Genomic DNA, 72,089 nt, shown 5'->3' with positions numbered 1-72,089 from the left:
CTCATCAGAGCCTGCAGACCATTCCTAACTAAAGCCAGCTGCATCACCCTGGCCGATGCCCTAATAATGTCAAAATTGGATTACTGCAACGCCTTATACGTAGGAGCTAACAAATAAATTCTCGACAAAAGTCAAACTCTACAAAACAATGCCATCAGAACTGCCCTAAATATACCATACAGAGAACACATCTCCAGCATCAAAAGAGATCACCACTGGCTAAAGATAAGCGACAGGATACTACTCAAAACAGTATCACTCACATACAAATGCCTTAATATTACAGCACCACCATACCTCACAAAGAGAATGATCAGAAGAACCTCGACCCGACCTTCCAGAATGGCCAACTCTCATTGCCTAGACATACCTAGATTTAAGCTGACAAAAGTGGGAGGTAGCAGCTTCTCGGTGAAAGCTGCGCAATCCAGGAATGCACTACCCGAAGCCCTCAGAACGGACCAGTCATACCAAAGCTTCGGGTGCAACACTGTAAACTGGTTGCACGCTAATGACCTATGATCCCATGTATGTATGTATGTATGTACCTTACTGTACGATATCACTGCATGGAACTGTATTTTCCTATTGCCTGTGCTGTAACTATTCCATTGTGTAACTAAGTCTTAAGTAACCTTGTACTGTTGCGCCCAGCTACCTAAGGGCTTGGTGCGCATTACCAAATAAACATACAACAACAACAAAGCTGGAATGCACATTCCAGAAGGGAATTAAAATACTTCAGCAGACCAATCAAATATTCCCCTTTCAAGGAAGGGTCTCTAAACATTAAATGAGGGCATATTGACTCACCTCTTTTAGAATCAGAAATGAGCAAATCAGTTTTAAATTTGAGACATTTTGGAATGATTAGTTAGGATGGCCATCTCCAGATGTTCATAATGCATCCTATAGTGAAGGCCTAAGATGAACTAAGGAAGCAGACCAAGAACTGCACCACACCATTTTAGGAGCCTTTCCCCTTCTCCCCCCCTCAACACCCCAACCCCCAGCCTGTCAGCTGTTTGCAGAAGCTTCCCGGTATAGATAGAGAAGACTATCTGAGCAATTCATCTGTTTCTCTTGCAGATCTCTGCAACCTAGTAGAATATCTGGTTTAATATTGTATCCACTAGCCCTTTACCCTTGAGTTAAGGAGAGTGTAGCAGATAGTCCGAACTGTCACGAGTGGAGTCTGTGGGTCCAGCCGCTTTAGAGGACCACCGTCCTCTATAATAAATATATGTACCATCTTTAAAAAAAAAATAATGCTAATGTCATGAATCAATTGCAAAGGGAAAGAGAAAGCAAAGACAGTGGGGTGTGATCATAGTCCATCCCATAACCTCTCTACTCTGAAAGAATTGCAAGTTTCAATGGACCACTGAAGCTGAGCAGGCCTTCAAGCACCTAAAGCACCGGTTTACCACTGCCCCAGTGCTCAAGCATGCAAACCCTGAACTCCCGTATCTGGTCTAAACTGATGCTTCCGACGTAGCTATGCGGGCGGTCTTGTCCCAAAGAGATCCTGAAACCCACCAGTTACATCCAGTGGCGTTCTGGTCCAGGAAATTCAACCCAGCAGAGTTAAATTATGCTGTAACTGATAAATAACTATTTGCCATCAAGGCCGCTGGACATCATACAGTCACAGTGTTTATAGACCATCACAACTTGCAATTTCTGCAGACAGCCAGGGCACAATCTCCACGCCACCTACGTTGGGCCCAATTTTTCTCAGAGTACGACTTTGCGGTGACCCGTGAAGGCAAGCGTCCCCAAACAGCACGATCCTCCCCGCAATGAGAGACAATGAAGGACTCTCCCAGGATGGGAATAAGGCCAAGACAGAGTGCGGGTGAGCGTAAATGGGAGTTTATCAATCAGAATAGGGCATGCAAAGAACTCTGCAACCTCCGAGAGCGCTCTGTCTGACAATAGCAAAGACAGGCGTATATATTTACAAAAAACGTCATAAGAACCTACACACTATAGGGGGCACAAGTTTAATGGGATTGGGTGGCGACGACTAACTATAAGTGCTGCTGCGATGTGGTTGGCTTCGGCTGGACGACGTCACTGGTCAGCGTCGTGGGTTGGGCTGGGCCTGGCAGGTCGGCTGAGTTCATCCGGACGGTGTTGTTGTGGCCAGTGTCAGAGATGAATGTCTTTTCCTGACTTGGTTGCCCTATGCCATGCACACCGCAGTCATTCAGTCATTTCAATATTATTCTCTTTAGTAAATCTTCCAATAGGTTATACTACAGGTTAATGCAACACAGGAGGAATGTACCTTGTGAGGGGTCTGGAGGTAATACGTCAGGACATGGTTACCAGTGTCCTGTTGACCGGGGCCATAGGTCGAGGGGCTAAGCTTCAGGGCCTGGGACGGGCGGTACAAGTCTTTCTGCCTTGTTAGAAGTTGTTATGGATGTTCCTCTGTGTGTTGTCAAAGTGTTGGGTGTCCTGATTGCACAGGGCCATAAGTCTGAGATGGTCCGGTAGGTTGTGGGGTTTACAAGGGGGCGCGTGTGTTTAGGCAGAGGTTTACTGCTGAGCTGTAAATAATGCAGGTGGCGGGCCGCGGCCTTGGGTGCTACAGAGGGGATTACAACTCTTTGAAGCGGCTCCAGTCTGGTTGGGGGAGGTAAAGCAGTGCGGCGCAGTCTTTGTTCTCATGCCTTGGCAGTCTTCGCAGGGTGGGAGGGGGAATGGCCTTGCCCGTATTTCACAAAGGTATCTCCCTCGTGTGTTGCCGATTTTAGGTAAAGACATCACAAACATTTGAACACTCTATGATACTTATTCAAATCAATACAAAACATGCATTTAAACTTTGCTGGATGCGTTTCGATTATATCCAGTCTGAGCACCTTATTCATACATTGGGCCTCATTACACGTTGTGCGGTAATGGAATACCGGTACCGGTAAGGTTTTACCGGTACCGTTAATTCCCTAAGCCAATCACGACCCGGACCCACCGCTATCTGCGCACCCGTTAATTACGGTGCCACTAATAGCGGCAAGGGCGCGGGCGCGAGACCCCCAGGCCGGAATTAGCACCATGGCGCTAATACCAGGCCATCACAAGCCATGCGGACATGGTATTAGCGGCATGTAAAACACCCAAAAACCCCTTACCGGCATGGCGCTAATAACGGCATCGAAAAGCACCCGTTAAGAGACCTGAGCAGTGTACCCATCAACTACAGGTGGACACAAACAGCACAGGTGCATGCAATGGAGACAGGCAGCACAAAAGAGCACACCACACCCCTACCCACACCCCTTCCCACACCAAGATGGCCCCAATAGCAGCAGCATGACATGACAGCCGTGACTACATGATAGCAGTGTAGCACCAACAACAACAGGCCACACCAGAGGTGACCCGTAACATGTACCCATTCCTCACACCATACAGGCAATGCCAGCGATCCACTGAGGAGGTGGCTCCCAACCCCTGCACGGAACCCACAGAACCAGCAGGAAGAGGACAACAATATTGCACATCCCCGTACCTGCGTCGTGATAGAGCTGGCAGTCAGACTTCCAATGACAGTGCTCCGCTGCCTAAGCAGCCTGTGTGAGGCACTCCTGTACAGCCGTGTCAAAGTAGCAAAGATAACCAAGCCATGTGTAGAGCACCAAAAATGTGCAAATGACGGAATGTGCCAATGCCACCTGAAATTGACATGCAACCACCAGAAGAGCATGATGGGGATGTGGATGAGTACGGGTGGAATGCCCCGGCAGGACATGCAAGAGGCAATGCCAAGAGGGCACAACGATGTGCGTCAGCATCTGATTCTGAAATCCCATCAGGCACAAAGGTGAAAAAGCATGGACGGAGATGGATATTGTTGCCCTGGCGCATGTTTGGAGTACCATAAAGGAACCTGTCCGAGATAAATGACACATACGCAATGATGGAGACCACGCTTGGGTTTCAACTTCAGAACAACTGTGTATTGAACAGAAATTGATAATAAATGCAACACCCCATAACACCCAAATGCACCCTTACTCCCCTCCCCCCAAACACCCAAATGCACCCTTACTCCCCTCCCCCCCAAAACACCCAGGTGAGTCTCATGGTGTCTATGATGTTTCCTGCACCACATGTGCCACCTGCTCCTTGGTGGAGCTAAGCATCAGGGCCCCCACCGACATCGGGTTGCTGTGATGCGGGGCGCCTCAGGTTGCACAGTGAGCGGCGCAGGGGGCTGGTCTGCTGGGAACTTGCTGAGGAGGAGGTTCCCGGCCGATCCTGTGTTGGGGGTTGCTGATGCTGCTCCATGATGTCCCCAATACGTAGAATGGCCTGGCGGAGTTGGCCCATCTCCTGGCATATCCTGTCAGTGCAGGCCTCCATGGCCTCCTTTGTTTGTCCGGCATATTTTTGGAGGTCATCCCTCAGACGGACTGTCTCCGCCACATGCTGGGCGACCAGCGCAGCCATGTCTTCCTGCCTCCGGCTGATGGTTGCAAGGTCTTCCAGGGTGGTAGATGCCGCTGGGCTGGAAGGCGCGCCCTGGTCCATGCACCCGGCATCCGGTGAGGACAGCTGAGGGCTCCATGCACCTACTCCGGTGAGGGTGTCATGTGCTCCCTGGGTAGCAGATCCGGATGTTGCCCTCGGACTCCCCTCAATGGACCATGTTGGGCTGGGGTCATGGATGAGTTGTTGGACGTCGATTGCGTCCTCCTCGTCACTGGCCGGTGCGGTGGCTGCTGCCTCCCCAGTGGAGCTGGTGGCTGCGGAGTGCGTGCCCTCCGTGCTCATCTCAGCAGTGATGGGGCACACTTGCGTGGGTTCGGCTACAACAGGTGCCGTGCCCTCAGGCTGTGATGCAATGGTGCTCCTGCTGCCCTTGGCCCTCTGCAGATGGACTGTCCTCCCACTTCCACTGGAGGTGGTGGCGGTGTCACCCCTCTCATGCATTCTGGCTTTTTTGGCTGCTGGGGGGGTACGTACTGCGGTGCTTGTCTCTCCAGTGTCCGTCGGTGATCCTGTGGAGGACATGAATAGGGTACATCATCATTAATGGGTCTAGGTGCCTCATGCTAAATGTTCACTTCATGCTGCTCTATGCTTTGGGGCCTATTCATCAGTGATTCTTGTCATGGGGATGTCGGGTTGGTCATGCATAGATGGGTCAGTTTTGCACGTGTATATGGTGATGCATGCATGTATGTGTGTGGTAGGACCAATGGCCTAGTCATCGACACGTGTTTGGGGTACCCCCTCACCCTTCACTGTGCATTGTTTGACGTATTCACTCACCTCCATCAGATGAGATGGCCACACCATGCTCCATGTCTCCGACCCCCTCTATGGCTTCGACTCCGATGGTGGAGGCACATGTCTCCTCCCACTCCTTCATCTTCAGAGGTGATTCTGCGCCTCCTCCTGTGGCCATTGCAATGTTGCGGTTGACCGAAAGGATATTCCGCACACGTAGCCGGAGGTCGTCCCACCTCTTGCGGCAGTCCTTCACGCTGCGGGTGGTAATGCCCACTGCACTTACTTTGCGGGCTACTTTGTCCCAGATGTCCTTTTTTTTGATGATCGCCGGACAGCGCATATCATTGGCGAATACGACCTCCGCATTGGCTGGAAGTGTGCTAGTCAGCATAATGAGCTCCTCTGGTGAGAATTTCTCTTTCCGCTGTCGGTCATAGGATTTTTTCGGGGCCTTTGACATCTTCAGGCAGTCCTGGATGGTTTTTGGTCAGAGTTCTCCGGTAAGATGTCCTGGATGCAGAGGATGGCACTGGATTGTGTTTTTAAAGATGGCCGCCGTTCTTTTTCCCGTTCCTGTGCGATGACGCTATTTCCGGTTCCGCTTTTTAACGGTGTCCGCTAATAGCGGTGACCGCTATTAGCACGTTGCGTGAGGGAGGAGGTGCTATCAGCACTGTGGTCGAGGCCGGTAATGGGCATTTTGTGGACTTTTGCGGCATGGCGGTAATGACATTTACGGCATGGCGCTATGCTCGTGTCCGCGAACTCGTAATGGGCCGCTATTAGCGGTCTTTGGCGAGGGCGGACATGCTAATAGCGCCATGCCGTTAAATTCCGATTTTTACCGCACAACGTGTAATGAGGCCCATTATGTTTTAACAACTACAGTATTTAGTTATATGCATATATATTTGCAGTAAGTGAGGTAGAATTAGAATTGGTGGAGTACACAGAAAATAACCCGCCACTGTTCGTGACGGTGGTGGCACATGTGGGGCCTAGACATGCACACATGACAAACGCCTTCTCGTGCATCCTTCACATAAGCCCTCTGTATGGTTACATTCATCTTCTCGAGTCCTCTAGCAGCATTAGTTCAGTTATGGCGCAAGCCCATAGAGTGTAAGTTTCCCAGTGATACACGTAACAAATAGATCCCTGGTGCGTCCCTTTGTTATTAGCACCCAACTGCAATGGTGTGGGCTCGCCATCGCTTATATCATGGAAGCATGCTTTCTTATGTTTATACATTTTACAGGCTTTTGTAATATAAAGGGTTTTGTGGAAGAAAGCATACTTTGCGAGTGGTCTTGACATTAATATATAAAGACTGTCTGCCATCTGATGACCGTTTTACTGTTCTTTTCATTTCCCAGGCCTGCTGGCCGGGTCATGCTGGGAGCGATGATACACTGCGGGAGGTGAACTGATACAATGTTAGTGTATTACGCTAGCTCATGTCCGTCTTGTTCGTGGGAACGTGCTCGCAGCGGATCTGCCAGGGTGCTGCGGCGACAGGGATGACTGAGACTCTCCAAGGGTGGTGGCCGCGCTACAGTGCGCCGAGCTCACACCATCTTTACCAAATAAAATGGTTTCTGGGCCTAGCTAAATTTTAATACATGTGGGCAGTCAATATGTGTTGGGCAATCAATACGTGTGGGCAATCAATACGTGTGGGCAATGTCTCCAGCGGGTGAACCCTCCACCACCTGGGCCCGGGTGGCATGAGGGGACGCCCAATGAGCCATAGCCCTCACCTGGGGAGAAAACGCAGGCGAGGGGGGTCTCTTGGACCAGTCCTCCCCCTACATTTCCCCCCTTTCGTTACTTAAGTAACGAATTCTTTAAATCCTCTATCCTCCTACATTCTGCTTCGTCCATCACTGCCTCATCCCATGCAGGAGTTCCTTTGATGGGCATCCATGCTCTGCACACCCCCCTTAAGCTCTCACCTCTCCTGGCGTATTCATCTGGAGTACACGTTAGGTATATGCATCCACCGTCTCCTTCTAAATCTACCCAAACTTCCTCGTACCATTCTAGTATACGGGGCTCTTTGATGGTGGTGTGCCATAACTTATCTACAATATCCTTATCGTGGTACATAGGCACCAGTTGGTACCTGGGAGTGTTATCTATCCCTGTTTGTACTTGTGCTTCTTGCATCGTTTTTATTGTACCTTGTGAGTTGCCCACTGTCACCATCATCATTGCACCATTTGGTACTGCGTTAGCACAAACTCGAAGACCCACCTGGCACAGGCAAAAAATTAAAAGGAGGAACACCACAGCTGGCATCAAAAATTTCACAGTCATTCCAAGCCATGAGGGGACCCAGGAGAAGATGTTATCGAACCATGTACTGTCTTCTGCTCCACCTTCCATTTTCATTTTTTCTCCTAGGTTGTGGACTGCTTCAATCACATGGGATAGGGAGCCGTTCTCTGCGTCTTCGGAAGGTACGAAAGTGCAACAGGCACTTCCTATTTTCCGGCAAACACCGCCGTCTATCGCCGTCAACAGGTCCAGGACATACCTGTTTTGCATGGTCATCAGTCGTAAAGCTCTTAGTTCCACTTTTATTATATTGAACCCTTCTTCAGTGTCGTTTGCCAGCTGAATCAATTCCCAGCGGGTTATCTGGAGCCATTTTGCGTTTGCCCTTGCTTGGACACTTGAGACGAGCGAGGCAAAAAATGTTTCTGCTGAGCTGAATAATCGATATTTGTCTGGGATCTGAGCCAATAGTTCTGATGATGCCTTTGATATATAATTTGATGCTCGTCTGTTACGGGTCAGCACCTCTCCCTTGCTTCCGGAAGACAGGACATACATTTGTGACTCTGCAGTTGGTTGAGCCACACTTTGCTGCATGCGTTCCTGTGTCCTTTTGCTCCCATCGATGTGGCTTTCGGGTATCACCATTAGGGCTGAGTGCAGAGTGGCCATTGAGCAGCTGCCACTCCATGACGGGGGGAGGTGTAGGTATGCCTGGTTGCCGCATACCCAGTACGTGTCCATAAGGGCCGCAGTCCCTTTTCTTAGATCTGGGATGGTGAGGGTCTTGTTACAGCTCTTGTTTGTTCCCATGGAGGTTCTCCCTTCTCCTTTAAAACACAGTTCATAGTCCATTTCGCTCTGTAGTTTGAAAGGTTTTTCGATGGCAGTTACCCAAGTTAGTTTTGAAATGTGTTCCTTCCATACTGGTGTACATGTTTCTTCTATCCACTGCAATTTATCCGGTGCCACACCTCTCAGTGCTTCCGCTTTGCACACTACTTCTTCATCCTTCCGCTTGTTATCAGAAAAAAGTGTCCCTTCAATTACAAAAAATGGTTCTTTCAGACATACCACCCCTGCCGGTTTTGGGTAGCACGTTTTCTCGTTCTGCAGCATTTGAAAAGTCACTTCATGTGCCTGGAAGGTATTCTTAATTCTGCACAACGTGAGATGAAGGAGACATTGGGCATCTATAATTGGCAACTCTTTGGGTAACAGTACTTTGGGTGTACCTGATGCATGAGGGATGAGGGAGCAAACATAACAGCTCTCGTTTGTTGTTTGTTTAGCTGTGGCACTCATATCTGCATACCACTTATTTGTTTGGTGGGGGTGTCGTGGGTCTTCCATCTTATCTAGACCTAGCCCATAGTACTCATCATACTTCCTCCTCCCGGCTTCCCTCTTCCGTCTGTTGTTCTTGTTCCTCATGTACTTCCCAACTCCCTGGGCAAGGGACAAACTAGACCCCCCTTTCTCATTCCCGCCCCCCTTGGCCCATGCATCATATAATATTTCGTGTATTGCTAGCAGCTTTTCCTCTTCCTTCCTGACGTGATCTGGCAGGTAGTTGTTTAGTATGGGGGCAGGCTGGCTGGTGGGGGTGTTATACAACCACGATATGGCAGACGGGTTTCGGTCATTTAAACTGTGGGCATTGTAATTAGATACCCCTGGTGGAGACACTGTGTTGTTCTGCATTCCACCTTGTGGCTTTTTTCTTTGTACAATGACAGCACTGGATGGTGTGGTATGATACCCCCATACAAGTTTAGTTCCGTCCCATCTCAAAAAATCACCTTCCCTTGTATTGGCCCTTGTAGTTGTATTGGGCCCAGTAGTGTTGTTAATCCCTCCCCCCTCGTTCATCTCGATAGAGATGAACGCTACAAACCAATATGTAACCAGACCAAACATTAGCATAAAAAACAATGTGATGCATACAGATAATCCACACTCATACGAATATCTGCATCTCTCATGTACTAATTCTCTCATCCTACTAATTCTATTCGTTGCAGGCTGCCCGTTAGATGCCATGGAAGCTCCTGTTTGAGATATAAAAGTGCATTAAGTGCATGCATGTAAACATTTTGCTAGCACCATCAGTGCCAATATATATTTGACGGGGAATGGAGGCGGGTGGGGAGGCGGGGAGGGGTATTCACAGACAAGGGTGCATACAGGCCATAATTTGGTCATTTCATTAAGTATATACAAATCAACAAGATGAAAAGAGAAAACACTTTTTTTTTTTTAAGTATCCCTATCAGTTATTCTCCCATTCAAATCTAGTACCAATATACACACACAAGTGCATATTCAGTCATTCTGTTCAGTTGCATCGTTTGCTGTTGTCTGTGCCTCCTCATCTACCTCCTCTTGTACATTGCTATATGCCTTCCGTACATCGGTCAAGTGTACCCAGTACCTCAAGCCCTTCACCTTCACTGCCGTGGGCGTGCAAAATATTACCTCGTATGGGCCATGGAATCGTGGTGCATTCCACCGACGCACAAAGCTTCTGACATAAATTGAGTCGCCTGGCATCAGCTGTAGCTGTTGCTCTGGCTCCGTGACGAATTCTGTGACGTTACCCTCTTCTCTAGTGAAGGGTGGGGACAGTTGCTTTGATATCACGCGCGCTGCCCTTGTCAATTTCCTTAAATAGTCTGTGAACTCATCTCCCAATATTGCGGCGCTTCTGTGAGCATCTGAGTGTTCGTGTAGTGGAGAGTTTGCTGTGTTCATTCGTCTCCCAGTCACAATCTCGTGCGGGGACAAATGGTGGTCTTTGCTTGGCTGATTTCTCAATTCAAATAGCGCAAGGGGTAGACAGTAAATCCAATTCTTCTTTAATGAAAAGCACAGTTTTGATAACCTGCCCTTTAACAGTCCGTTCATCTTTTCCACTACGCCATTACTTTGAGGATGATAAATTGAACATAATTTATGTTTTATTGCCAATAATGTAGTGACTTCCTTGAAAAGCTCATTTACAAAATGGCTGCCGTTGTCTGAGCGAATCACGTCACAAATTCCCCAGCACGGGAACACTTCCCTTACTAGGAACTTGGCGGCGCTTTTGGCATCAGGTCGCGCACAGGGTCCTGCTTCCACCCACCTTGAAAATGGGCACACAACCACGATCATGTACCGCGCACCATTACACCTTTCCCCCATGTCTGCATAATCTATATGCAGCTCTCTGAATGGGCCAATGGGTTTAGGAATTGTTCCCCGGAGAGTACGTAATGTCATTCCTGAATTGTATATTTGGCATGTTGTACATTCCTTTGCCAACCGAGACACATGCTCTTGGAGACAGGGCACAAACCATTCTTCCTGTATTTCTGCTGCGATGTGCTGTTTGGTGTTATGTGCAGGGAAGTGTAACTGTTGAAATGCAATTTCTAGTAACTGTATTGGCATTACCACTTTCCCTGAGTTATTTTGCCGCCACAGCAGGTCTGTTCCCGACTTGCTGCACCCCCGTTTTGTCCACATCAATTTTTCCTCTGCACTAGCTCCTTCCTGCAATTCTAGTATTTGTGATATGGGCATCATGTTGTATCCTTCTGGGGGCTCTTCGTTTCTTTTGTGCTTAAGTATGTACTCACCTGTGTCATATTTCTGAAAATAGGAAGCCTCCTTGGCGGCAGCGTCCGCTGCCGCGTTCCCCAAAGACACAACATCTGTGTTGGATGTATGTGCTTGGCACTTTACCATTGCTACTGCAGTAGGGTTTTGTAGGGCCTCAATTAGCTCTTTCAACAATTCTGCATGCTGTACTGGTGTTCCGTCTGCCCGTCTAAATCCCCTACGCCCCCATCTTGCTAGCCCTCCATGTACTGTCGTCGTCATGTAGGCTGAGTCTGTGTATATTGTCACTGCACAACCCTTTGCTGCATGCAGTGCTTCTATGAGCGCAATTAGTTCTGCTGCCTGTGCGGAGTAATGTGATGGGAGGCGGTATTGTACTAGTGTTTCATACTCACCATCTTCTAACCTCACTACTGCCATGCCAACGTGTTTTTCTCCCGTGTCCATGTCAATTGATGCAGACCCATCCACAAAGTACACTTCCCCCTCGCTCAGAGCGTTCTCACACACCACTGTGTCCTCCCCTCTTTCTCCTGTGTAAGTTGCGCAATCGTGGTTCTGCATGTCTTCGAGTGTGCACGCTTCTGTAATGAATGTGGCGGGGTTCACTGTCTTGCATCTCACTATATGGATATTGGCACTGGACAATATAATCTCGTAGGCGGTCGCCCGCTGTGTGGTCAGTGTGCTTTTTGATCTCTCAAGTATTGCAAATAATGAATGTTCCACAAACAATGTCACAGGGCAACCCATTACTATTGTGGCACTTTTCTCAATCGCGAACGCGGCTGCAGCGAGTGATTGCTCGCACGCGAAATGGCCCTGCATCACGGCATCTAAAGTACCACTATAGTAAGCCAATGGCTTGTGTCCTGAGGATGTTTTTTGTGTCAGTACTGCGGTCATGAGTGTTTCCTTGCAGTGTGAGAATAGGTAAAATTCGCGTCCATAATCGGGGTTTGCTAGTACTGGAGCGCTTGAAATTAGCTCTTTCAATGATTGCAATGATCCGCTCATTTCTTCTGACCATTGTATTTTTTCATTCTCCTGTTGTGCTTCCTTGAGTGCTTGTAGGAGGGGCCTCGTGTATGCTGCATAATCTAATATCCATGCTCGGCAATAGTTGCACATCCCCAGGAATTTCTGCATATCTTTCACTGTTGTGGGTGCTCCTACTGATCTTATTGCTTCTACCCTGTCGGGAATTATTCTTTTTCCATCCTTTGATATGAGCTGTCCCAGGTATAAGACCTCAGTCAGGCAGTACTGTAGCTTCTCCTTGTCTACCTTGTATCCCTTGTTGGCCAGTAAAGTCAGGAGCGTTGTTGAATCTTTTCTACATGTTGCTTCGTCTTGTGCACACACTAATAGATCGTCTACATACTGAATAATCGTACTCTCAACTGATAGGTTTCCCAAGTCTTCATGCAATATGCGGTTGAATATGCTCGGGCTCTCACAGTATCCCTGTGGTAGTCTGCAGTGTTCATATCTCTTACCCCCCAGTGTGAAGGCGGTAAGGTATCTACTCTCTTCAGCCAGGGGTATTGAGAAAAATGAGTTTTCCAAGTCTACTACTGTGAAATGTGATGCCGCTTTCGGGATGCTGCATAGTATCGATGCAGGGTTCGGGACTAGAGGGAACTCCTTCTGAATTACATCATTGAGGGGCGTAAGTCCTGTATCATCCTCCAAGACCCTCCTTTTGCTTTTTTGATTGGATAAATACATGTGTTACATGGGGAGTTTGAAGGCACTATTATCCCTTGTGCTAGTAGTGCATTTATTGTTTCTTTTATCCCTTCTTCAGCTTCACGGGACAATGGATACTGTTTAACTCGGGGTAAAATAACTCCTTGCTTTAGTTTTATTACCACAGGTTGTACTCCGTGCAACAGCCCTACTTCATGGGGGCCTGTTGTCCATAAATTGTTTGGTACGAGCCTCATGTCGTCATCAAAAAATGACGGTGGTGCTCCTACCACTGTCATTAATTGGACGGGGGTCTCCCTGGCTTGGATTAAAATGTCACAGGGCATCGCTATTTCCATCACTACCTCGCCATCCCCTTCTGTGTCAGAAAAGAGATCCTCATTTGTTACCTCTCGTAGGGCGATGTTGGCGTTTGTACACAGCACTGTGCGCCACTCACATCCTTCTCCGTCCACCCCAATCACAGCGATCCTTTTCGCTGATACCTGTACAGCGTGCAAGTCCAATGATACCACTGATCCTGGTGCTGCGTTGGGACATACTATGGGGCGGAAGAGGAATTCCGCTGGAATCCTCCAGTCCATGCTTCTTAGCTCTGGAATTATGAGGGCCAAAGTTTTTAGCCCTTCAATGAACATTTCCTCATTTTGTGGCAGCCCTCGTATTTCCTGTGTGGTTGTGTAGGCGTGCACTACCAGCATCGCACGCAAGGGGCATATCCCGGGTGTAGAACACACTATTCCTCTCTCGGTGAATGATATGGTCATGTTAAGTTTACTCAGGAGGTCCCTCCCTAATAAATTTACTGGTGAGTTTTCATAGTACAGTAAGGGTGCCTTTACAGTTTTACCCCCCACTGTTACATCCAATGCTTCTGTGTAAGGAACTTCAATTACAGCCCCAGAGAACCCCTGCGTCTCTAACTTCCTGTTAGATAACGGGAATCGGCCCTCTCTGACACATGATTTCTCCGCTCCCGAATCAACCATGAATATGAATTGCTTGTCTCCTATCTGCGCCCCTACCAATGGTTCCTCTGCTGCACTGTAGGTGGTGGATAGGACTGGACACGCAAGTTTTCTCTGTGGGCTGTCCTATGCGGGGTGTCTCATTGCCCCCCCCTTCATTAAATACACTTCCGGAAACCACTGACATACCGTTGTAAGGTGCTGGCGTGGGGGCCCCGTTTACATGTACCGCGAAAGGGTTACCTGGCCTGTATTGCACGCTGTCATTGTTTTGTGGGTGGTTCTGTGTTCTGTACTGGGGTCCCTGTTGCTGGCCAGCATTACCCTGGCCTGGGGTTCTCAGTTGCTGTTGTCCCATCGGAAGGCCATATGGGCTTCCCGGGTGGGGATGGCCATACTGTTCTACCTCTTGGAACCCGTTGTTGGGTCTGCTTCTACACTCTCTAGAGTAATGCCCCCACCGCCCGCAGTTCCAGCAACTTCCTTGTGCACCTCTAGGACCCTGCCATCCATTTCCTCCCATTCCCCCGTACCCCAGTCCACCTCCTCTTCGGCCCCTGTACCCACCTCGTCCCCCTCGAGGGGTCCACTCTTGCCACTGCGGACCTCCGCCTTGCTCCTGCTCATTCCACTGCCGCTGTCCTGTTCCCGCCCAATTAGTTGCCACTCTTCCTTGTAGTGCTATCGGCCCCTCCTCCTCATCATCTCCCTCTCTGCTGTGTGGGAGCGCGGCTACTGCTGCTGCAACCTTCACCAACTTTGTCTGTACTAACTTCGCCTCGTCTGCCAATCTTTTCTGCGCCACCTCCTTCTCCCTCTCCTTAATTCGTTTACAATGGTGTACTATTATGCTCTGAATTTCTGGCCATCCCTTTGCTTCAATACCTGCTATCTTGTCGAGCGCCTTCTGCACTTCCTTTGGGAGCCCTCTTTTTATAATGAAGTAAAATAAAGATGTCGATTGATACCAGGGCGTGCCCGTTTCTGCTCTCCACATCTCTTGGACCCGAAAAATGTAATCCATAGCCTCCTCCCCGTCATTCATTGTACACTGCATCACTGACTGTAAGTCTGGCGTATCTGGGAATGTTTCGCGTAAGGCATCCCACACCCTGGCACGCACTGTGTTAAAGGAGGCCCCATCATGGCGGTCACAGTCTAACGTTACTCCCGGGAAACCGGCTTTTACCCATACTCTTTCAGCCTGATCGCCCACTGCTGACACGAGCAGACATTTCACATCTCCTATAGCTAGGGGTACACCAGCAGTATGTTTCTCAAAGGCATATATCCACTTACTTGCCCCTCCTGATAACGGGGGCAATAGCTTTAATAAATTGGCTTTATCCATCTGCGCCCATGGGATATAGTTAGGCCTCCCTCCTCCCCTGTGTATCAACGGGAGCTGTAGCTTTCCTTTCGTCGTCCCATCCGGACCCGTTTTGGCTGCTGATGTTCCCAGTGATGCCATTTTCCCCACTCTGTTCCTTAATCGCCCCGTCCATTCATCATCCAGTGTTCTCATCGAACACGTACCATCCCCCCCTTCGCTTCCCCCTCCCATTGCCATGCTCAACCTGTCGCTTTCTTCTAATTCGTCCCTTATGTCACATAGTAATTCCTCTCTGTCCCCCATAGGCCTTCCTTCATTGTCAGTATCTTCCTCTCGCGTCCCTATTTCAATTATTTGTGTCGGTTCTTCTTCAATTCTGAACAGTATCTCACCTTTTTTCCACCCCTCTTCAGGTTTTCTATTCTCACTTGGCGCTCTAGACGCGCACCCTGATCTAGGCGCATTAAGTGCTGTTTGCCCACACATGTCCCTTATCCTTGAGAGCTCATCTTTTGCTATTGACAGTCTTGACTGTAAATCATCTGTGAGCTTCTCTATGTCCACCCTTTGTGTACTCCCCTGGCCTCGCTCTCTCGTACTTTCATATGGTGGGGGTGCCGTAGGCCGGTGGGGTGTGGTAGTTGTCGGGGGAGGCACATATGTGGGGTCACTGTATCCTTCTGCGGGTACAATCTTGTTTAATATCGGGTACAAACTTATTACCTCTACTGGTGGCGCTACACTTGGCAATTCTTTGACATCTTTCTGTATCAGTAGTGGATTGTCTGTGGTGGATGGGAGATCAGTATTTAATGCTGGTGTTTTGGGCGGTGGTATCTCTTCAAATAACCTCCAAAGATCTACTATTTCTCTCCTATTTTGCAGCTGCTTTCCTTTGTACTTCAAACAAATGCATGTGGTCACCATATCCAGAACACTCTTATCAAATGACCCTCCCTCTGGCCATATCTGGGGTAACCCCTCTCCTTTCAGCTCAGTTACCCATTGGTCGTGATATTTCTTAATCCGTTCTGCGTACCCTGGGAGATTCTTACAAATATGTGATAATGGTGTTTCAGCCCCCATCTCTGTGCCCTCCTAGTGCTTGTGTGTCTCTGTGTGTGTGTCTGCAACTACAATGTAAATGTAATATCAATATTGTTTTTTATATTCTACTTCAAATTCAATGTTAGGCTCGTTTGGGCTCTCCCCCCCTTGACTGCACAATACAAAACCGACTGTACACAGTTTCTACTCTGTTCTCTTTGGGGGGCACATACAAGAGCAACCCATCATTTATTTTGACAATTTCAACTAAGAAATCAAAAGGTACCCACTCACTTCACTGTATCAACGTTGTCTTAAAAAAAAAAGTTTTATCCGGTCACACTTACCATGACCATTTAACTATTATACATTTATAGCCGCTTTACACATTCGCAACATCAAATTGTCTTCTGACACATACGAGGTGCACACACCTCTTGGAACCACTCAATTCACCATTCAAGCTGCCCTCCCTTTCCTCCCTAGCCGGCTGTCCCTGTCCGTCTTATTTAAATCTATGGATGCGCATGTATATATATATGTTAGCCTGTTCTCCCCCCTTCCAGTAGGACTCTTTTTCTCTTTTTCCCCTAAGTTTGTGTTAATCTCACTTTTTATTCTCCCCCTACCCCTAAAGAAAAGAAAAGAAAGAAGTAATAGCGATCTCTAATATATTCTCAGTGCCCCCTTTTGCTGAACACTTTTATTTCATATTCCTCTTCTTCATATATTCCCAGTACTAGTCAAGATAGCACTATGCGGCGCCGCCTTCCACCCCCTTTCGGAGCTAGGTTCCCGTCACCTTTATCTCTTATTCACCTCGTAATCCTAATGGCCATATGCAAAGAAAAAGCAAAGAAAGTTTAAGATGATCTTTAGTAGATCTGCGTACCCCCTCTTCGTTATCTGTCCTACACTTCTCTCCCCGCTCCCCTTACAATCGCTCGCACTCAGTACTCACGTGCCCGTCTTGAACCGATAGTCTCCGAAACTGGGTCCGTCCAGGCAGTGTCGCCGTCAGCTCAACAGTCAGCCCCGGCTCCGGCGAGCGGTACTCAAAGGGGATTTTTCAACCGGGATCCCGTACCCTCTCTCTATTGAGTGCGCACTTCTTAGTGTACCGGTCGCCGTTGGCGGGCAGCCTCCCGGAGCCGGCTCACCGTGCGTATCCCTTTTCGACCGAAGATTCTCGTGCCAAAAGGGGACGGTAATGTTGGATCGGGAAATAATAATAATAATCACGCTTTCGGGGTCACCACTGAAGGCAAGCGTCCCCAAACAGCACGATCCTCCCCGCAATGAGAGACAATGAAGGACTCTCCCAGGATGGGAATAAGGCCAAGACAGAGTGCGGGTGAGCGTAAATGGGAGTTTATCAATCAGAATAGGGCATGCAAAGAACTCTGCAACCTCCGAGAGCGCTCTGTCTGACAATAGCAAAGACAGGCGTATATATTTACAAAAAACGTCATAAGAACCTACACACTATAGGGGGCACAAGTTTAATGGGATTGGGTGGCGACGACTAACTATAAGTGCTGCTGCGATGTGGTTGGCTTCGGCTGGACGACGTCACTGGTCAGCCTCGTGGGTTGGGCTGGGCCTGGCAGGTCGGCTGAGTTCATCCGGACGGTGTTGTTGTGGCCAGTGTCAGAGATGAATGTCTTTTCCTGACTTGGTTGCCCTATGCCATGCACACCGCAGTCATTCAGTCATTTCAATATTATTCTCTTTAGTAAATCTTCCAATAGGTTATACTAGAGGTTAATGCAACACAGGAGGAATGTACCTTGTGAGGGGTCTGGAGGTAATACGGCAGGACATGGTTACCAGTGTCCTGTTGACCGGGGCCATAGGTCGAGGGGCTAAGCTTCAGGGCCTGGGACGGGCGGTACGAGTCTTTCTGCCTTGTTAGAAGTTGTTATGGATGTTCCTCTGTGTGTTGTCAAAGTGTTGGGTGTCCTGATTGCACAGGGCCATAAGTCTGAGATGGTCCGGTAGGTTGTGGGGTTTACAAGGGGGCGCGTGTGTTCAGGCAGAGGTTTACTGCTGAGCTGTAAATAATGCAGGTGGCGGGCCGCGGCCTTGGGTGCTACAGAGGGGATTACAACTCTTTGAAGCGGCTCCAGTCTGGTTGGGGGAGGTAAAGCAGTGCGGCGCGGTCTTTGTTCTCATGCCTTGGCAGTCTTCGCAGGGTGGGAGGGGGAATGGCCTTGCCCGTATTTCACAAAGGTATCTCCCTCGTGTGTTGCCGATTTTAGGTAAAGACATCACAAACATTTGAACACTCTATGATACTTATTCAAATCAATACAAAACATGCATTTAAACTTTGCTGGATGCGTTTCGATTATATCCAGTCTGAGCACCTTATTCATACATTATGTTTTAACAACTACAGTATTTAGTTATATGCATATATATTTGCAGTAAGTGAGGTAGAATTAGAATTGGTGGAGTACACAGAAAATAACCCGCCACTGTTCGTGACGGTGGTGGCACATGTGGGGCCTAGACATGCACACATGACAAACGCCTTCTCGTGCATCCTTCACATAAGCCCTCTGTATGGTGACATTCATCTTCTCGTGTCCTCTAGCAGCATTAGTTCAGTTATGGCGTAAGCCCATAGAGTGTAAGTTTCCCAGTGATACACGTAACAAATAGATCCCTGGTGCGTCCCTTTGTTATTAGCACCCAACTGCAATGGTGTGGGCTCGCCATCGCTTATATCATGGAAGCATGCTTTCTTATGTTTATACATTTTACAGGCTTTTGTAATATAAAGGGTTTTGTGGAAGAAAGCATACTTTGCGAGTGGTCTTGACATTAATATATAAAGACTGTCTGCCATCTGATGACCATTTTACTGTTCTTTTCATTTCCCAGGCCTGCTGGCCGGGTCATGCTGGGAGCGATGATACACTGCGGGAGGTGAACTGATACAATGTTAGTGTATTACGCTAGCTCATGTCCGTCTTGTTCGTGGGAACGTGCTCGCAGCGGATCTGCCAGGGTGCTGCAGCGACAGGGATGACTGAGACTCTCCAAGGGTGGGGGCCGCGCTACAGTGCTCCGAGCTCACACCATCTTTACCAAATAAAATGGTTTCTGGGCCTAGCTAAATTTTAATACATGTGGGCAGTCAATATGTGTTGGGCAATCAATACGTGTGGGCAATCAATACGTGTGGGCAATGTCTCCAGCGGGTGAACCCTCCACCACCTGGGCCCGGGTGGCATGAGGGGACGCCCAATGAGCCATAGCCCTCACCTGGGGAGAAAACGCAGGCGAGGGGGGTCTCTTGGACCAGTCCTCCCCTACACCCGCGGCCCTGGTGTGAAGAACGGGAATGCGGATGTATTATCCCGGCTTGGTTGGGATACTGAAGGGGAAGATGCATATGCAAGTCCTGCACTCATGTCAATCATACCTGTAGAAGAACTGTTGGGAAATACGAAAATCAACTAGTCCTCGTTAGACGAGCTACAAGATGAAATCAGAAAACACATGGAACCTGAGCAAGTGCAAGCCTGGGTCTCTCAGGGAAGTCAACGGACAGAAGGAGATGGCCTTCCATATTACCAGAACCGCCTATATCTACCACATCCTGGGATGCATAAACAAGTCATGGAGACCTACCACGATGCACTTACGGCAGGACACCCAGGTATAGAAAAAACAATGGTGATGGTCCGGCAGTCATTTTGGTGGCCCACGTGGCGGAAGGACGTTATGCAATACGTGAAGACCTGCGATATCTTCACCAGAAACAAGACACCAAGGAGTAAATCACAGGAGTTACTACGTCCTTTGTCCATCCCACCAGCCCCTTGGCATATCATTTCATTGGACTTCATTACTGACTTGCCACTCTGCAGCAGTTCAGTTACAATACCATATTGGTGGTGGTAGATCTCCTAACCAAGATGGCACACTTCATCGCCCTAAAGGCACTACCCAGTGCAGGAGTTCTGGCACAGACTTTCTTGGCAAACATCATCAAACTGCACAGCTTTCCCTCTGTAGTTGTATCCAACCGGAGAAGCCAATTTGTTTCCTAGTTCTGGAGGAACTGTTGTGCCAAGGCCCAGATTGAAGTCCATCTATCCACCAGTCACCACCCACAGACAGCCAGACAAACCGAAAGGACAAATCAAACCCTAGAGCAATAACTACTATTTATATGCTTAGTCAAGTAGACTCGAGTTGGGTGGAGTTACTATGGGCCGTTGAATATGCATATAACAATACCATCCATAGTTCCACAGGGTTCTCGCCCTTTTTCTTCCAACATGGGAGGGACCCTCGCACGACAGCCCTTGATCCTCTGGTACCCCTAGATATGCCTGCCATTAGCACCCTACACACAAGCATTAAAGAAACCCTGAAGAAGGCCACCCAGACCCTTCTGGAATCAAAGACAGCTCATAAATACTTTGCAGATAAAAAGAGGAGCAATTAACCTACGTACCAAGTGGGAGACAAAGTGTGGCTTGCTACACGACATATCCAATTGAAAGGACCCAGGAAGTTTCATCCACGATATGTGGGTCCATATCCCATAGAGTCCATTATTAATCCTGTGCAGTGAGGCTGGCACTACTGTCATGATTCCTGCCCCTCATGTCCCCAGCCCTCCAAGATGTCAGGCTGGAGCCAGGCCACGATCACCTACATGGCCCTCAAGGGCCTCTCCATCCCTCCAAAGACCCACTTGAAGTCAGACTTGGCGCTTGTGGCACCAGACTCACTCACTCCCATACGATAACATTGGGGATTGAACTTGTAGTGCATTGATGGGGACAAGATGGATGCCCCCACATATTTCGGTTCCCAGAACTGCATGTGCAGTCTAGTCTTTTGGTTGTGGTTCAGCCCAGAGACACCTGGGATACCCAGAGACTATTTAAGCCACGCCCAGGCTGAGAAACATGCTTTGTGTTTTCTGCACCTGCAGCGTGACACTCACCGTGTTCGGATTGGTCTCCACTAGGCCTGCATCTTTCTTCTGCACTCAGCTCCTGCAAGAACACCGTTAGGAACAGCCTTACCTTGCAGCGCTTCTGCCCATCATTCATCACTTCTTCTGTTCTGCGGGCATCTTCGGCGGTGTCATTCCCTTCCCGACACTCCGCTTCCTAAGGAAAAGGGAAAAGAACAGAAAAAAAGGCATTAGTAAGCATTCAGCAAATCTTCACTTATCTTTAAAGACTGTACGAGCTTCAAACGCTTACCTGAATCCCAGCCGCTCTGGGGCAACTCTGTCTCCGGAACTTCTCATCCATCTGCAAGAAGGAAAAGACACTCCAGGTTAGCGTGGAAACATCTAGAGGCGCCGCATACCGCGCTTACTCACCGCATTTCTTCTTCATAACCGGCATCCACGCTGAAAACGTTGCGGCACTTAAAAGACACAGAAAAGGAACTCCGTTCAATACAAATACGAAAGGGTAGCATCGCGCGTCGCGCTCTCGCTCACCTTCAGCACTACTCATCTCAGCAGCACGTCGCCATCCCCGGACGCCGGCCATCATCTAAGGAAGGAAAGGAACGAAGTTAGAGAACTGTTCAAAAGACTCATTATACTTACCTGTCGGACTCTTGCCAGTGAAGTAACTAGGCAGCAACGAGCCTGCATCAATCAACGCGCCCCTGGCTTGAAAACAGGATGGAGAGCACACTTTCCAACAAAACAAGGTGAGCTGTGGATCAAAGGGAAGGGTTGGACCCCGGGGAAGAAGGGGTTCAAGCACACATAGACAATAGGCAGTTAAACGCTACCAATCCTGTGTTACAGGCCCAGCATCCAGTCGAGTAGGCTCCAGGGAAGGGTTTAAGGTCGTAAGAGGTCAGAACAGGCTGAGTGACGTCCCCGTGGATACCAGGTGAGGGTTACAGAACACAGACTCACATTAAAATCCACCTGGGCGTCATGGAAATGTCAGAAAGCGACCAGTTAACCCACATGTTGGGGCAGCTACATTCCGAAGTACATGCAGCCAGGCAGGAGACCAACACCCTGAGGAGAGAGCTGATAGTTGTTAAGGTGAGTATCACGGGAGTGTTGCATACCTGTTGGTTTGGTTGCGGGTCTTGGTGTAGCAGCCAGACTGACAACTGTTTCCAGACGAGCGTATGATGCGGGGTACCGGCCTTTGCCCAACTCAGGAGTGATACTGGGTGGAAGATGGACCCACTCCAAACGTCACAGGGGGCTCTCTCCTGATTTGCGTGACGTCAGGACAGTGCAAGCACTGGCAGGAGAGGCGAATGTTCTGTAGTCCTTCAACTGATGGAGATAACCAGAAGATGGTTCTTTTGAAGAGCAAGTCCGGGAAGCAATGAAGCTGATGCAGAGAATGACTGATGATCTGATGCTGACAAAAGGAACCTGGCAGGAGAAGACTGGCGCTGATCCAAGGCTGACCAAAATGAGTTGAAGGCAGATGCAGGCAAGGTACCAGATGATAAGAAGTCAGGCCAAACTGAGGCGAACAACCAAGGTCCAGAAGGGCTCAGAACTGAGCAGGGAAGAATGCTCAGGCAGGAGGATGTGGAACTGACCCAGGGAAGGGGAACATGCTGCTGGTGGGAAGTGGATCAGCAGAACAGTAACAGGGAGCAACCCAAGGGAAGCCAGCTCAAAAACAGGAAACTCAAAACTGCAGGAAGGAGGGCAGCCCAGAGGAGAAGGCCAGGTAAGGAAGGGAACCAGAAGACCCACAAGGGAAGCAGGAGCAAGGCAAAGGTCCGGCAAAGGCAGGGACACAGGAACAGGAACAAGGCTCAAAGGCCGGGTGAGCGAGCGACACGATCCGAAGCAAACCGCATTGAGACGCCACTTGCTTCCGATCTCCACTCCTTTTATGGGCCGCCAGCACCCAAGAAGCTTGAGACGCAAGCCGTCTTGTTGCCAGGTGCTGACGAGCCCAAAACGAGGCTTGGAAAGCAAGCCCTGGCAGTGCTGAGGGCCCAGTCTACTGCACATGCGCAGAACCATGACCATGGTCACCCGCGCATGCACAGAGGCAAGTCAATACGGACCCCTGACGCCCTCCGAATGGTGGATCCCCTAGTGCGGAAGCAGGGATAGATCCGCCAAGAGGGAGAAAGCCGAACTGGCGCAGAGAATCCCGGTCTCCAGGTAAGTGGCGTGACAATAGTAGCCAAAGAACGCACTGATGATTTAAGCCAGCAACTTCTCCAGTCACAAGCAGGGCATGCACCATTGCCGGGAAGTGTGCCCTCGATGCCAGCACCATCAGCCAATCCCGTTCAGATAACCCTTCCTGGGGCAGTTCCCTTGGCCCCGTCCGAACGATTTACGGGGGATCCAAAGAGGTTTGCAATGTTCATGAACCAGTGCCGCCTGCACTTCCTTTGTAGACCAGGTGCCTTTCCGAATGACCAATCACGGGTCACTTTTGTGCTATCCTACCTGAGTGGTAGCGCCGCGGACTGGTCTGTACCCTTTGTGGCCCAAGATGATAATTTGCTGCATGACTTCAGGGGCTTTCAGCAGGAGATGGAAAAGCTGTTCGCCTGTCGTACTCATGGGCAGGCATTAGACAACGAACTTCTGTCCCTACGCCAAGGGAATCAAGACCTATTAACATACATAGCCACTTTCAATAGACTCATACTTGAAGCAGATTGGCCAGTGGAGAAGGGAACCACGTTATTTCATCGGGGCTTGCGGGGGAGCTCAAGGATGTTCTCACACGAGTAGTGACCCCCCGAAAAATTGCTCAGAATTCATTGACCTTGTTGTTCAACTGGATCATAGGTTGCAGGATCGAAGAGCAGATCGAACCAGACCGGACCCTCGTGCTATGTATGTGCGTTCAAAGGAAAATATTGCCCGCACAACGGAAGGTTCAAGAGAACCAATGCAAATCGGGGGGGGTCAGATCCCCCTTGATTAAAGCGGAAAGGGATAAAAGGAGACAGCAGCAGTTATGTCTGTACTGTGGAAGGTTAGGTCATTTCCTTAAAGAGTGCCCTGTGAAGCCACGAGGAGGACAGTAGGGGCCACGGACAAGGAAGATACCATCAAGGAATCGGAAAACTCCCCAGCCCGGCAAGTGTAGGGGTCCACTTGTCGAGCAAAGAAAGTGAACTACAGACCTCCCATTTTGCACTGTCTGTGGTCTTGATCAATCACCAACAACCATCTCGGATGCACGCAGTAAGAGCGTACATTGACAGTGGAGCCGTTGGGAATTACATCGACCAGGATCTCGCGGCAAAGATGGGGCTTCCGTTACACCCTAAATCAACCACCGACACTGTTACCACTGTCGACTGCACGGAAATAGCTTCTGGTCCAGTATCCCAATGCACTGCAGCTTTAACTCTTCTGTGCCAGGATGGACACCAAGAATCTATCGTTTTCGACCTCATTAAGGCACCACAGTTCCGGTTGATTTTGGGAATGCCATGGTTGGTAGCTCACAATCCTCGAATCGATTGGCGAGCAAAAGAATTGGCCTTTCTTTGGACCCCGGGGAAGAAGGGATTCAAGCACACAGAGACAATAGGGAGTTAAACTCTACCAATCCTGTGTTTCATGCCCAGTCTACAGTCGGGTAGACTCAAGGGATGGGTTCGAGGTCGTAAGAGGTCAGAACAGGCTGAGTGATGTCCCCGTGGATACCAGGTGCGCGTTACAACTACCGTCCACACTTCGCATACACCCAGTCTTTCATGTATCACTACTGAAGCTCATGCACACAGGTACTCGAAATTCTCTAAAACAGCCTCCGCCAGTAGTGCAGGAGGAAGAAGCAGAGTATGAAGTTAAGGAAATCCTTGATTCCAAGATAGTGTGACATAAACTGTAATACTTAGTGGATTGGAAAGGGTATAGCGTACTGGACAGAACCTGGGAACAGTAGAAAACGTTCATGCCCCACGCCTACTAGCGCGATTTCACCGTAATCATCCAGAGAGGCCAGGGCCGGGTATAGCTCTCGTGGGGGAGTGCTGTCATGACCCTTAACCAAACCCACTCTGCAGGTAGGATCTGGGCTCTAAGGATGGTTGGTTGGCGCAGGGTGCGGCTTGGAACAAGTACTGCCACCTCCAAAATGGCAGCTGACTTTGGATACTCAGCAAAAGCCAAGATGGCCTCTGAAAAAGCCATTCTGTAGTATCCATGGTGGTCTAGTGGTGCTGGGTGCAGCCCAGGGCTATATAAGTCCCGCCCTGGGCCACACCCAGCGCTTAGCGTTTTCTCCGGCTGCAGAGGACCAGCAGCATGACGCTTGCCCTCAGTTTCCACGTGCTACAGACCTTACCTTATCAGATCCAGACCTCCTGATACTTACTTGTTGGATGTCTTTTTTCACCGCTGGAGTTCCCTTTTCATTGTTTCTTCCCGCAGCTCCTGCAAAGTAAGATTTCACCTGTTAGCAGTCTGAACAGCTCGTACACTCCAGCAGAACCCGTCAGTAGTGCTCTGCTGCTTTCCCGTGCATGCCTCTTCATCCCTCATTTCCACGCTTATCTTCTTCCACTGCGTCTATATCAGCTGGCTGGTCACGCGGCTGGGATCCTGCAGGGAAGGGCAAACATAACGCGCTAGAAACCGTTCTGCCACACAAGTTTACAGAAGCGCATTATAATAAGCAGTAAACAGACATTAATGCACAGTGCTGCATTATTAGGACTTTCATGAACACATTACGGTGCTCAGCTGCATTATAAGGACATTAAGAACATATTGCTGCAGCATAAGGACATCCAAGAGCACATCGCTTAATAAAAGCAGTCAAGGACACTTCAGAAACATGCCAAGCATTGCTTAGTAAAGACAATCAAGGACACTTCAATAACGTACCAAGCAGGAATAACACAGCACGTGTGCCGCAGCAGGCCTGGACGCCGTCCCTTCTAGTAAAGGAACTGGAAGACAGATACCTACCATATCCAGTGAAGTAACTGGAAGACTGTAAATGCTCCTGGGAATCCTGCTCCAAGATTGTATGGTGAGCCTATGCCCAACTTGCCTGCCAACCAGTTGTTCTAGGGAAGTGAGGGATGGGTGGGTGGTTACAATGAGACACAGGTCATTGCATTTTACCCCTGCATGTTTCATCACCTTTAGGTCCACCCGAGGGTTGCACCGATATTATCAATCCAAGAGCCTCCTAACCACACCCAACCTATCGTGTGCTCAGCTGTTTAACCTCTCAGCCTACAGTGGGGAAGGATTGTTTTGGGATCAGCAACCAGTCCATCGTCCTCCAGAACCGCACATTCAGCATTCCGGACCAGGCACTCTTGCAGCGCCCCAGAGGTAAGCGTTACAATATCATCTGATGAAATCCTCTTCAATGAAGGCACGCAGTGGAGTAAGTAAAGCACGTTTTTTTCGATTCAAGTTAGTATTGTCGTTATCGCTAAGGATGTTCTCGATCCTAATATTTGGTTTACTTTCCACAGATGGTATATCTTTTTGTTCGGTCTTAGAGCTGCGATGCAGCTTGCTTGAGGCTTCTGCTGGTTCATTACGGTCCAATTTATTTTGTTTTGTCTTGCGTTTCTCAAAATTCCCCAGTTGATTTGTCTTTGGTTTCTTGAGCTTTTCTTTTATTACTTTTTTGTTCTAATGTGATGAAAGATTTATCATCATCTGCACTTTCTTCCTCACTTTCAGCATCTGTGATCACAATCTCACTGTTTTGCTTAGATTTGGACTCTTTTACTATCGATACCACTCTTGCTTTTTCCATGTCTGCCATTGAGTCAGTGTCGGCTTCAGATTGATTTGCGTTGATGTAAAAAGATGCATCATCTATTAGGTTGTGAGGCACTTCTGTTTCATCACGGTCCGTGTTCATATCACTATCCTCCTCTGTGTGTCTTTGGAGCACTTCAGATCTTGTCACTACAGCGGGTTTTGAGATCTTCACTTCTTTTTTGCAATGTTTCTTTCTTTCAAACACTTCAGGAGGCGGGAGCAATTGGATGTTTCGTAGAAAGGCCCTGGAACCAGTTGCCTTGTTTCGTGTTCTCGTTTTAATATTTGTAGGTAGTTTCTTGGGCTCCATTTTTGATTCTTTTTTTGTGGTGTCTCTCCATTTGCCGAAGTTAGCTTCCTCAGCTTCTGTTACTACAGAATTCTTTCCTTCAGTTGTAGAAAAGACAGGATAGAGACCTTCCTTTGCTTCGATTCCATGCTTCGTTGGGCTGATTTTCTTTGGGCTCGTATTTGAACAAGCAGATTTGTATTGTCTTTTAAATTCTTGTTTAATGTTCCGTACAGTTTTGTGTATGGGGCCAAAGAGATTGATAAGGCTGCCATAAAGTTATTGTGTATCTGAATGCCTGCTGCAATGGAAGGATTACTTTTTCCAGACGTTTGAGCGAAAGAGTCTTACTCGTTTGGTTTTGTTTCTCCTAATTGCCGCTTGGTGGAGGATCGTGTATTACATAACCTAGCGTGCTCACTTGTTCTGTCCAAATCCTTTCTCTCAGCTGTGTGGTTATAGAACGTATTTGCTTCTGCTGGGTAAGTATCACGAGCAGTTGAAGTAATGTGTGTATTTATTTAGTGTGCTTCGTGCATCGTAATACAAATTGATTCTGGGTCGTCTTGTTTCTCTCTCTCCCCTCTCTGCTTCCCATCCTGTTTGTTTTGGAAGCTTTGTACATAGCCATCCATTTCAATTATGTTTTGGTGCTTTGGGTCCACAAGTGTTTCTCCAGCATTTCCTTGCAGTCCAAAGTGTGTGTTTTTGCTATTGTCCGTCTTTAAAAGCATGCACGTTCAATCATACTAAACCCTTGTTTCGTATTGTAAGGTTGTTTCAAATTCGTGTTGTGATGTTTACCTTGAAGTCAGTTGTTCTGTCTTTCATTTTGCTTATAAAGCTTTCTCGCCATTCAAGTTCTCGTATTTCTTCCACGATCGAAACTTCATGTAGGCTCTTGTTTCTTACTCTCAGTCGTTTGCCAATTAACGGGGTGGAAGCTTTATTTCTTGCGAGGATTGTTGGGCCTCTTTATCAGTCTTTTGGATCTTCCAGTTGGTGACTTTCATTTGGGTGAAAGGTTGCAGAGTTTTTTTCCTTCGTTATGTATTGCTTCTTCCTCCAACCAGACATCTTCATAATCATCGTTCCTTGACATATTATAAACTTTGTTCCACGAGTGTTGATCAGTATTTGTTGAGTCCAAGTTTGTGACCATGACTCTAACAGCTGGTTCTTTGTCGCACAGTTCAAGTCGGTTAGATAGAGGTCTGTCTTTTAGCTCCCTGCTTCTTGAGAGGAAGAACCCCCTTTCAGTTGTCAGTGTTAGATTTATCTGATCTTTATTCCTGTCATTGTTGTTTTTTTCTTGTATGGTTGTATTTGCAGATACAGATGACTTTCCGCTTTCCTTAGAGGAGGGGCTGTTTTTTTCTAATTCTTTACTGGGAGTTCTCTTGTGATTCCTGTCATACTCACGGGGGACTCGCACTACCTCCATAATGGCCGATTGCCATCCCAGCTGACTCTCGCTGCTCTCGGACAGGGGGTTCACCGCATCCGACCCGTACGCGGAGCCGACAACCACCGCATCACATGGCACCCCCGAGTCTCCACCACTCAACAGGGCGGCAACCCCACCCACGTCAGTCTCCACCAAGACTTTAAGCCTCGCCCGGGGCGCTGCATCCAACGGCAACTCTCCTGATGGGTCCAGTTGATTGCCAGTTTGGGCCGTGTTAATCGCTAATTGTGTCGGTGGCTCTTTAGGTATTAAAGATGTTTGAATAGCTGTTGCAAGATCTGTTAAGGTCAATGCAACTTCAGGGTGCAATTTAGGTGTAATTTCCAAGTTGCTTAGGTTGATAGGGTGGAGTATGTCGCCTGGTGGAACTGACTTTGTTATAGTCGACTTAAGACAGTGAGTGTCGACAAGTGAGCCAAGTTCACTTAACTCGGCATCTGTGACGACAGTGGAATCAATTGCGTGCTTACTGCAACCGGTTCCACCTGACGCAGTGTTACAAATGGAGTCGTTTGCAAGAGAGGTAAGTTTTACGTTCTCTGCACAATTAGTACCTCCTTGCCTAAGTAAATTTAATTTTTTTGGGGGAACATAGCTCACACCACTCACTACACTTGCATCACTTACCAAGTGCTAATGGGTGTTTGGCTTATTTCTGTACTTCCAAAGTGGTGCAGAAGGAGCCGACGACTAGTTCACTCGTGCTTTTAAGGGCAGAACCTTCACTCTGGTGTTCGGCTGCATGGGATTGTCCAGTAGTTCAGAGTCCTCCATGGATCTTCCTGGACCCTGACTGGATTACGAAAGGAACACCTGCCGAAACTCACGCGCTGCGCTACGCTACGCGCCTGTGATGAGTATATATGGGAGGTCTCTGGAGTTAAAGGATCAGTCTCATTCTTGCTGAAAACATGGGTCTGATTTTCCAAAGGTAATTTCTCCTCAAACACTGGATTATGACTGGAACTCCTGCCCGAACTCACACACTGTACACAGTATTGATAGTATACATTTTGGTTGTGGTAAAATGTTTGCTGCAGCATATTAGATATAGTGATAAAGGGGAAGAGGTATGCAGGTGGAAGACTGTGGGCGAGGATGGTTGGCATGGTTGATGTGGGGGAGGATGGTTGGCATGGTTGAGGGGAAAAAGGTAAGAAGGTCTCCCCATTAAAAGAAAAAACAAAATGATTAGAAAGCCACAGTCAATTTGCCACAACCAAACTGTAAACTATCAATGTTATGGAGCTGAAACTAGATAGGACCCTACAATTCATATCACCTGGCCTCACTTTGGCCACTATCTACAGGCCGCCTGGCCAGGTTGCGCCTTCCTCCCTGTGTGGGCGGACATCTCCTCCTCTCTCCTCGCCTCTACCTCTCAACATCTCCTCCTCTGAGACCTTAACATCCACCTGGATGCTGCCTACCCTTCTTCAGGACTCTTGCAACCTCTGCAACTCTCACTCTCTCTCTCTAGTTATAGTTATGGTTAAGTTGCTAAACCCAGAGGAAGACCACTTTTTCGGCGGCAAAAAAAAGTATATGGCCGGCTCTGAATTTTTTCGCCAAGTTGGCTGAGGTTTCGTGCAGGGGGGGCAAAGTTATAGGGGGAGTCCCAAAACAATTATTTTTTCCATAGACTGAATGGGGAAAAACTTTGCGCATGGCTACAGACCGAACGGCTGGACGGATTTGCACCAAATTTGCAGAAGGAGCAGGGGCTTGGTTAAGAAAGCATGCTTTTATGTGTTTGGTGGGAATCAGATCAGTACTTTTATTGCAAAAAACTGAAATGTATATCTCTAAAAATTAGTGATATCTGGGTCCGCTCCGCGGAACCCATTTCCTGTTTGCTCTGCAGACAGAAGTGTCATTGGCTTGCGGTACGGTGTGCTGTTGGAGAACAAGTGGTTGCGGCTGATGGTTGGCTGGAGAGAAGCATGCTCTGCATCAAAATGTTTTGGCAAACGCTGCCAGGGTGTATCGGAGGACAGTGCGCCGGCGGAAGGGTCTGGAAAATATACTGTATGCCATGTGTTGGCGGCACACAGGAAGGTAAAGGGTGAGGGAGTGAGAAGTGGTTCATGTGACATATGTAAATAGGTGGAAGAAGACGGAGGAGTGCCTGCAGTATTCATGCGTATTGCGCCAATTCACGGGAACCTAGAGAGGTGACTACTTTGTGTGGTGATTGGAGGCAGCTGTCGTAATGGCCCAATAGCTTGTGCTGCGACCTGTTTGCGGCTACCTCTTTTACCTCTTACCAGTGAGTGCTGGTAGGTGAATTTCAGAAGGGGAGTGAATTGCACATGACATAGGTTGGGTGGGAGCGCAGGTGGCTGTGCTGTACGGATGGATTGCGGTAGTTGGGCACATGGTGGCATGCATGGGTGCATGAAGTTGTGGTGGGTCTGTTGAAGGATTAGACTATTGGGTGCATGGCTGAAGGCCAGTGGCCGTAGGGCATGCACTCAAGAGCCTAGGGCTTCAGCACACCCAACACAGCAATGCATGTCTGACTCTGCATCCAGTAGAGGGTGGTGCTTGCATAGTGTGGTGTGTGCAGATTGGTTGGAGTAGGACCAATGATGTGAACAGTATTTATGTAGGTAGGTTGGCATTGACACACTACTTTGTGAATGGAAGCGGTTATGCCAATCATTATGGTAACTGTTGCAATTTTCAGGTGGTTGCGGCTGATGGTTGGCTGGAGAGAAGCATGCTCTGCATCAAAATGTTTTGGCAAACGCTGCCAGGGTGTATCGGAGGACAGTGCACCGGCGGAAGGGTCTGGAAAATATACTGTATGCCATGTGTTGGCGGCACGCAGGAAGGTAAAGGGTGAGGGAGTGAGAAGTGGTTCATGTGACATATGTAAATAGGTGGAAGAAGACGGAGGAGTGCCTGCAGTATTCATGCGTATTGCGCCAATTCACGGGAACCTAGAGAGGCGACTACTTTGTGTGGTGATTGGAGGTAGCTGTCGTAATGGCCCAATAGCTTGTGCTGCGACCTGTTTGCGGCTACCTCTTTTACCTCTTACCAGTGAGTGCTGGTAGGTGAATTTCAGAAGGGGAGTGAATTGCACATGACATAGGTTGGGTGGGAGCGCAGGTGGCTGTGCTGTACGGATAGATTGCGGTAGTTGGGCACATGGTGGCATGCATGGGTGCATGAAGTTGTGGTGGGTCTGTTGAAGGATTAGACTATTGGGTGCATGGCTGAAGGCCAGTGGCCGTAGGGCATGCACTCAAGAGCCTAGGGCTTCAGCACACCCAACACAGCAATGCATGTCTGACTCTGCATCCAGTAGAGGGTGGTGCTTGCATAGTGTGGTGTGTGCAGATTGGTTGGAGTAGGACCAATGATGTGAACAGTATGTATGTAGGTAGGTTGGCATTGACACACTACTTTGTGAATGGAAGTGGTTATGCCATACATTATGGTAACTGTTGCAATTTTCTGCTGCATAGCTCCATGGCGGTGTGCAGGTTGGGTAGGAGTGCTGGGGGCAGTGGTGTGTATGTGGATTGTCGTAGTTGGTGACATGGTCACATGCATGGTGGCATTATGTTGCTGTGGGTGTGTTGAAGGCCTAGATTATTTGGTGCATGGCCGGAGGCCGTAGGCCATAGGCTATGCATTTAAGAGCCTAGGGCTTGAGCACACCCATGACAGTAATGCATTTTTGACTCTGCATCAGTTAGAGGGTGGTAACTTGTACAGAATGGTTGTGGAGCACATTTCAGATGTAATAGAGCAGCAGAAGTGAGCTGCCATGCGTGTATGTTTGGGTTCGCAGGTGAGGTCACTGTTAGAACATGGTAAAGTTTTTCATGTGTGGTTGGAGATGGTGCAGTGAAGAGTCACGCAGTGCGGGCAGTGGGTGCAGTGTTTGCATACTATCAGTATGGAAGAGTGTATGGTTGAAGTGCAGCTTCTATGTGCTTGGATAGTTTGCTGTGTGCAGATTGCTTGGAGTAGGGGCAATGTTGTGAACATTTTGTGGGTAGGTTGGCAGTGACACAATACTTTCTGAGTGGAAGTGGGTAAGACCATAGTATGTGAATGAAATGGCATAGGGATGCCGGAGACAGTGTGATGTTTGTAGATTATTGTAACTGTTGCACTTTAGGCTGTATAGCTCCACTGCAGTGCAGAGGTTGGGTAGGAGTGCTGGTGCCAGTGGTGCGTATGTGCACAGTGGTAGTTGGTGACATGCTGACATGCATGGGTGCATTACAGTGCAGTGAATATGAGCCAGGAGCACACCCACTGCAGCAATGCAGGTTTGACAGTGCATCAGGCACAGGGTGGTGATCTTTGGAGAATGGTTGTGGAGCACAATGTAGACATGCTACAGCAGCACAAGTGAGTTGAAAAGCGTGTATTGTGCGTTCCATGGTTGTGGTGATAGTTGCAACATGCTACAGTATTTGGTGTATGGCAGGAGATGGTGCAGTGAGAAGTTGTGTAGTGTGGCCATAGAGTGCAGTGTTTCTATACTGTGAGTATGGATGAGGGTACGGTTGAAGTGCAGCCTATATGTGCTTGGTTACTCTGCTGTGTGCAGATTTATTGAAGTAGGCCCAATGTTATGAAGATGTTGTGCTTAGGTTGATAGTGACACAATACTTTATGAATGGCAGTGGGTAGGAGTGATGCAGGCTATGGTATGTTTGTGGATTCTGCTAATTGTGACACGTTTTCGTGAATGGGTGTTTTATGGTGTGGGGGAGTTGGGTAGAAGTGCCGCTACGTATGTTACATTTGTGCATAATGTTAGCTGCCCACATGGTCGCATGCATGAGTCCATAGTGTTGTGGTGTGCATGGCCAAAGGTGTACTTGGTGCACCTCAGGATCTTTGCGGATGCTGCAATCGTGCATTCTTTAGCGGAAATTTCTGGTGGAGGGGCTTTGGAATCAAACGGAACGTGCACTGAGAGTGTTTAATGGTAAATATGGAGTGGTGTACAGAAATGATAGTGTTCAATACAGAGGTTTTGTATGTGATTGCTGCATGTGTGTTTGAAAATTTGACAGCGCCCAATGAGGGAGTGCTGCAAAAATGCCAGTGCAAAGGGAAGATGTATTGTATCTGCTTTAGGGGACCGTGGCCCTCACTGTAGATGGGAAAGCACACGTGCCACATCCTGCCATTATGAGCATGGTGGCCATGGAAATGGAATTGTGGAAAATAGGCAATTAGGTGTTTAGGGTGTGGTTGACAGGAAGGGGCAGTACCATTTCTTTCCAATACTGTGTCGTGAGGTTGGTCGAGATGGAGAGACTGTTATCCACGGGGGTGCCACACGATACTGGATGGAGGTCTAAGCGCTATCCCGGACCCTTCTCTGCTTGGTTATGTGCCAGACGTGGGGTAGTGCCTATAACAGGAGAATGGAAGGTTAAGATAGGTTAAGATACTGGTTCTGTGATGGGTGGACTCCCACCTCCCTCTGGTCCTAATCCCCTCCCTTGGGGTTATTGCTGCGTTGACCTCTCATTCCTGTGTCTCTGTGCAGGGGCTCGTGGTTGTTGCAGGCGTTCCACGGACCTAGTTGCTCCTCTGGTCCTTGTGCCCTTATGTCGGGTCCAGACCACTGTGACTCCGACTCTGTTTGCTGTCTTTCAGGTGAGTTATAATGTCTTCTCCATCTTTATTCTGTCTGTTTCTTTCCTTCTGTTTTCTCTGTCTTCTCTGCGTCTTGCGCCACTACGCTGTTCCCTAACAATGCCTCTTTTTGTTTTCACAGGGATGGTTGTGATCTCGGAGTTGCCGCGCCAATGGTGAAGACCCCGGTGAGTTATTGATGCACGGAGCGCTGCGCTGTTTATTGGTTTTAATTGCTAACCTGTGTTCTCTTCTCTTCTTTGTACAGGTTGCGGTGATGTTCCGGAGTGATGAGCGATCGAAGCGCTGCTTGCCCAGGTAAGTGCTTTGTTAATGCTGACCTTGTTCCTTCTCGCTTGAAGGTTGCGGTGAAACCCAGAGATGGGCGATGTAAGAGAAGCGCAGGGTGCTGCCAGGACCCGCTGCTTGCCCAGGTAAGAATTGTTATTAATGCTGTCCTTGTTTGTTTACCTTTGCAGGTTGCGGCGAACTCCGGAGATGGGCAAGGTAAGCGAAACGCAGGATGGATTCAAGGCTCATTACTTCACAGGTAAGTGTTCTTGCTCGCTAATGCTGTTCTTGTTCTTCCAGGTTATTAATGGAATCCGGATCTAGGGCTTCAGGATCGGGCCGTCGGAGAATCAGATGAGCAGGAGCTGGACACGGTGAGCGTTACGCTGCAGGAGTGCAGAATAACGCAAAGCATGTTCTGCTGTTTGGGTGTGGTTTAAATAGCCCAGGTAAAGTAGTTCCAGGACAAGTAGTTCCAGGCCCAGCCACACCCAAAACACTAGACCGCATGGCTTGGTTCTAAAGAACTGATCTATGTAATAGGCCTCCATGTTGGATTAAGGTCCAAAACTGGTATTGCTTTATTCATGATAATGAGCCTGGCGCCCAAGGCGCCAGGACTGACTCCATATATGTTTCTGATGGAGTTGTAAGGCCCTTGGGGCAAGTGTGAAGGGCTTTAGCCCCACTGCTGCCATGGGGCAGCTATACCTGAGGGGGTCAGGGGCATGTATCGTTACAGCACTCCCCCCTAAGGCCCCTCTCAAGGTATTCCCTCCGTCTGGCCCTGGTTTGATTGGATGGTTCCAATGAAATCATTTTACCAGGCGTGGCGCATGGACGTGCTTGCTAGGCTCCCGCTGTCATGATGCCTACCCCCGGGCATCCGGATCAAGCCCATCAGCCCCGGGAGCAGGCATCCAGATATTTAATGAAACCCCAGCAGCCTCGGCTGGGGGCTGTCTGGGTTCAGTCCTGGCGCCTTAGGCGCCAGGCTCATGATAGAAATCAGACTCATAGACATTACTTACCTTATGCAGACTATGCTGCAAATGAATCCAAGCCAACGTGAGGCCTGGATGGGACTATTTTACTACAGGGACTGTTTTTTACTCGGGTGTGGTTCTAGGGACTTCTTACCTGGAACTACTTTGGAGGCTATTTAAACCACGCCCGAACAGCAGCACATGCTTCGCGTTATTCTGCATCCAGCAGCGTAACGCTCACCGTGCCTGCAGTCAACATCCAGTCTTCAGCCACGCCCGTCTCGAATCCAGAGCTCCTAGCAAAAGAGGAAAAGAAGAAAGAAAGGTTAGAACACAGATATTATATCAATCCTTACCTGAATTCCAGATCCATCACGTCTTCGAACTTGAAAAGGACATTATTTCTACACGTGTCGCATCGCCAGCTGCAGCGCCGTGCCATACTCACCAGTCCTCACAGCATTTTTTGATCCGGCGCAGCCTCCATCATTTTCTTTGCCAAATTCCACCATCTAGGGGACAAAAGAAAAATAAGGTGAGCCGAGAGAGCCAACAAATACAACCTCTCCACCATAGACTTACCTGATTTACAACCGGAGGCATTATTCTGTAACAAACTGCAACTTCTTACGCCGCACCTGTAAGGAGAGAGAAACCAGCAAGTTAAATGCACGCATCTTTTACCCGAGAGTGTTGGGTAATACAGACTCTTACCTGAACACCACAGCTGCCACAAGACAATCTTCCCTTGGACCCAGCTGCAACACAAGAAAGGAATGTACAAGAGTGAACATCGGACATATTGAACTCTTTGAACTTTATACTTACGGGTTCTCGCCTGGAACCTCGGAGTCAATATTCATCCGGAACTCTTCCAACGCCTTCGAACCAGTGAAGTAACTGGTATCTACGCGCCCCTGCATTCCACGCAGGATGGAGAGCTCATCATTTAAAAACATAAGGTGAGCTTACTGAAAGTGAATATCAGAGGTGATTAGTGGGGAGAACAGTGGGGTGCCATTAGTAGAATCCACGGGTGGGTAAATCCCTTTCTCCACTTGCAGGAGAATGCTTCTACGGGTCAAGCAGATGAGATTAGGTGGTCCAGTCCAGTCTGTCATCTCTGCACTACGCTTCACGTTTGAGGAGGTCCGATCGACGCCCCTGTGGGAGCCAGCTGAGCGTAACAGAACGCAAAGCCTATCTACAAATCCCCACCCGGGCGTTATGGAAACCTCCGAAACAGACCAACTAGCCCAATTATTAGGGGAATTTAGGGCGGAAGTGCACTCTGCGCGCCAAGAAACTAATGCCCTCAGGAGAGAACTAATTGTGTCAAAGAAATGCACTGATGATCTTGCTAGACAACTGCTGCAAAATCAAGCTGGGCAAACACCCCTACCTGGACTCGGGGGGCAAACCCAGCTCCTGTTTCATCGAGCAATCCTGTGCAAGTAATCCTACCAGGGGCTATTCCTTTAGCTCCACCTGAACGCTTTGCTGGGGACCCAAAAAGGTTCATAGTGTTTATGAATCAAGGCCGCTTGCACTTTTAATGCAGACCTGGAGCTTTTCCAAATGACCAAGTTAAAGTAGCCTTTGTACTATCATATCTTAGTGGCAGCACAGCTGATTGGTCAATTCCACTAGTCAACCAGGATGACCCTCTTCTTCTGGATTTTCAGGGTTTTCAAAGAAGCATGGAAAGACTATTCGCCAGAAATTCACAGGGACAGGCCCTTGATAACAAACTTTTATCCCTACGACAGGGTAATCGGGATCTGTTAACCTATATCGCAACCTTCAATAAGTTGGTGGTGGAAACCGGATGGCCTGAGGAGAAACAAATTACATTATTTCATCATGGACTTCGGGGAGAACTCAAAGATGTTTTGGCTCAAATTGTGAACCCACCTCAGGATTGCGCAGAATATATAGACTTAGTGGTCCAGTTAGACCACCGACTTCAGAATAGAAAGGCTGATCGAGCTAAGTTCGAGAGTCGGGTATGGGTTAAACCCAACGTTACCCCCAAAGGAACAGATGCATCAGAACCTTTGCAGATCGGGGGGGTTAAAGGACCCTTAACTCAAAAGGAAAGAGAAAAGAGATGGCAGATGCAATTGTGTCTGTACTGTGGAACCGCAGGACATTTTCTACGGGATTGCCCTATAAAACCACCCAAGAAAGTAGTGGGAGCTGCTGACAAAAGCCAAATAGAGCCTGATTCGGGAAACGACCACACCCGACAAGCGTAGAGGTTCGCTTGCCGAGCTTAAAGAAGGACACTCAGACTTCCCACCTAATTACACCAATGGTCCTAATTAATCCAAGGCAGCCATCACGTATGCACGCAGTAAGGGCATACATTGATAGCGGGGCCGTAGGAAACTACATGGACCACGAATTGGCCTCAAGGATGAATCTACCCCTTTGCAAAAAGACCGCTTCGGATGTCATCACCACAGTTGATGGAACTGAAATTGCCTTTGGGCCTCTAACTCATTCCACTACTGAGCTGACACTGTTGGGTCAAGATGGGCATCGAGAAACTATTGTGTTTGATTTAATCAAGGCCCCGCAATTCCAAATAATTCTGGGAATGCTATGGCTGGAAACACATAATCCTTGTATTAAATGGCGAGAGAAGAGAGTGACCTTCCCAGAATGTGCACACACCTGTTACCCAAAAAAAAACCCTTGAACAAAAGCCTGGCCACCGTCACTAATCCAGTTGTGCAGTTACCTCAGGAATATCAAGAATTTCAGGATGTTTTTCAAAAAGAACAGGCAAACACCTTACCACCTCACAGATCATACGATTGTCAAATCGACCTAGTACCCGGTGCGCAACCTCCATGCAGTAGGATCTACGCCCTTACGGAACCCGAAAATCATCACCTACGACAATACCTGGACCAATACCTTGCTAATGGCTTCATTCGTCCATCCAAATCTCCTGCATCCTCAGCTCTATTCTTCGTGCCTAAAAAGGAAGGTGACCTTAGAACGTGCATAGACTACAGCGCATTAAATCAGATTACGGTAAAAAACTGATACCCATTGCCTCTGATCCCCGAATTACTAAACCAAGTAAAGGATGCTTGTATCTACACTAAGTTAGACCTCCGAGGGGCATATCATCTGGTACGTGTAAAGAAAGGCGATGAATGGAAGACTGCCTTTCGCACCAAGTACGGGTTATTCGAATACCAGGTGATGCCCTTCGGGTTGTGCAATGCACCAGCAGCCTTCCAGTATTTTATGAACGATGTCCTTCGTGAACTCATTGCCGTCTGTGTTGTCGTATACATAGACGATATTCTAGTGTACTCCTCCTCAGAATCAGACCATGTGAAGCACATTCGTGCAGTCCTTGAGAAACTACGCCAGCACAAGTTATACGCAAAATTGGAGAAATGTGTTTTTCATTCTACAGAAGTTGAATTCCTGGGATTTATCCTGACTCCAAAAGGAGTTCGAATGGACTCTCGAAAGATGGACACAATCCTCAAGTGGCCATCACCCAGTTCAGTTAAAGGGGTACAAAGCATGCTTGGATTTGCTAATTTCTATCGCAGATTTATTCCTGAATTCTCACATGTTGTACACTCCATCACAGCACTTTTGCGAAAAAACAAAGTTTTTTGTGGACTGAAAAGGCTGAAAGAGCCTTGCAAGAGCTAAAATCGAAATTCCCATCTGCACCTGTCTTAAAGCATCCACGCCCTGAGCTTCCATACATTGTTGAAACCGATGCATCCAGTTTAGACATGGGAGCTGTCCTGTCCCAGAAGGATCCTGAAACCGGTCAACTTCATCCAGTAGCATTCTGGTCAAGAAAGTTCTCAGCACCCGAATTAAACTATGCGGTTACTGATAAGGAATTATTAGCCATCAAGTCCGCCTTCAAGGCTTGGCGGCATTATCTTCTTGGTGCCAGGCATACCATCACTGTAATCACCGATCACAGCAATCTGCAGTATTTGAAAACAGCCAAGGCCCAATCATCGCGTCAACTTCGATGGGCATTATTCTTTGCCGAATTCGATTTCGTGATCACTTATCAACCAGGTTGTAAAAAAGGCAAGGCAGATGCCTTATCCCGAATAGGGATGGGAGAAGTATATTCGAACCCGGAACCGGTGCCTATAATTTCAGAACAAAGAATTCTTGGCATAACTACTCTACAGACTCTAGAAGACATTCATTTAAAAATCCAACAACTTTTTGATCCAGCAGCCCTGCAGGACTGGGTAAAGAAAGGCCAAGATTATTCAGTCATCAATGACCTACCTTACTATCAAGGACGTCTATTTCTACCACACAAGGAACTACAAGAACTAGTCATCTCCAATTATCATGACGCCCTTATGGAAGGACACCCAGGTATCGCAAAAACTGAAGCTAAAATTAAAAGACAATTCTGGTGGCCCACCTGGTGAAAGGACGTAAAGTCATTTGTGATGTCTTGTGGTATCTGCGCCCAAAACAAAAGTCAGAAGAAAAAACCAGCTGGCCTTTTACAACCTTTGGATATTCCACCTACACCATGGCACACCTTGTCTTTAGACTTCATTACAGATCTACCTCTGTGTAATGGATTTAACACCATTCTAGTTATTGTGGATCTTTTTTCCAAAATGGCCCACTTTATTCCTTTAAAAGGATTACCTTCCGCTTCAATTTTGGCCAAGGAATTTCTCGAAAACATTGATCAAATCCATGGATTTCCTTCCGTATTGGTCTCTGACCGAGGTAGTCAATTCATTTCGCAATTTTGAAAGAAATGCTGTCAAGTGGCGCAAATCGACATAAGGTTATCAACCAGTCACCATCCCCAAACTGATGCTCAGATGGAGAGGACCAAGCAGACTCTTGAACAATGCCTACGTTGTATGCTACACCAAACCGAAAGCAATTAGAAAGATATTTTATGGCTTTCTGAATACGCATACAATAACTCTGTACATTCAGGAACCGGACAAAGCCCCTTTTATACCATATATGGACATCATCCTCGAACCTCAGAACTCGATTCACCTCAACACTTAGAAATGCCTGCAGTGACTCATCTGCACTCTACTATTACACAAGCCTTTAACCCTTTAAGTGCCATGGGTATTTCTCCCCAGTGCCAGGGCCTTTTTTGGTGATTTTGGTATGTGGCCATTCAATGGCTTGTAACTTTTTTGTTACATGAGATATCTCGGCCAAATTTGGCTCCTTTTTTTCCCACATGTAGGCGGTCGAATCCCAGGTTGCTGTAGGGGGGTGAGAGAGAATAAGGAAAAAGTGCGAAAATTTTGGGTTTTTTCAAAAAATGCCAATAAAATGATGTACAAAGAAGTCTGTGGTTTTTTCCTTGTAAGAGCTAGGAACAAATGGTTTGCTGTGCTGAGTTCCCCAATGTCGTGGCTTTCAGGAACAGGTTGAGTGGAAATGGAAAAAAATTATTTTGATGTGGTTATCAACCGTTTTGTGAGTGGTAGGCGATTTTTGCCATTTTTGCCAATTGGACATGCATGGACGGAATGGAAGGAAAGGGCAGGAAAGCCAAATTGGAGGACAGACAGGCATATATTTCTGAAAAGTAGACAAAATTCCAAGTTTAGGAAGGGGTGATTTGCATAGGTCAGGCAACAACTAGGTAGGGAAAACTGCCATCGAATGGGGGAAAAGCGGGAAAATGACTGAAAAAAAAGGTATGTGTTGGACATGGTTGGCTTGGTACGGCAATGGCTTCTATGAATTTTGAGAAAAGCAATGCTCCACTACATTCCCCCGACTCTTGCAGTTAGGAGAGCATACCATTTTCGTAGTGTTTTTACAAAACAAGCAATACCACAAGCCAAACACTGAGCCATGGTACACAGGAGTTTTACGCTCACGGCCTGACCAGATGCACGCATGTGTAAATTGGGAAAACCACTGTGGTGAGGAACGGCAGCCATACATTTTTTGAAAGAGCACAGGCAGACCTTTTCAAGGGTAGGTGACTTGTGCAGGTTACAAAAGTGTATGGTGGATAAAGCAGCAACTAAATGTAGGTCACATTTGGGAAAAGAAAGGGTTGTGAGACAAAGGGCACCAGCAAATGGGTCAAAACGTTATGAAAACCACACAAACACAACACATAGCCTACCGTCCCGCGTTCCTACAGGTGTCCCGATGTGGGTGCACCTACCTGGCCGCCAAGGGGAAAGCCTAAAACACAAGTAACCCCAAGTCTGTTTTCAGAGCGAAATCTCAGACATTCTGCCGACCGGCACAATGTACAGATATGGGCCTCGGGTGTCCAAGCCACCGAGGAAAACAGGGAACCCCATACATTTCCGAAAAGAGGACACCCGTGGGAATCCGCAGAGGTATGATTTGCGCACACCGCCCCAGAATTTATTACCCAGACAGCCCCGCAAAGTCCGAAATGTGGGGAAAAAAATGCTTTTTCCGCACATTTCGCTCGACGCACCCATCAAAACACGCCCCCAACAACACATGGCCTACCGTCACGCGTTCCCACAGGTGTCCCGATGAAAACGGTACCTCACATGTGTGGGTGCACCTACCTGGCCGCCAAGGGGAAAGCCTAAAACACAAGTAACCCCAAGTCTGTTTTCATGGCGAAATCTCAGACATTCTGCCGACCGGCACAACGTACAGACATGGGCCTCGGGTGTCCAAGCCACCGAGGAAAACAGGGAACCCCATGCATTTCCGAAAAGAGGACACCCGTGGGAATCTGCAGAGGTATGATTTGCGCACATCGCCCCAGAATTTATTACCCAGACAGCCCCGCAAAGTCTGAAATGTGGGGAAAAAAATGCTTTTTCCACACATTTCGCTCGACGCACCCATCGAAACACGTCCCTAACAACACATGGCCTACCATCACGCGTTCCCACAGGAGTCCCGATGAAAACGATACCTCACATGTGTGGGTGCACCTACGTGGCCGCCAAGGGGAAAGCCTAAAACACAAGTAACCCCAAGTCTGTTTTCAGAGCGAAATCTCAGACATTCTGCCGACCGGCACAACGTACAGATATGGGCCTCGGGTGTCCAAGCCACCGAGGAAAACAGGGAACCACATGCATTTCTGAAAAGAGGACACCCGTGGGAATCCGCAGAGGTATGATTTGCGCACATCGCCCCAGATTTTATTACCCAGACAGCCCTGCAAAGTCCGAAATGTGGGGAAAAAAATGCTTTTTCCGCACATTTTGCTCGACGCACCCATCGAAACACGCCCCCAACAACACATGGCCTACTGTCACGCGTTCCCACAGGTGTCCCGATGAAAACGGTACCTCACATGTGTGGGTGCCCCTACCTGGCCGCCAAGGGGAAAGCCTAAAACACAAGTAACCCCAAGTCTGTTTTCAGAGCGAAATCTCAGACATTCTGCTGACCGGCACAACGTGCAGATATGGGCCTCGGGTGTCCAAGCCACCGAGGAAAACAGGGAACCCCATGCATTTCCGAAAAGAGGACACCCGTGGGAATCCGCAGAGGTATGATTTGCGCACATCGCCCCAGAATTTATTACCCAGACAGCCCCGCAAAGCCCGAAATGTGGGGAAAAAAACGCTTTTTCCGCACATTTCGCTCGACACACCCATCGAAACACGCCCCCAACAACACATGGCCTACTGTCACGCGTTCCCACAGGTGTCCCGATGAAAACGATACCTCACATGTGTGGGTGCACCTACCTGGCCGCCAAGGGGAAAGCCTAAAACACAAGTAACCCCAAGTCTGTTTTCAGATCGAAATCTCAGACATTCTGCCGACCGGCACAACGTACAGATATGGGCCTCGGGTGTCCAAGCCACCGAGGAAAACAGGGAACCCCATGCATTTCCGAAAAGAGGACACCCGTGGGAATCCGCAGAGGTATGATTTGCGCACATCGCCCCAGATTTTATTACCCAGACAGTCCCGCAAAGTCCGAAATGTGGGGAAAAAAACGCTTTTTCCGCACATTTCACTCGACGCACCCATCAAAACAAGCCCCCAACAACAGATGGCCTACCGTCACGCGTTTCCACAGGTGTCCCGATGAAAACGGTACCTCACATGTGTGGGTGCACCTATCTGGCCGCCAAGGGGAAAGCCTAAAAAACAAGTAACCCCAAGTCTGTTTCAGAGGGAAATCTCAGACATTCTGCCGACCGGCACGACATACAGATATGGGCCTCGGGTGTCCAAGCCACCGAGGAAAACAGGGAAACCCATGCATTTCCGAAAAGAGGACACCCGTGGGAATCCGCAGAGGTATGATTTGTGCACATCGCCCCAGATTTTATTACCCAGACAGCCCCGCAAAGTCCGAAATGTGGGGAAAAAAACGCTTTTTCCGCACATTTCGCTCGACGCACCCATCGAAACACGGCCCCAACAACACATGGCCTACCGTCACACGTTCCCACAGGTGTCCCGATGAAAACGGTACCTCACATGTGTGGGTGCACCTATCTGGCCGCCAAGGGGAAAGCCTAAAAAACAAGTAACCCCAAGTCTGTTTCAGAGGGAAATCTCAGACATTCTGCCGACCGGCACGACATACAGATATGGGCCTCGGGTGTCCAAGCCACCGAGGAAAACAGGGAAACCCATGCATTTCCGAAAAGAGGACACCCGTGGGAATCCGCAGAGGTATGATTTGCGCACATCGCCCCAGAATTTATTACCCAGACAGCCCTGCAAAGTCCGAAATGTGGGGAAAAAAACGCTTTTTCCGCACATTTTGCTCTACACACCCATCGAAACACACCCCCAACAACACATGGCCTACCGTCCCGCGTTCCCACAGGTGTCCCGATGAAAACGGTACCTCACATGTGTGGGTGCACCTACCTGGCCGCCAAGGGGAAAGCCTAAAACACAAGTAACCCCAAGACTGTTTTCAGAGGGAAATCTCAGACATTCTGCCGACCGGCACAACGTACAGATATGGGCCTCGGGTGTCCAAGCCACCGAGGAAAACAGGGAACCCCATGCATTTCCGAAAAGAGGACACCCGTGGGAATCCGCAGAGGTATGATTTGCGCACATCGCCCCAGATTTTATTACCCAGACACCCCTGCAAAGTCCAAAATATGCCCCGGGAGGGTTGCATGAGGTGGGGCCCTCCATTTGGGGTGGGGGGGGGGGGGGCTGAGGGCCACCCCCTGTTGCAGTAGATCATTTGCTGCCAATTTAGTTTTTTTTTGTTTTTTTGTTTACCCAACTTCGCTTGGTGCAGATGGCCACATTAGTGTGGCTATCTGCCCCCAGGGTGCCCAAACCCTACTGCCCCATCTATTGGGGGTTCTGCCCCACCTTTTGGGGTGCCCCCCCACCCCCAATGGCTGGGGGACACACCTCATGCAGGCCTCCCTGGGCCTCCTCCTAACGGCTGCGTGAGGTACACCCCACCTCCATTTGGTGTGCGGGGGGAGAGGGCCACCCCAAAAGGTTGGGCAGGACCCCCAATAGATGGGGCAGTAGGGTTTGGGCACCCTGGGGGCAGATTGCCACACTAATGTGGCCATCTGCACCAAGCGAAGTTGGGTAAACAAAAAAAATAATACAAATTCATAGGCTGCTTTTTAGGGGGGGCTGAGGGGCACCCTAAATTGGCAGCGAATGATGTACTGCAACGGGGGTGGTCCTCAGCCGCCCCCCACCCCAAATGGAGGGCCCCACCTCATGCAACCCTCCCTGGGGGCTGATATCTGCTCCTAGGAAGGGGCATCTGACCCCAGGGAGGGATCCAAGAGGTGGGCCCCCCCCTACCTGCCGCCAGGAAGGGTTGCATGAGGTGGGGCCCTCCATTTGTGGTAGGGAGGGCTGAGGGCCATCCCCCATTGCAGTAGATCATTCGCTGCCAATTTAGGGTGCCCCTCAGCCCCCCCTAAAAAGCAGCCTATGAATTTGTATTATTTTTTTTGTTTACCCAACTTCGCTTGGTGCAGATGGCCACATTAGTGTGGCTATCTGCCCCCAGGGTGCCCAAACCCTACTGCCCCATCTATTGGGGGTCCTGCCCCACCTTTTGGGGTGCCCCCCCCCGCCCCCAATGGCTGGGGAACACACCTCATGCAGGCCTCCCTGGGCCTCCTCCTAACGGCTGCGTGAGGTACACCCCACCGCCATTTGGTGTGAGGGGGGAGAGGGCCACCCCAAAAGGTGGGGCAGGATCCCCCAATAGATGGGGCAGTAGGGTTTGGGCACCCTTTGCAGGGATCGCTCAAAACAAGGTGCCGAAAAGGACGAGCTATCTCGTCCTTGGCACTGCGTGTGCACTGTCAAGGACGAGATACCTCGTCCTTGGCACTTAAAGGGTTAAGGAAGCAATAGAACACTTGAAACAAGCAAAGGAGAAATACAAGAAAAATGCTGATCAACATAGAAGTGAAACTCCATAATACCAGATTGGAGATCAAGTTTGGCTGGCTACAAAACACATACCTCTAAAGGGAACTCAGACCTTCAATCCTAGATATTTGGGACCTTACACCATTAAGGCCATTATCAACCCGGTGGCCGTCAAATTGGAATTACTCTCTAATATGGGGATTCATCCTGTCTTTCATGTTTCACTTCTAAAACCAGTTCAACCCGGGACAAGATTAACCAAACCACCTGACCCCATCTTAATAGATGGAGAACTTGAATTTGAGGTAAAAAATATCCTGGACTCTAAGATGGTTAAATCAAGACTTTTTTATTTAATTGACTGGAAGGGTTACGGACCACAAGAAAGTTCATGGAAGCCTAGTGACCACGTTCATGCACCTTGGTTGGTGAAGAAATTCCATAGGAACTGCTCAGACAAACCAGGACCAAGGGGAAGAACAACTTTAGGAGGGGCCTTGGGGGGGGGGGGTGCTGTCATGATGCCTACCCCCGGGCGTCCGGATCAAGCCCATCAGCCCCGAGAGCATGCATCGAGATATTTAATGAAACCCCAGCAGCCCCGGCTGGGGGCTGTCTGGGTTCAGTCCTGGCGCCCTAGGCGCCAGGCTCATAATAGAAATCAGTCCTGGCGTCATAGACATTACTTACCAAGCCAACGTGAGGCCTGGATGGGACTATTTTACTACAGGGACTATTTTTTACTCGGGTGTGGTTCTAGGGACTTCTTACCTGGAACTACTTTGGAGGCTATTTAAACCACGCCCGAACAGCAGCACATGCTTCGCGTTATTCTGCATCCAGCAGCGGAACGCTCACCATGCCTGCAGTCAGCATCCAGTCGTCAGCCACGCCCGTCTCGAATCCAGAGCTCCTAGCAAAAGAGGAAAAGAAAAAGGAAAGGTTAGAACACAGTATTATTTCAATCCTTACCTGAATTCCGGATCCATCCCGTCTTCGAACTTGAAAAGGACATTATTTCTGCACGTGTCGCATGGCCAGCTGCAGCGCCGCGCAATACTCGCCAGTCCTCACATCATTTTTCGATCTGGCGCACCCTCCATCATTTTCTTCGCCAAATTCCACCATCTAGGGGACTAAAGAAACATAAGGTGAGCCGAGAGAGCCAACAAATACAACCTCTCTGTAACAAACCGCAACTTCTTACGCCGCACCTGTAAGGAGAGAGAAACCAGCAAGTTAAATACACGCATCTTTTACCCGACAGTGTTGGGTATTACAGACTCTTACCTGAACACCATCAGCTGCCACAAGACAATCTTCCCTTGGACCCTGCTGCAACACAAGAAAGGAATGTACAAGAGTGAACATCGGACATATTGAACTCTTTGAACTTTATACTTACGGGTTCTCGCCTGGAACCTGGGAGTCAATATTCATCCAGAACTATTCCAACGCCTTCGAACCAGTGAAGTAACTGGTATCTACGCGCCGCTGCATTCCAGGCAGGATGGAGAGCTCATCATTTAAAAACATAAGGTGAGCTTACTGAAAGTGAATATCGGAGGTGATTAGTGGGGAGAACAGTGGGGTGCCATTGCTAGAATCCACGGGTGGCTAAATCCCTTTCTCCACTTGCAGGAGAATACTTCTACGGGTCAAGCAGACGAGATTAGGCGGTCCAGTCCAGTCTGTCATCTCTTCACTATGCTTCAAGTTGGAGGAGGTCGCAGCTGTCCGGGTCTGATCGACGCCCCTGTGGGAGCCAGGTGAGCGTAACACCCATGTCCTTTCCTGAGGGCCGTATCCCTTCCGGTCCAGTAATATAACTTGGACCTGCTGAGTTTAGAATCTAGGATGTCCTTGACTTCAAATTCGGGTTCTCCGTTAACTAGTACCGGATTTGGTGGTGTTTTGACCCGAGTTCCAGGCTGAACAGGTTGACAGGTGGAATACGGGATGGATCTGCATATTTGGTGGTAAAGCTAGTTTTACTGTCACATGATTTATAATAGCCTTGATGGTATAGGGCCCTAGATATCTGGGATGAAATGTACGAGTTCCTCTTATGGGCACGTGCCGAGACGCCAACCAGACTTCATCTCCAACTTACTCTGGGGCTTTCCTTCGGTGTTGATCAGAGAATCTTTTCTGTCTTTCTTTGGCTTGGATCAAGTGTTCTGCTGCCTTTTTGAAGGCTTGAGTGATGGTCGTATGTAAAGTCTTCACCGCGGGCATTTCCAAGGCCATGAGGGTATCTAATTGGGAAGTATGTGGGTGCCTTCCATATACGGGATAGAATGGACTCTGTCCGGTACTGTTGTGTAGCGAGTTGTAGTCATATTCGGCTATCCACAGCACATCCTTCCAGCTTTCTTCCACTTGATGTAACATGCACCATAGGTATTGCTCTAGTGTCTGTTTCGTCCGCTCCGTTTGGCCATCAGTTTGGGGATGGTGACTAGTGGACAGACGAATATCGATTTGGGCAATTGCACAACTCTTCCTCCAGAAGTTAGACACAAACTGACTCCCTCTGTCAGAAATCAGGACGGAGGGGAAACCATGTAATCGTACGATTTGCTCTAAAAACACCTTTGCCAGACTGGATGCGTTTGGTAGACCCTTAAGTGGAATGAAATGGGCCATTTTAGAGAATAGGTCAACAACCACTAGGATAGTGTTGAACCCTTGACAGGGAGGCAGATCTGTGATGAAATCGAGGGAGAGTGTGTGCCAAGGTGCAGGTGGAATTTCCAGGGGTTGAAGAAGGTCCACAGGTCTTTGTTTCTGGGATTTATTCTGTGCACAAATGCCACATGACAGAATAAACTGCCTAATGTCTTTTCACCAGGTCGGCCACCAATAATTTCTTTTCACCTTGGCTAGGGTTTTGGCAATTCCTGGATGCCCTTCTATCAGGGGGTCATGATAACCAGAAATGACTTGTTCTTGTAGTGCCTTATTTGGTAGATATAAACGCCCTCTGAAATATGGGAGTTGGTTCTTTGTTGTGTAATGTTCACCTTGAGTGGTCCAGTCTTGTAGAGCCTCAGTGTTCATTAGGAGCCGAATTTCCTTTTGGAGTTCGTCCAGAGATAACATTGTAAGTCCTAGTAGTTAGTCACCTGGAATAATGGCCACTGGGTCTGGAGTTGAATATGCGTTCTCAACAATACCCATGCGAGATAGGGCTTCGGCTTTTCCGTTCTGGACTCCAGGTCAGTACGTGATTATGTAATCATATTCTGTGAAGAATAAAGCCCATTGGAGTTGACGGGATGATTGAACCTTTGCCGTCTTGAGGTATTGTAGGTTGCGATGGTCGGTGATTACTGTGATGGTAGGTCTGGCTCCTAGGAGGTAATGCTGCCAAGCCTTAGCCCTTTAAGTGGCATGGGTATTTCCCCCCAGTGCCAAGGCCTTTTTTGGTGATTTTGGTATGTGGCCATTCAATGGCTTGTAACTTTCTTGTTACATGAGATATCTTGGCCAAATTTGGTTCCTTTCTTTCCCACATGTAGGCGCTCGTAACGCCACACAGGAATCCTAGGTTTCTGTAGGGCGGTGAGAGAAAATAAGCAAAAAGGGCGAAGATTTTGTGTTTTTTCAAAAAATGCCAATAAAATGATGTACAAAGAAGCCTGTGGTTTTTTCCTTGTAAGAGCTAGGAACAAATGGTTTGCTGTGCTGAATTCCCCAATTAGCTGGCTTTCAAGAGCGGTAGGCGATTTTGGCCATTTTTGCCAATTGGACATGCATGGACGGAATGGAAAAAAAGGGTAGGAAAGCCAAATTGGAGGACAGAAAGACATATATTTCTGGAAAGTAGACAAAATTCCAAGTTTAGGAAGGGGTGATTTGCATAGGTCCGGCAACAACTAGGTAGGGGAAGATGCCATGGATTGGGGGAAAAGCGGGAAAATGTCCGAACAAAAAGGTATGTGGTGGATATGGTTGCCTTGGTACGGCAATGGCTTCTATGAATTTTGAGAAAAGCAATGCTCCGCTACATTCCCCCGACTCTTGCAGTTAGGAAGGCACACATTTTTTGTAGTGTTTTACAAAACAAGCAATACCACAAGCCAAACACTGAGCCATGGTTCACAGGAGTTTTATGCTTACGGCCTGAACAGACGCACTTACCATGTGTAAATCAGGAGAACCAATGTGGTGAGGAATGGCAAGCAGACCTTTTCAAGGGTAGGTGACTTGTTCAGGTTACAAAAGTGTATGGTGCCTAAAGCAGCGACTAAATGTAGGGCACATTTGGGAAATGAAAGGGTTGTGTGACAAAGGGCACCAGAAAATGGGTCAAAACGTTATGAAAACCACACAAACACAACAAATGTTATACCTTCCCGTGTTACCACAGGTGTACCGATGAAAACGGTACCTCACATATGCGGGTGCACCTATGTGGGCTCCAAGGGGAAAGCCTAAAACACAGGTAACCCCAAGTCTGTTTTGACACCTGAATTTCACACTTTTGAATTTCTCCAGACGGGCACACCATACAAATATGGGCCTCGGGTGTCCAAGCCACCAAGGAAAACAGGGAACCCCATGCATTTCCGAAAAGAGGACACCTGTGGGAATGCGCAAAGGTATGATTTGCGCAAATCGGCCCAGAATTTATTACCCAGACACCCACACAAAGTCCGAAATGTGGGGAAAAAAACGCATTTTCCACACATTTCACTCGGCTCACCCATCGAGACACGCCTCCACCAACACGTGACCTACCGTTTTGCATTCCCACAGGTGTCCTGATGAAAACGATACCTCACATGTGTGGGTGCACCTACCTGGGCGCCAAGGGGAAAGCCTAAAACACAGGTAACCCCAAGTCTGTTTTGACACCTGAATTTCACCCTTTCTCCAGACAGGCAAACCATACAGATATGGGCCTCGGGTGTCCAAGACACCAAGGAAAACGGGGAACCCCATGCATTTCCGAAAAGAGGACACCCGTGGGAATGTGCAGAGGTATGATTTGCGCAAATCGGCCCAGAATTTATTACCCAGACACCCCCGCAAATTCCAAAATGTGGGGGAAAAAACACATTTTCCGCACATTTCACTCAGCTCACCTATCGAAACACTCCCCAACAACACATGGCCTACCGTCCCACGTTCCCACAGGTGTCCCGATGAAAACGGTACCTCACATGTGTTGGTGCACCTACGTGGGCGCCAAGGGGAAAGCCTAAAACACAGGTAATCCCAAGTCTGTTTTGACACCTGAATTTCACACTTTCTCCAGACGGGCACACCATACAGATACGGGCCTCGGATGTCCAAGCCACCAAGGAAAACAAGGCACCCCATGCATTTCCGAAAAGAGGACACCCGTGGGAATATGGAGAGGTATGATTTGCGCAAATCGGCCCAGAATTTATTACCTAGACACCCCCGCAAAGTCTGAAATGTGGGAAAAAACGCATTTTCCGCACATTTCACACGGCTCACCCATCGAAACACACCCCCAACAACACATGGCCTACCGTCCCGCGTTCCCACAGGTGTCCCGATAAAAACAGTACCTCACATGTGTGGGTGCACCTACCTGGGCGCCAAGGGGAAAGCCTAAAACACAGGTAACCCCAAGTCTGTTTTGACACCTGAATTTCACACTTTCTCCAGACGGGCACACCATACAGATATGGGCCTCGGGTGTCAAAGCCAGCAAGGAAAACAGGGAACCCCATGCATTTCCCAAAAGAGGACAACCGTGGGAATCCACAGAGGTCTGACTTACGCAAATCGGCCCAGAATGTATTACCCAGAACCCCCGCAAAGACCCACATGGGAGAAGGGTGCCCAAGTCCAGGGATATTACCGCTGACTTTGCTGGAGCCCAGACTGCCCTGCGTTACCGCTTCTACCCACTAGGGAGTCTCGGCAGTGGGCCAATACCTCCCCGAAGGGAAAAGCTGTAATGCAGCCCAGCCGCAACTCCAGGACGGTTGGAGGTGATGTCCCTGGCCTTGGACATCCATGTACCATGTGGGTGTACTGTCCCCTAAGCAGGGCAGCAGCTCCAGGGAGCCCCAGCAGAATCCCCATTCCTCCCCAGCGGTGACATCTGTAACGTAGCACAGCCAGAGCCTGGGCTTGCAGACGAACAGCCCACATTTGAGGGATACGCTCCCAGGGAAACACCAATGTTCTGCTGGCATGGGGGGCAATTTGTGGCCTGCCCCTGCAATTGAGACCCAGCTGACCAACATATCTGCCCAGACGGCCCATTCCCACTCACACCACCAACAATCCAGCCCCAGTCTCACCCACCCCACTGACAGTGGGCCCTAACCACAGAATAATAAAAAATAGTACTCACATAACGTTGCAGCTGCTCGCCTAGAAAAAGCTGTAAACAAAACAAAAAACATGTGTTACCTACAGTCACACCAGCAAAATGTAGCCCTTTCCGAGGGCAGATAAGGGGGGGGGGGCTGTCCTGCACTCCTCCCTGGGCTCAGGCGTCCCTTCCTAGGAGCAGATATCATGACCCACTGCATTGCTGGTAGGGGGTGAGGGAGTCACCGCCCCATCCCATTATAACATTCCGTCCCTTTTGGGGTGCCCCACAGCCCCCCCTAAAATGCGTTCCACCATTTTAACTTTTTTCCTTTGGTAACCCAACTCCCCTTGGTGCAGAGGGGCATATTGGTGTGCCAATTTGGCCCTAGGATGCCCAAACCTTACTTCCCCACCCACTGGGGGGGGCCTGTCCCACAATTTCTGGGGGCCCTTTGGGGGCCCTCTCCCTCCTCACCCCAAATGAGTGGCAGGGGCACCTCATGCAGGCCCCCTTGGGCCTCCTACAAACGGCTGCATGAGGTACACCCCCTCCATTTGGGGTGGGGGGGCAGAGGGCCCCCAAAAATTGTGGGGCAGGTCCCCCAGTGGGTGGGGCAGTAAGGTTTGGGCACCCCAGGGCCAGATTGGCACACCAATGTGCCCCTCTGCACCAAGGCAAGTTTAGTAAACAAAGAAAATAATTCAAAATGGCAGGCTGCCCTTTAGCGGCTGCTGAGGGGCACCCTACACCGCTGGGGAATTTTCTAATGTGAAGGGGGGTGCACCTCTCCACCCCCGCCGCAATTGGAGGGGCGGTGCATCTCATGTAGCCCTCCCTGGGGGCAGATAAGGGGGGCTGTCCTGCACTCCTCCCTGGGCTCAGGCGTCCCTTCCTAGGAGCAGATATCTGGTCCCAGGCAAGGCTGCATGACAAGGCACCCACTCCATTGCGGGTGAGGGAGGTGGGTCACCACCCTGTCCCATTAGAAAATTCCTTGTCCCTTTGGGGTGCCCCACAGGCCCCCCTAAAATGCATTCCACCATTTTCCATTTTTGTCTTTGTTTACGAAACTTGCATTGGCACAGAGGGGCACATTGATGTGCCAATCTGGCCCCAGGGTGCCCAAACCTTACTGCCCCACCCACTGGGGGGCCTGTCCCACAATTTCTGATGGCCCTCTCTCCTCTCACCCCAAATGGGTGGCAGGGACACCTCATGCAGGCCTCCCTGGGCCTCCTACAAACAGCTGCGTGAGGTAGACCCTCCCTCCATTTGGGGTGGGGGGGAGAGGGTCACCAAAAATGTTTGGGACAGGCCCCCCGGTGGGTGGGGCAGTAAGCTTTGGGCACCCTGGGGCCAGATTGGCACACCAATGTGCCCTTCTGCGCCAAGGCAAGTTTCTTAAACAAAGAAAAAAATGGAAAATGGTACACTACACTTTAGGGCGGGCTGAGGGGCACCCTAAACCACCAGGTAAATTTCTAATGTAATGGGGTGTGACCCTCTACTCCCCCACACCAAATGCAGGGGGGCATCTCATTCAGCCCTCCCTTGGGGCAGATAAGAGGGGGGCATCTCATGCAGCCCTCCCTGGGTTCAGATGCCCCTTCCTAGGAGCAGATATCTTCCCCTAGGGAGGGCTACAAGGGGTGCCCCCATTTCCCCTTGGGGTGAGGGGGAGAGGGCCACCCCCCTTTTCTGTAAAATAAATCCCTGGTGGCTAGGGCCCCCCCCCACTCTCACCCAAAATTCCCTTTTTGTATTTTTTTATTTTTATTCTTTTTTTTTCCTTTTGCCCCTTCCCTGGGGGCCGATGATCAACCATCTGGGGCGGTGGGGGGCACTTCATGTACTACTGTCTGGGGGCATAAATATGCCCCCAGGGAGGGCTACAAGGGGTGGCCCCCCTTTCCACTTGGTGTGGGAGGGGGAGGGATACCACCCATTCAGGGGGGCAACAAAAAAAGATCCCTGGGGTCTAGGGCCCCTCCACCCCCAATCCCAGTTGATATTGTTTTTTATTTTGCCCCCTTCCCTGTGGGAAGATCAGCCATCTGCCCCCGGGGGGGGGCTAAACGGCAAGCCCCATCCTTTGGGGGGCCTGCACTTATTCCTGGTGCCCCTCCCCCCTCCAATTGGATGCGGGCCATCTCATGTACACCTGCCTGGGGGCATATCTGCCCCCAGGGAGGGCTATATATGCCCCCAGGCAGGTGTACATGAAGGCAGGTGTACCCCTGAAAGGGTGGTGGCCCTCCCCTTCCCACTTGGTGTGGGAAGGGGAGGGCCACCACCCTTTCAGGGGGGTCAAAAAAATCCCGGGACCCACACCCCGATCCCCGTTCTATTTCATTTTTTGTTGTTGCCCCCTTCCCTGGGGGCAGATGATCAGCCATCTGCCCCCAGGGTTGTGCACATATGTGCCCCCATGCTTTGGGGGCCTGGGGGGGAAGAGGGCTGCTTACTGTAAGCAGCCCCCCTCTCCAACCACGTCACAAACGTATCCCTGGTTTCTAGTGGGCATTGCTGCCTGTGCATCGAGCGCCCTACGCCCGATCCGCGGGCAGCAATGCTGTCACAACGGGTGTCGTTGGAAAGGGGAGAACCTCCCCTTTCCAACGACACCTCCCTCGATTTCCAGCTTGAAATACAGACGGAGATCGAGGGCGAGAAAGGTGAAAACTCCCCTTCTATTTGCACCGCAGCAGCCCGAAATGGCTGCTGCTGTGGACATTACTTTCACTTTCACGTCGGCGTGCATTACGCATGCCGACGTGAAACTGAAGGTAATCCAGCCCCCTGGCAGTGAGGGAGGACCCGGGGGTTGGATTACAGTTTTGTGTGATCCCTGCTTTGCATGAATCACACAAAATGAAGTGCCGAAAAGGATGAGGTATCTCGTCCTTGGCAACAGGGAGGGAATTCCAAGGACGAGATACCTCGTCCTTGGCACTAATGAGGTTAAAGGCTGCCTTGATTGCTAGGAGTTCATTGTCTGTTATTGCATAGTGAAGTTCACGTGTAGTTAGTTTTCGTGACCAAAAGGCCACGGGATGCAACTGGCCTATTTTGGGATCCCTTTGGGAAAGAACAGCCCCCATTGCCATGCTGGAGGCATCTGTTTCCACAACATATGGGAGACCTGGGCGGGGGTGTCGTAGCACCGGGGCTGAGGTAAATCTTTTCTTGAGTTCCTGGAAGGCCTTCTCCGCCTCTTCAGTCCATTGGAACAGTTTGTTATTTTTTCGTAATAAAGAAGTGATCGGGTGCACAATCTGGGAGAAACCCGGGATGAATCATCGATAAAAGTTTGCAATGCCGAGCATACTTTGGACATCTTTGACTGAAGACGGTGATGGCCAGCTAAGGATGGCATCTACCTTGTGCATATCCATCCGGATGCCTCTGGGAGTGACGACAAAACCACGGAACTTGACTTCTGTGACATGGAAGGAGCATTTTTCAAGTTTGGCGTATAGCTGGTGCTGTCAGAGTTTTGCAAGGATGGAGCGAACGTGCCTGACATGGTCCTCTTTAGAAGAGGAGTACACCAAGATGTTGTTGATGTAAACTAGGGCACATACGTCGATCAATTCCCATAGAACATCGTTCATGAAGTACTGGAATGCGGCGGGAGTGTTGCAAAGCCCAAAGGGCATCACCTGATATTCGTACAGCCCATACTTAGTACGAAAGGCGGTCTTCCATTCGTCTACTTTCTTTACATGCCGGAGATGGTTGCCCTCCTGATGTACAATTTGGTGTAAATTTGGGCATCCTTGACTTGGTCCAGCAGTTCTGTGATAAGGGGTAGAGGATAACGGTTTTTAACTTACCTGGTTTAGTGCACGGTAGTCGATGCATGTTCTCAAGTCCCCCTCCTTCTTGGGTACGAAGAATAGTGGCGAGGCTGCTGGGGATTTGGACGGGCCGATAAAACCGTTTGCCAGGTATTGGTCCAGATAGGATTTCAAGTGGAGATTTTCAGGTTCGGTGAGTGCATAAATTCGACTACATGGGATTTGTGCACCCGGTACGAGGTCGATCTGACAGTCATATGGCCTGTGAGGGGGTAAGGTATTAGCCTGTTCTTTTTGGAAAACGTCTTGGGAATCGCGGTATTCGCTTGGTGGTGTACTTGTTTCACCTAGTACCAATGCCTCTTTATCTTGGACAGGTGTCTCTGGGTCAGACAATGGCATTTCCACTTGGTAGCAAGCATGAGCACACTCATTGGAGAAGGCTAATTTCTTGGCTCGCCAGTTGATGTTAGGATTGTGAGCCACCAACCACGGCATCCCTAGAATCACCCGGAACTGAGGGGCCTTGATAAGGCAATGCTTCCCGATGTCCGTCTTGGCACAGAAGGGTCAATTCTGCTGTGTGTTGAGTTACAGGACTAGAAGCTATCTCCGTGCTGTGGACAGTGGTGACCTTCTCAGTTGTCGTTTTCTGACAGAGGGGAAGCCCCATCCTTGTTGCCAGGCCTTGCTCTATGTAGTTACCAACAGCTCTGCTGTCTATGCCTCCACAGCATGCATCCGAGACGGTTGTTGGTGACTGATCAAAATCATAGGCAGGGAAAGGTGTGAGGTCGGTGGCTCTTTTCCTTCGCTCGCCAAACGGACCTCTACGCTTGCCAGGCCTGGAAGTTTTCCAACTCTTGTTCTCCTCCTTCTTTCTCTGTAGCTCCAACTGTTCTCCTAAGGGGTTTTACAGGACATTCTCTGAGGAAGTGACCCGATTTCCTGCAGTACAGCATAATTGCTGTTGTCTTCTTTTGTCTCTTTCGGCCTTGGTTAATGGGCTCCCCCCAATTTACATGGGTTCCGAAGTGTTTACTGATGAACACGGACTGTTCTCCTTTGAGCATACATACACAGTCTGATTCCCTGTTCTGGCTCCATCTGTCCTTTGATCTTGCAGCCTGTGGTCTAGCTGCACCACTAGGTTGATGAACTCTGCACAGTCTTTTGGGGGGTTTACACCTGAGCTAGGACGTCTTTCAATTCCCCCCGTAATCCTCGATGGAATAACGTTGTTCGTTTCTTCTCAGGCCACCCAGTTTCAAGGACAAGTCTGTTAAAAGTGGCGATATATGTTAACAAATCTTGGCTGCCTTGGCAGAGGGACAGAAGTTTGTTATCCAGAGCTTGGCCCTGGGTATGTCGGCCGAACAGCTTCTCCATCTCCTGTTCAAACCATCTGAAATCCCGCAGGAGTGGGTCATCCTGGCTTACTAATGGTATGGACCAATCCGCGGCACTGCCACTCAGATATGACAGAATGAAGGCAACCCGCGACTGATCGTTAGGAGGCTCCGGGTCTATAAAGAAAATGTAGGCGACACTGGTTCATCAATAGTGTATATTGTCTTGGGTCCCCCGTAAAACGTTCTGGTGGTGCCAAAGGAACTGCCCCAGTGAGGACCACCTGCACTGGATTGACGATGTGGTTGGAACTGACGGAATACTTCCTGGCAACGGAGCCTGCCTAGCCTGTGTTTGGAGCAATTGTCTGGCTAATTCATCAATGTGGTCCTTGGTGACAATCAACTCCCTCCTATAGGCGTTGATTTCTTGCCGGGCAGAGTGCACCTCGGCTCGTAATTCTTCCCGTAATTGGGCTAGTTGGTCAGTCTCTGATGTTTCCACGACTCAAAGGTGGGTGTTTTAATTGAGGCTTTGCGTTCCGTTATGCTCACCTGGTATCCACGGGGGCGCCACACGATACTGGATGTAGGTCTAAGCGCTAACCCGGACCCCTCTCTGCTTATTTATGTGCCAGACGTTTGGTAGCGCCTTTAACATGAGAATGGAGGATTAAGATACTGGTTCTGTGCGGGGTGGACTCCCACCTCCCTCTGGTACAAATCCCCTCCCTTGGGGTTATTGCTCGCCTTAGGTTTTTGTGCGTTGAACTCTCCGTCCTGCGTCTTTGTGCAGGGCGCTTGTGGTTGGTGCGGGCATTCCGTGGACCTACTTGCTTCACTGGTCTGTGTGCCCTTATGTCGGGTCCAGACCGGCTGTGACTCTGACTTTGCTTGCTGTCTTCCAGGTGAGTTATAATCTATTTTCTGTCTTTATTCTTTCTCTTTCTTTCCCTCCATTTCTCTGTCTTCTCGGCATCCTGCTCGACTATGCTGTTCCCTAACAATGGCCCTCATTACGACCCTTGCGGAAATCGACTGACCGGAGCGCCACAGCGTAAATAGCGTTTCCGCCATTGCACGAAGGAGCAAAGTGCGGCCCATTCCGACCCATCGGGCACGAGCACCACGGCATGGCGGAAGTGCAAAGTCCGCGATGGCGGAAAAGACCCCAAAACGGCCCACACCGCCGCCGTACGGCGCCCCAGGTGCAATACCGCCACCCCTCTTAGCGGTCACCGCAGTGTGCGCCTACCGGAAAGTACGGTGGCCGGAAATATACGGAAACGGGAGTTAAAACACGGGCCCGGAACGGGAAACATCCCGGCGTACACCTATAAAAACACTAAAACCACACAACCACTAAAAACACTACCCTGAGACACACCCCACCCCGTCAACCACCCTAGCGAAACCAAGAAAAATGGGAAAAGCAGCGAAGAAAGCGTGCGACCGCAAGCGGCAGGTCCACTTCTCCCGTGAGGAACTCACCGTGCAAACAGAGACCCTCCAGGAGAATGCTGCCGTGGTCTTCTCCACGCAAATGACCAGGACGGCACTTGCAAACAAGAAGGCCATATGGGCTCTGGTTGCACAGCGGGTAAGTGCGGTGGGGACCGCACCCCGCACCCCACAGCAATGCCGCAAGCGATGGGACGACCTGCGGATACGCGTCCGCAGCATACTCTCTGCCAACCGCAACATTGCCACAGCCACCGGGGGAGGTCCTGAATCACCCATCAAGTTGACCCCCTGGGAAGAAATCTGTGCCTCCACCATCGGAATGGAGAGCATTGAGGGAGTCGGAGGGATGGAGAAAGGAGTGCAGACATCCGAAGATTCAGGTAGGTGGGCCAGATAAAACAATCCACACAGTCCATCCATGTGAAGTACCATGCGTCCACATAGTGCAACAGAAACACATGTCCTGGAGAACGTCCACACACATCGGCCTGATAGCGCACGTTTAAACCCACAATAAATACATAAATAATTAAAAACCCCTAAAACACCCACTACATGTGCAGCAGGCACACCCTAACTGCAGGCTGCCAAACAACTGCACCCTCACTCCACACACAAATGAAAGCACCTCCAAGGCCCCGACCCAAATCACCCTCAGGTACCACCCCAATGCATGTGATACAATGCCATTCCAATACCCACAGACCCATTAATAACCCTCGCCCTCCTTTACTCCACCACAGGGTCCGATCCAAACGACGAGCATCAGGACACCCCTACCAGCACACCTGCAAAGAGGGCCAAGACCAACGGCCAAAGACCCTCCACCTCAGCTGCACGCATCAAGACACGGCAGCAGACCAAATCAGGTGGCAGCACAGAGGAGGGAACATCAACAGGCACCCCAGCAGCCAGCATGCCCACAACACCACCACCACAGGTCCCCCCAACGGATGCCACAGAAGGCACTGCCTCTGGTGGCAGCAGCACCATAGGTGACACCCCATTGATGGCAGCATGCTCCGACACAGAAGACGGGGATGTCGAAGTCAGATCCATCCATGACCTGTCCCAATCCCCCTGTCTGTCCCATCCCGTACAACATGAGGATACCACGCAGGGGCACCCACAAGACGACGACTGGCCATCCCCCACAAGCCCTGTGGCAAGGCAACATGAGGTCAACAGCCCCTCTGTGACACCCCCGCAAATGGCCATGGCCCAGCAGAGGCAACAGTCCCTCGACCAGTTAATCGTGCAACAGCAGCAACTGGCCACGCTCCTCAAGGACCATGCCGATGAATGTGGGGGCACTAAGGCAGACATAGAAACATCAACTGAGACACTTAGGGCAGAAATGGAGAGAAGTACAGAGACACTAAGGGCACAAATGGAGAGTAGCACCGAGAGCCTGAGAGTACAAATGGAGAGTGGCACCGAGAGCCTGAGAGTCCAAATGGAGAGAAGCACCGAGAGCCTGAGGGGGGAACTGCATGCGACGTCCAAAGACGTATGTGCCGAACTTGCCGCAGTGCGCCGTGTGCTCACTGAGCTCTCACAAACCCTTAGGGACATGCATGGACGTGAGCAGGCAGAGACATCATCCGTTGCAAATTCCGTCCAGGGCAGCCCCCAACGTAGATCTGGGAGGAACCTGCGCTCCACAGGCAGGGGTGCCCCTGATACCCGCAGAGGGGGCTTGCAATAGCGACAGCCCACTGACAATGAGCATCTTTGGACACTGGTGTTCGGGGGGGAGGTAGGAGGGTGGAGGGGGTGTGTTGGGCTCACTTGGGTGGCGGGTCGATAGGGTGTTCAACATGATATCACATATGCCATAAACAGTGCACGATCAACCAATGAGATGTGTGGACAATGATCTTTGTGTACTAGGCCATCATAGGCGTACAGTCCATATTGTGCATGTACCAGACACACACAGTGCCACGAGTCCCGTGTCCATGTATCAGCCACCAGGCATGAGTGCTAGAAGCATACATCAATGAGATGCTGACGAATGTCACGGGCCTCCTGTGCCTCGCAGACTCCTTGAGGTGCTGCCACATCCCCACCCTCATCATGACCATCATCCGGTGCTTGCAGTTCTGCGTCAGGGGGCATGGGCACATTTCTACGTACGCACATGTTGTGGAGCATGACACATGCCATCACCATCTTTGCAACCTTCTCATGGCGGTACAGGAGTGCCCCGCCAGACCTGCTGAGGCAGCGGAAACGGCCCTTCAGTAGGCCGAATGCCTGCTCAATGACTACACGGGTACGTGAGTGGGCATGGTTGTAGTCCTCCTCATGCTGGTCCCGTGGGTTCCGGACTGGTGTGAGGAGCCATCTCTTCAGTGGATATCCAGCATCACCTGTATGTGGACGAGAAACGTAGGATGTGGGATGCCATTGATACGTACGCACACCCCCCCCCTTCCTGCCAGTACATTGCCAAATCACATACCCCACATCATCATGCATGCAATGAGACTCACCGAGTAGCCAGGATCTGTTCCCTGCGTGTCGCTCCATGTAGCGTGGTATGGTAGAGTTCCTCAAGACCATGGAATCATGGGCTGATCCAGGGAATCGGGCACAACAATGCGTAAAGATCCTGTTGGAGTCACACACCATTTGTACATTCAGGGAATGAAATTGTTTTCGGTTGCGGTACTGGGCCTCCATGGCATGTGGCACGACCAATTCAACATGGGTGCAGTCGATGGCACCAATGCAACCCGGTATGCCGGCAAGTGCATGGAATCCCACTTATGTGTTGGTTATTTCCTGCTCCGAGCGTGGTAGGGAGATGTAGTCGTCTGCGTGCTGCTGGAGGGCATCGAGCACTTGGAATAGTGTCCGTGAGAACAGTGGCTGAGAAATGCCATGCAACTGTCCGACTGTGTGCTGGTAGGTGCCTGTGGCCAGGAAGTGGAGTACAGACACCACCTTCAGTAGGGGTGGGATTGCGGTTGGGCTATCTATCATGCTGACTAGGTCAGCCTGTGTCATGTCCACAATGGCGGCTATGGTGTCCCGGTCCAGACGGTAGAGGGTGTGGATCTGCTCATCAGTGAGGTTGAACGGATGTGCTCGGAGGCGTGGGATTGCGGGCTGCCTGCGTGGTGGTAGTGGCTGTGCTGCTGGGCCTTGCTGGCCCTGCCTTGGCCTCCTCCTCCTCCTGCGTCTCCTCCGTGCGGCTGGTTGTAGTTGTTGTTCGTCTTCTTCTTGGAGTCGGAGCACTTGCAGTGCTATCAGGTCCCCCAGGGCCAACATCGCGAGTCCTGCCGGTAGCATTTCGCTGTGGTTGTGGGAGGAGACTGGGTGTGCAATTTATGTGTTTCCAGGCTGTATGGCCTCCACCTGTGGTGATTGATTCCACCTGTGCAAACTGCTCTCCCCTTTGGCCGAGCACGTCCCGCGCACTACGCTGCAATTCGGGGAATGGTATCTTGCTATTGCAATCATGTATTTTTACCCGATGGGCGTGTAAGATTGGTTGATTTGTTCATTCTGCTGTGGTCCCATTGTTTCCCATACTATCTGTGCAGTCGCGAACGGACTTGTGAAGGGTCAGTGGAACGTAGTACTCGAGTAACGGTGGGCCCTCATGCATCACTGTACCGAGTTGCAACGACGGGCGGGGCGTCCCATTTGTGGGTGAAGGCAGTTGCCATTTTCACACACAGCCGCACTCGATGGAATAATTAGTGATTTCAAACGGCCACAGATGCCTTCTCGACGTGATGTTGCAAATGAGGAATTCGAAGGGCGGCGCTTTCGGTTTCCAGCTAGCGGCGAGGAGATGCCCACAGGTCTGACTGCAAATATAACGTTCTATTGTTCTATGTCCTTGAGACAGGGCCCATGGCGAGGGAGCAATGATTGATATGAATAGTTTGGGATGCGCAATAGCTACGTGGGCGATGAGGCCGGCCATTCCCAAATACATGTTACTTCACAACACTGGATTTACGGGCTGGGGCACTGTGGATTTAGCAGGCTGCATTACGCACAGACTCAATGGACGTTTCTAATGTCATGTGAGTAATTATTCAGGCGTTTTGATCCCGGGATGTGGGAATGATGAATGGATGCATGGGCAGGTGATTTGATGCAGAGTTTGCCATGTACAGGGCTTCTTGGGATCTATCCGCCTCCCCTACGCTATGTGATGCAGGGCTGCCATAGTGGGACCATCGTCTATCTGGCCTTGTTGAGCCCTCCCTGTCTCGACGCGCCCTCAGACACTTGTGTCCATGCACGTTAACATTCCCATCTGATGGGTTCTGTTTTGGCAGACGCATGCACAGGTACACTCGTTCGTGATGGTGTTTACACCTAGGTATAGATGGTTATGAGTCGCAAGTGGCTTTGGGGTGGTGATGATCCTTTGGAGTGGGCTAGCATGCATATGGCTGTGGATTTCGTGTGCTCATTGAAGTGAGTTGTTCGAATGTAGTTCTGATGGCCATTCTGTTCTTGTTCTTTTCTTTTGGTTGACAGGTATCTCCTCCCCTTTTGCCACTGCCATCTGTATGCCACTCCTGCAGATGGATTTTACTCCCGACACCTGCTGCTTCGTGTTAATCGGTGGAGCAGCATTACGATCTTATGGGACGATCGCCAGTGGCCCACATGCCCTTACGCAGTACTGGTGGCTCGGAGCAACATTTCGGCCTTTCAGCTGGACTAGTGCCTCCCCATTGGGACGGCCCTGCGGTTGTGTGCGCTTCCTTTTTGCCTTTTCGTACGTGATTGTGGCTCTGTGTACCATGATGGGACAGGGCGTCACACAAGTAGTGGCTGGTCATTTCTTGCGGATGCAGCCCACAATGGTGAAATGTGTTTTGGAGTTCATGGCCTGATGGCTGTATGGGCTTGGTGATTTTGTTGTGCATTAAATTTCTATTCTGATTTGGCCCGTGTAGCGTTTTTCTTTGCAAGTGATGTGGCATGTGCCTATATGTGGGGCGATGTATTGTGGCTTCTGTATTCGTGCCATCTGTGACCTGCAGCTCCCATTGGCCCCTCTTGTGTTGCTTTTGTTCGTTGGCATGCATGGGTGCTTTGTACATTTCACTGGTTGCATTGTGACTTCATTGCACCTACAGGGAGTTGTACTTTGTGGGCAGGGAGCGGTGTACAGGCACTCAGTGGGGCCGTTTACGGTTGATTCGCGATGCCGTACTTCTCGCCATGGCGGAATGGTCCATTCCGCCATGCCTGATGGCGTTAGGTACATGTCCGCTGGGGTCGGAATTGGCGTACCGTTGCACCATGGTGGTGTTTGCGGTTTGGCATGGCGCGCGCGTGCTTAGTGCAGTTAGCGTTGGCGTTCACTACGGTGTCGCTAATGGCTTCGTACTTTGCGGTGACGGGTCGTAGTCGCACCGAGCGCTATTCGATTGCGGTATTGCATTTCCGCCATCGTTTTCCCATTTCCGCCAGGGTCGTAATGAGGGCCAATGTCTCTTTTTTGTTTTCACAGGGATGGTTGCGATCTCGGAGTTGCCGCGCCGATGGCAAACAAATTGCTAACCTGTGTTCTCTTTTCTTCTTTGTACAGGTTGCGGTGATGTTACGGAGTGATGAGCGATCGAAGCGCTGCTTGCCCAGGTAAGTGCTTTGTTAATGCTGACCTTGTTCCTTCTCCCTTGCAGGCTGCGGTGAAACCCGGAGATGGGCGAGGTAAGAGAAGTGCAGGGTGCTGCCAGGACTCGCTGCTTGCCCAGGTAAGAATTGTTTGTAATGCTGTCCTTGTTTCTTTACCTTTGCAGGTTGCGGCGAACTCCGGAGATGGGTGAGGTAATCGAAGCGCAGGAAGGATTCAAGGCTGGTTACTTCACAGGTAAGTGTTCTTGCTCGCTAATGCTGTTCTTGTTCTTCCAGGTTATTAATGGAATCCGGATCTAGGGCTTCAGGATCGGGCCGCCGGAGAAGCAGATGAGCAGGAGCTGGACACGGTGAGCGTTGCACTGCAGGAGTGCCGAATAACGCGAAGCGTGTTCTGCTGTTTGGGTGTGGTTTGAATAGCCCAGGTAAAGTAGTTCCAGGCCAAGTAGTTCCAGACCCAGCCACACCCAAAACACTAGACCGCATGGCTTGGTTCTAAAGAACTGAGCTGTGTAATAGGCCTCCATGTTGGATTAAGGTTCAAAACTGGTATTGCTTTATTCCTGATAATGAGCCTGGCGCCAAAGGTGGCAGGACTGACTCCATGTATGTTTCTGATGGAGGTTTAAGGCCCTTGGGGCCAGTGTGAAGGGCATTAGCCCCACTGCTGCCAGGGGGCTGTTATACCTGAGGGGGTCAGGGGCATGGATCGTGACAAAGAAGCACAGTGCTTATCGTCGAGGATACCTTTGTGCGCCATCTGCACAGGTGTTGTGTGCAAAGAGGTGTTGCTGGTAATTTTGGGTTAGAAGGAGTGGACTCTTTTTGGGGCTGTCAGGGTGACTGCAGTTTCGGCGGGATGGTTCGCCTTTGCAGATATGTGGCCTCCGTCACGAAAGTTGACTTTGTCGTGGTGCACTATGGAAGTCTACATTTGGGTTACATGTCGTATAGATGTTTAATCCGTTTTCCTACTGCCAAGGTTGTTTTCTCATGCATAACACCAAGAGGTGTATGGGCCCATGCTGGTGTAATTTGTCCCCAGCCAGAGGTCGGAAGGTGTGTTGTAAACAGAAGTATATGTCAATTTATGCAGACTGCTGGCATGTTCTCCACCCACTTTGAGATCATGAGGTCGCAAAATATGCAGTGGTTCCGTAGAAATGGCATTTATTTGAGCTCCATTGGCAATGTCATTTTCTTTTACACTGTGCAAGAAGCATTGACCAGAATGTGGTAAAAATGTAGGAGAGGCAAACAGAAACGCATATAAAGAGAAAAAACTAAAAAAGTTACTCGCACAGTTGTGAAAAATAAATTAAAAATAAAACCTTTATACATCTACGATGGAGGACCCAATCCCCTGCCCAGCTTGATATTGCTTCCCCCACCACCCTCCTTCACTATCACGAAAAGGTAGCGGATTCCGCTGTACTTTGAGGATTACACGTGCCACATCCTGGGTGGCCATGTGGATGGAGAAATCATGCATACTTTTACTGAACTTTGTAGTCGACGAGCTTTGGAATGGCACGACACTTGTACTGCAAATGTGTAACAGTACATTTGAAGTGTTGTACACGAGTGACAGTGTTGCATGATGGCGGCTTCGATGCGATTGGTGGATGCGTGTGTGCCTGTTTACGCGTAACCCAATGAGGTAGTGCTGCAGAGAAGATAGTGCAAAGGGAAGAAGGACTGCTCCAGCTTTTCAGGGGTGCGGCCCGTGCGTTACTTTGGAAAGCGCACATGCCACAATCTGCCCTTTGCACCATGTTGCCCAATTGACATGGCACTGTGGGGATTATCCAATCAGGTACTGTGGGTGATGTTCACAGGAAGGGGTGGTCAATCTATTGTACATTATACTCTGCGTACTGAGGGTGGCTGACATGGCGAAACACATTGTGTTGACTGTAGGTGATCCCTTTGTCATAGATCTGCACAACTATGCCCTGGAAAGACACTTTGACGTCAATTTTGGTTTGGAAGGAGTGAACTCATTGTGGAACGCTGTGTATGAGTCTAATTTCGCTGATATGCATGCACTTTACGTAGACCTGGCCACTTTTGCTGCTGTCGATGTTATCGTCATCCATTACAGCGGCATGCATATGGGTTACGTGGCTTGCTTAGATTTGTTCCGTCGACTGAGGAGATTGCCGGATGTCATGAAGACGCTTTCTCTCACTGCCAAGGTGCTTTTCTCATCCATAATACCACGAAGAGTATGGGCCACTGCTCATGGATGTTGTTCCGAGCCAGACGCAGGAAGGTGTCTCATCAACAAAAGCATGTATACTTTTTTGTCCACTCATGGAATTTTCTTCTGCAACAATTACCTCATTAGTTGTGGAAATGCAGAGTTTTTCCAAGAAAATGGCATTTTGTTGTCACCCATTGGCAATGCAGTTTTGTTTGCCCGTCTACAGGATGCGATGAAGAGTTTACTGTAATAATGTGAGCACAAATACAAAAGCAAATAAAAAATGAAAAAAGGTGTTTCTCTAGAAGCATCTAAAAAATGTTTAAATAAAAATGGCTCTTTTAAGAGGCGCGCTTTACCACAAACTCCCCCTACCCTGGTTGTAAGTTATTCCCACATGCCCGCACGCAACACAAAAGCCACATCCAGGGGTGTTGAGTATGGCGGCCATAGAAATGGGACACCGGGGATTGTCCAATCAGGTGATTAGGGTGTGCGGCAATAGGAAGAAGGACTCCTGCTTCACTCAGGCCGGGCCCTTGTGGTACTTGGGGAGGCACACATGCCCCATTCTGCGCTTTTCACCATGCTGGCCTACGGAAATGGGACTGTAGGGATTGTTCTATCAGGTGCTCAGGGTGTGCGTCACAGGAAAGCGCAGCAATAGGAAGAAGGACTCCTGCTTTACTGGGGCATGGCCCTTGCAGTACTTGAGAAAGCGCACGTGCCACAATCTGCGCTTCTCACCATGCCGGCCAATGGAAATGGGACTATGGGGAAAGTCCAATCAGGTGCTGAGCGTGTGCATCACAGGAAAGGGTGGCAATATATTTTCCCATTACTCTGTGTACTGACGGTAGCAGCCAGAGATGGAGAGACGCACTGTTTTGATAGTCGGTGATGCCTTTGTGGAAAATCTGTTCAAGTATGCCATCGAAAAAGGCTTTCATGGCAATTTTTATTTAGAGGGAGTGGAGGCTTTGTGGTGCTGTTAAGATGTGTGTAGCTTCGGCGCTGTGCTTGCAGTATGTCGATGAGTGGCCACTTTAGCTACTGTACATAGTGTGGTTGTGCACTATGGAGTGTTGCATTTGGGTTCCATGCCTTGTTCCCGTCTGTACCGTCAACTGAAGGAGGTGATGAAAATAGTGCAGCATATTTTTACCACTGCCAAGGTGCTTTTCACATGTATACCACCAAGATTACTATGCACCTATTCCAATGATTGATGTCACCAGCCAGAGGTCGCATGGGGTCTAATCAACAGAAGCATGTATACTTTATTTTCAGTTTGTGGGATGTTCGTCTGCAACAATGACCCCATCAGTTGTGGAAATGCAGAGTCGTTCCAAGCAAATGGCGTTTTGTTGTCATCCATTGGTAATGCAGTTTTCTTTGCTCGTCTACAGGATGCGCTGAAGAGTTTACTGTAATAATGTGAGCACAAAAAAAACTCAAAATCAAATAAAAAATGAAAAAAAGGTGTTTGTCTAGATGCATTGACATAAAAAAAGCTCTTTTCAGAGCTGCCCCTTACAACGAATTCCCCCTACCCTGGTTGCAATTTATTGCCCGCACGCAGCACGAAAGCCACATCTGGGGATTTTCAGGATGGCAGTAATGGAAATGGGACTGTGGAGGCAGAGGGATTGCGCAATAATGTTTCTGGGCATGGTGTTTACGCAGAGGACTGTTGTATAGAACTGATACTGTTACATGGGGAGCTCTTCAATATTATTGGTGGATGCGTCAGGAACTTTTTAACATTATGCAATGACGGCGTGCTGGAAAGAAGACAGTAGAAAGGGAAGAAGGAATGTTTCTGCTTTATTGGGGGATGGCCCTCGCCGTCCTTGCGGAAATGCATGTGCACATACTCCCGCTTTCAGCTTGCTACCCATGACATTGGGACAGAAAAGGGCTGTTCTTAATTTTCTACATTACTGTGCACACTGAGCCAGACCTACACAGGCCTACATTGTTCAAAAACCTACATACATGTACAACGGCCTATTGTGGTGCATTTGTAAGCCTTTTTTTCTGAAAAACACTCCCTACGTGCCTCAACACTGTACTTTGCCACCGTCCATGGGTCCGGATCGTGTTACTGAAATAAGGGCCCGCGTGCAGCGTGGGTGTGTTCGCATGGTGACGTCGTCACTGCTCTCCTTTCGAACTGCTGTCCACTCGATGCGTTTTGGGTGGAATATGTTGTGCGCATGTGCATACCGTTCCCACTTCTATACTGAATAATAGGGTGCTATACGTGTGCCGAGCATTTTGGGAGATGCTGGCTGTTTATAGGGTATAGCAGGTGGGATGTTTATCTATAGAGGTACCTCTAGGCCGTGGGTGGACACCACAACCGAATTAACGTTCATTCGCATATGCTGCACAGTGGCAGTGTTACCAGGACACAGAGGAACAGATGCACATGCGTGTACTTGCACAACTACCAAATGTCCCTTACCACACGTCGTCGTAGGAGGAGGTGAACATGCGGACATGCGGAGCTTACTGGCGTCATACGGATGCCTCCATTATCATTGAGGATAGGCTGAGCAACTGCGGTGTCTGTAGGACACCTGTCTTTTCCTTAATTGTGGTCATTCCAATAAGGAATGTGTGCCGCTGAATGAGAATGTAATTTCAACAAAAATAAATCACATATACACTCAACAACCTTTCTCTTACTAACATTTACTTGTACACATTCATACACACCAATAGGAAAGGGAAGGGGTAGCACAAGTGGATACTTATTGTGGGGAATTGGGGATTTCCTCAAGTTGGTTGTGAGGGGAGGAAGACATTGAGGTATCACCCTTTGACATGGGGAAGGGGTACATGTGCAGGTCTGCTACAGCTGTTTCATTTTGTCAATAATGCACCCTTGTAAGCAACCTTTCACCCGGCACAATTTTTCACCAATTATTCCACTTTGGTTTCCAGCCTGTCCTTTTTGCTATGCACAGAGTTTCTTTCCTTTGCTATGGCCGGATGCTGTGTGGAAGGGTTGCCGCTTGTGCTGCCTTGCTTTCCTTTCCAATTTGTTCTCTCAGAGAAAAGAAAATGTTTTTGGTGTACATATAGCCATATATATCACATAATGTATGCTTCACAGTACTGTGCGTAGCAATGGGATTTGTAGTGTAAGTCATTGCGTAATGAAGGGAATTTTCTTCCAGCCACTCCATGGTGCTTGCCGTAGCTCTGTAATAAATGAGACATTATGCTTCTCTACTGTTGTTTACTGCAGCACCAGTTAGTAGACAAACTTCAGTGTGCTTACTACATTGTAGTGAAGTTTTGGTCTTGGTACTTTCCAGTCCATACTCTCTGAAAACACATTGTTAAAGGGATGTTATGGTTAAGTTATGCTACTAAAAAACTATTTACTTTACTAAGCAACGTTCTGGTTACAGTGCCCTACTAAAAACCTATGAATTTCACTAACAAAAAATGTTGTTAAAGGGACGTTATGGTTAAGTTGCACTAGCAAAAACGTATGAAATTCAATGGAAAAAACACAGAGAATTAAAACAGTCTAGACAAGTTATCAGGGTATAGATAGGATTGCATAGAGAGTGGAACAAAGACAAAAGTCAATATGGGGTAGACTATGTGTTATGGGATGGGGGATACTCACAGTCCACTCTTAAATTTGGGATTAGGAACAGTCAACCGGGTTCTGGACTCAAGGGCTCAGATCACCAGCCAGGTAGCAGCAGATTCTCCTATCAGAGCAACAGCTGGGCCTATCTGGTCACTGGCTAATCAGGATAGCTGGATTACAGGGTTGCAGCGGGCTTGCAGTTAATGGGCAAAAAGCCAGTTTGATTTCAGGATGCTTCCCAAAAGAACACCACAGCTTTTCCCTTTGGTTATTGGGATTTTTCTTTTAGTGGGATCTCTATATTGAGGCCATGCTGGGATGGTCAGCAATGCTTTGGACTTGCAGTGGAGTCTGGAATCAGCTATGATTTGGCTTTGCAGTGGGATCTGGAATCAGCTATGCTTTGGCTTTGCAGTGGGATCTGGAATCTGGCAAGATGAATGTAGAAGATCAGGAGTGCAGGCGCAGGAAATTCAGGAAAGAGTCTGTCTAGAGTTTTGTCAGCCACCCTTTTTATAGAGCATGGTGACATCATAGAATTATACGGTAGGGCAGGCTTAGCTAAGCATGCCTCTAAACAACTGGATTGGTCAGGGGTGATAGTTACCACCTTCCTATCAGCTGGTTGGGTTTCAAGGGCATAATGTCAGATTTATGATGTAAGTTTTACAATGTCCAGAACCTCCCACAGTTACTTTGGCTAAAATCCAGTTGGGGCATCTTAACAAATTACATACATAGGTTACATATTTTCTGCAGAGCATGCCAGTCCAACTCTACAGTTTGTAAGACATTGGGCCTCATTACGACCTAGCCAGTAAAGGGTTAACGGCGCATGTAGAGCGGCCAGCGCCGTTAATCCTCTACCACCTCATTACGAGGTCTGCTCTTGGGTCCTGATAAGGACGTCTGGTAAAACTAAAAAAGACTAGACTAAAAAGAACCCCACAGCCAGCACTCCAGTGCAGCCAACAAGGACTTCTCCTAGGTTGTCCAAAGTTACACCAGTAACTCCCCCTCCAGCTGAGGCTGAGAGGGTGGTACAACCCTGTGTGGTTCAACTAGACTCTGAGGAAGAGCTAGTGGAAGGCCAGGAACTCATTGGAGATCTGGATCCTGTTGACCATCCTGAGCTGCAGTCTTTACTGGCAGAAGGTGGACCCAACAGGGCAGACTTCAGTAAGGGACAGAGAGAATGTCCAACTCTGGAAGGTCTTCGCCATGAGGCAGATGCTCAGGCTGAAGGGCAAAAGCCTGGGAAATATAGGTTACACTGGGAAGATGGCCTCTTCTACAGTGAACCAACGGAGTCTGCACCTGGGGACAACAAACGACTTGTAGTACCCCAAGAGAACAGACCACAGTTCTTGCAGTTAGCCCATGAGATTCCTTTGGCTGGTCACTTGAGTTTCAAGAAGACTAAGGAAAGGCTCTCACTCTACTTCTATTGGCCAAAGATGGGGGCCGAAGTAGATAAGTACTGCAGGAGCTGCCACACCTGCCAGACTTCTGGTAAGGGTGGTTCCAAGAATGTGGCACCTTTAGTGCCTCTCCCTGTAGTGGAAGTCCCATTTGAGAGAGTAGTGATTGACATGGTTGGTCCCCTTGATCCTCCAACCTCCTCAGGCAACAGGTTTATACTTGTTGTAGTAGACCATGCTACTAGGTACCCTGAGGCAATTCCTATGAGGACTGTTACAGCTCTGGCTGTGGCTAAGGCCCTCCTTGGTATTTTTACCAGGATTCGGTTTCCTAAGGAAGTAATCTCT

Source organism: Ambystoma mexicanum, chromosome 2q (assembly GCF_040938575.1).
Source record: "Ambystoma mexicanum isolate Mex_15411 chromosome 2q, UKY_AmexF1_1, whole genome shotgun sequence".
NCBI lineage: Eukaryota > Metazoa > Chordata > Amphibia > Caudata > Ambystomatidae > Ambystoma > Ambystoma mexicanum.
The sequence above is the reverse complement of the archived record's forward strand: the minus strand, read 5'-3'. Positions refer to the sequence as shown.